At 47.5% G+C, this 51,155-nt stretch overlaps 1 protein-coding gene across 1 annotated transcript; it reads right to left on the bottom strand.

The window, feature by feature from the left end:
- Positions 1 to 504: 504 nt before the first annotated feature.
- On the bottom strand, positions 505 to 47,282 carry SLC39A14 (solute carrier family 39 member 14). Its single transcript, XM_067745101.1, has 9 exons — positions 47,130 to 47,282; positions 15,419 to 15,696; positions 13,284 to 13,470; positions 10,071 to 10,240; positions 7,642 to 7,764; positions 6,971 to 7,159; positions 6,646 to 6,853; positions 5,105 to 5,289; positions 505 to 3,075 (listed from the first exon to the last, which is right to left on the bottom strand). Exons 2-9 carry the CDS (start codon positions 15,680 to 15,682, stop codon positions 2,929 to 2,931), a joined length of 1,473 nt encoding a protein of 490 aa, XP_067601202.1. The 5' UTR covers positions 15,683 to 15,696; positions 47,130 to 47,282; the 3' UTR covers positions 505 to 2,928.
- Between the last annotated feature and the right edge of the window lie 3,873 nt (positions 47,283 to 51,155).

Raw genomic sequence — 51,155 nt, 5'->3', positions numbered from 1 at the left:
GGCTCAGCGGCCATGGGTCACGGGCCCAGCCGCTCCGCGGCACGCGGGATCCTCCCGGTCCGGGGCACGAACCGGCGGCCCCTGCATCGGCAGGCGGACTCCCAACCACTGCACCACCAGGGAAGCCCAACTTTTCGTTTTTTAAGCAGATTTCCAACATATTACCATATTACCATCTCCACATTACCATGTGGAAAAGGACTTACTAAAAACAGGTCTTAGGATACTCGAACAGAGAAGCCTTCTTTTTAAAACCCAGGGTGAAGGACCAATGAAGGAAAGACCTAAGTTGACACTAGACACAAAAAACCTTTGGGCAAGGACAGAAGGCAACCTGCAAGCCAGGGTGAGGGTGAGAAGCAGCAGAACACCTGCTCCTGGGTCACTGCTCCTGCACGTGACACATACTTTCCTTGTTATCCTTAATGGGAGCCGGTCCACGCAGGGAAAGGGAGGGTGAAGATGCTAATGCCAGAGGTGAAAAAGGTCCTCAGAACTCGATGCTCCTCAGACTTCTAATATGTACAAATGCTTAAAACAGCAAATCCAACACTTCAAAAAGAAATGGCCACATTTTCAATTGAGGAAAATCTGTTGCCAATGGCAACACATAATCAGTTGCACGATTTCAGTGTCTCCACCCCTAAGCTCAAACTAGGAGTGGCCTCTGGACCAATTAGTTTGAAGAGAATTTCCCTTTGAGGCAGCTGTCTGTGAAAGGAAAGTTAGCTCTTAATATAGGTGTGCATGAGAAGGGAAGGCACCCTGCTACTTCATATTTTAGTTTTTAATTTGCTCAAGGTTACATTTTTGAGCTCTTCTCCTAAAACTAGAAACCCACTAACTCTTACTTAGGATTCTACTCCAAGAATATTTGTAATGAATGACAGATCTATAGGGGATGCTAAAATTATAAATTTAATACATCCATGTGAATTAGGGGAAGCAAAATCTTCTGAAGTCCTAAGGTTTGAGTTATTTCCTGCTAGCTCCTGAAAGCAGTTTGAGGGAAATCAAACAGAAAAGACAAAGAATTGTTTTAAAACAGTAACAATGACAATAATAATGACAATATAAAAAGTTAGATCCCAACATTCAAGGAATTGGTTCTTTGGTAAAAACTGGACCATAATCCTACCAGGAGTCTGTCCTGATAGTTCACCTAGAATCGTGAGAACTGAGTTTTCCTCCTTCTTCTGCCCATTCTCAAATCTATCAAAGTCAACAGGCAAGATGAGAAAAACTTATAAAGCATCACCAGCGGTTTTCCCACTCATGTTCTTTTCAAGAATAGTCCTGGTTTGACGGATGTTTCCCAAGGGGTGGGGGGAGGCGGGGAGGGGAAAAAAGCCAGAGTAGATGCTGCTTTTAACTACCGTAGAATGGAAAGTTTTCCTGTCAGAACGGAAAACCTAACGGGTGGTGGTGACGGACCAGGACTCGTCAGCCACATGCACAAGTCGGTTTGCGAACACAGCCCCTGGGCTGCGACTGTGGGCACCACTGAGGAAGGCTTCTGGAGCGGTCGGCTCCCCAGAGTGGCTAAAGAATCTCACGTTATCAATATGATAATAATAAAGCAATTCACCTAGTGAACCTGGAGATTAGCTCCCCTCGAAGCCAGAGCTCTGACGAGAGGGCTCCACAGGGCCGGCGGCTGGCCTACGGTCTCACACACAAGTCTATCAATCCGTTTTTCTGAAGAGAGTTAGAGCAATTCCTATTCAGTTCAATACAGGATTCACCCTTGCTTGTTTGGGGTGAGGGAGAAAGGGGGAACCCCAGACGGTGCAGCAGAACCCATGGGTCCTCTATTCTGCAAACCCCAGGGATGCCCCCATCCAAGCTCTGGATCTTCCATCTCAGAGTTCTATCACTGTTACTTATGGCATCAGTAAACCCTAAATGTTGCCTGCGCTGATTCCGTTTCTGATTACCCTTGTCAAGAAGACCACAAGCTGCACTCCAATTCTGTAGGTCAGCTTGCCACCTGTCAGCACAACTGTTGACCAGGGAGGTAAATCTGTGCAGTCTGCCCTCTGACACGGGCACCGTCAATGTGCTTAGAATATGCTTCCAGGGAGTCTCCCGGGAGATGGGGGTGGAAATCACAGCAAAGCCAACGGATTTCTCACAGGTCTCTCTTCTCTGCCCTCCAGTCTGCCAGTGTTCATCCAAAAGGAGGGGAGGTTCAGGCAACAGAACCTACCTGCTGGCTCACCTGGACGGCCACGAAACACCAGGTGCAGAACCGGTGCCAAGCATCCCAGAGGGAACAGGTAACCACCCTGACAAGACACACACCCCCATCTCAGGGTGATCCTTGCCTCTCCCTCCCGCCCTTCTCATCTGTTTCCAGCTTTCAGTTCTCTTTGAAAGAATAGGCAACTGAACAGATTTTGAAAGAATAAGAGGGATTCCTGTCTTCTATACCTTTTCTGTAAAAATAGGCGGATTCGCTTAAAAATGGGTCACCTTGAGGCCGAGGAAACACATTTAGATTTGTGGGCCCCAAACTATAGATTCACCTCCTGATATTTCTAGCCAAGTTGTGAGCCCTGGCTATCTTTTTGCATTGTCGGGCAAAGGATTCAAAAGGTCTCAGTGCTGGTTGGAAGAGAAAGAGGCCAGGGCAACCAGAGAAAAAAGTTAAGTCTTGTCTTTTAAGCTGCATTCAGTTCCAGAATCACTCTGAGAAAGAAGAGGAAAGGGGGAGAGGCACTACCTAGAGGCTGGTTACCAGGGCAGCTTATTCCTAGGATACAGCATTTTAAAAACAGCTAACATTTGAATGCAGGGATACAGTCTCCATGTCACAGTTTTTAATAGAACTGCCTCTTCCGAGGTGCTTCCTGGATGAGGAGTCCTCGGGCCAGGGATCAGCGGCCAAGGGCCCGACTGCCAACCCCGCCGGCTCCTGGCAGGGCCCTACCCGATCTGGATCTGTCCCGAATACATAGTGAGGACCAGCATGATGCTGAAACCAGTCAAGAGGCCCACGTTCTGGATGACAAAGGGGATCAAGACACTGCCGTTCCTTTCATCCTCTTGGCAGACCTCATTCATCTCAGGGAACTGGGGAAGAAGAAAAGAACACGAGAGCTGCAGTTCCTTTCTTAACGTTTAAGTGCAGGACAATTCAGTCATATGTATATTACCTAACAATTATTACAACATTTACTATTATTATATTTTTGCATTATAAGGCCACCACAATCATTAGTATAAATATATGATTATAATAGTTATAATTAAGATATATAATATACGATTGGTTTACAAAGAAAATCAACAGCACTAACTTCTAGAACTTAAACGTTAGAGCCTTTCTCCAAGGTGGTTACCACTGCTTTACAGCTATGGAAGTGAAACAAAGTACGACACGTGCATGTAACCCTGGATGTGTTTAGATGCGGACTAAAAATAACCACTCTGCTAAAAATTACTGTGATCTTTAAAAACACATCAAAAGGTCTTTTTGCTATCAGAATGTTGTCGCTTGTTTGGGAAACTCAGCAACCATGTAAGGGGCCAGAGAATGGAACTAAGCATTGCCGTGACTCAAGGCCTCTTGCTGCTGGCCAGCAAGGCAGGTGACAAAAATACCCTAACCCCAGGGAGGGCCACCCACCGGAGGAGAGAATCTCAGATGTTTCCATGGGCTGAGGATGGACCATGGTGGTCAGTGCTCTCATCATCTCATCAAAAATACTACTTTCCGGGACTGCTCTGCTGGCGCAGTGGTTAAGACTCTGTGCTCCCAGTGCAGGGGGCCCAGGTTCGTTCCCTGGTCAGGGAACTAGATCCCACATGTCACAACTAAGGAGCCCGCTTGCTGCAACTTAAGACCCAGCATGACCAAATAAATAAATAAATATTAAACAAAAACAAAAAACTGCTTTCCGAGGATATGGAAAATAATTCATGCAAACCTGCCAAAGAACCGTCATGCCAACAAGGAAGGAAATCAACCTTGTTAGTTATAAAGATGCAACAAATCAGGTATTAAACTAGCAAACGCAAAACTACTTAAACGGTTATACCAAACGTTAGCGGGTACGATGTACACTTTCAGACACCACTAATGATGTAAATTAAAGGAGGGTAAGCTTTTTAGAAAGCAATTTGGCGATACATATTAAAACCTCAAACCACGCATCCCTTCTGAACCAGCAATTCTTGTTCTGGAGAAGGTAAATCCCCTCACCAAATACTACTGATAATGAGAAAAGGATGCTTTTAAAGAGTATGCAACATGAAAAATGTCTAGGATGTAGTAAGTAAAAAAAAAAAAAAAAAAAAAAGAAACCAGGACATAAAATTGTGTACTCCATGTGATTAGAGTTATTTAAAAACAAACACAATGCATTGAGATGAAAAAGAAACAAACCCAAGTGTTGTTATTTTGGGGGAGAATAATTATGGGTAATTTCCTCTCCCTTCCTTCCCTCCCTTCCCCATTCTTTATCTATAAGTCTCTATTCTGTAATACTTAAAGTAAGGACCCCGGAGTTGAGATACATCATTTTCTTTAAGGACATATGCTAAAGGAACATAGGCCTTTCATCCTTTGAAATCTAATGTCCCCTTAAAAGGCATTGAACAGTACACTTTTATTTACAAATCGTGTGGCATGTGACTTGATTCCTCAATAAAGTTATTGTCGGTGGCACAGCGGTTAAGAATCCACCTGCCAATGCAGCGGACACAGGTTCGATCCCTGGTCCGGGAAGATCCACATGCCATGGAGCAACTAAGCCCGTGTGCCACAACCTCTGAGCCTGAGCTCTAGAGCCCACGAGCCACAACTACTGAGCCCCCACACTCTAGGGCCCGCGTGCCTAGAGCCCGTGCTCCACAACAAGAGAAGCCACTGCAACAAGAAGCCCGCGCACGGCAACAAAGAGTAGCCCCCGCTCGCCGCAGCTAGAGAAAGCCCGCGCACAGCAACAAAGACCCAATGCAGCCAAAAATAAATAAATAAATAAATAAATTTTAAAAACAAAAAAACTAACTAATGCCCCTTAGCTGTCCTCCCAATCCAACGAATTTCATAACCCGATCCAGTTTTGCCTACAAGGCATTAAAACTATGGAAGACTTACCATATCAGCCAGAGAAATATACAAGAACATTCCTCCAGCCAGGGCAAAGATCCAGTTGGCAGAGAAGTGGCTGCCAGCTAAGATGCCGAAGGCCAGGCCCACGTAACAGCAGCAGGCAGAGAGGAAGTTGAAGAAGAGAGCCTGCTGGATACTCATGCCGGCATTGAGCAGGATGACAAAGTCTCCTATGGTGGGGACAACAAGAGGGGAGGGTGTGGACAGAAGATTCATACTAGGTCGTGGGACACACAGCTTGATGAGGACATGCTTAAACGCTGGATGGAGTGTGGGTGAAAATCAAGATGGCCCCAGACTGGAGATCACGGTGACAAGACTAGGGCCCCCTTCACCACCACGCCGAGGAGCTGTCTCCATCTGTGAGGCTGGGAGCGTACAACCAGCCTAGAGGCTGAAAACAATGCACAGGATTTTCAAAAGAGAAAACCATCTAGCAATGGCCTCATTTCTCTCTTTTCTTTCTTTTTTTTCTTTTTGCAGTCCGCGGGCCTCTCACTGTTGTGGCCTCTCCCGTTGCGGAGCACAGGCTCCGGACGCGCAGGCTCAGCGGCCATGGCTCACGGGCCCAGCCGCTCTGCGGCATGTGGGATCTTCCCGGACCGGGGCACGAACCCGTGTCCCCTGCATCGGCAGGCGGACTCTCAACCACTGCGCCACCAGGGAAGCCCTCATTTCTCTTTTGATTGATGGTGAAACAGAAGGAGCTTCCTTCCTCAAAACTGTAATGAATGGTATTTTTCGAAAACAAAATTGAGACCGAGAGAAATAGTAATTTGCCCAGTCACAAGCCAATAAATGGCAAAGCCAGGACATGACCTTGAGTGTCTGAGTCTTCAAAAAGTCTAGGCTTTTTACACTCTCCCTCTGATAAAACCAAGGACCTTCCAGCCCCTGGTTCATCTATTTCTTCTACCCACCAGACTTCTAACATACATCTCAGCCTTTGGAAGATTAATAGGATGTAAGAGATAACCTATATTGAGCACTTAGAATAGCGTACGGCACGCAGTAAGTCCTTTTCACTATTTTTTCCTTTTGCTTTTTACGATGAATCAACGAGGTAGGTACCAGTATTAAGCCCAGTGTAGAGGTGAGGAAACAGCCACAGGTTATGGGACTATGGGGAAACAACCATCCCAGTAAAAAATGCCATCATTTCCAATGATCAATTTTCTTTCTTTCTTCCTTCCTTCCTCCCTTCCTCACTCCCTCCCTCCCTCCCTCCCTTCTCTCTCTCTCTCTCTTTCTTTCGCCATGCTGTGCAGCATGCGGGATCTTAGCTCCCTGACCACGGATCGAACCCGTGCCCCCTGCAGTGGAAGTGTGGAATCTTAACCATTAGAAAGCCAGGGAAGTCCCGTCCAATGATCAATGTTCAATTATTAACTCAGCTGTTGAGAATTAGTGGTTTGATTTCACATAGCATAGAAAATGTGTTCATTAATCATAATGTGTGTTCTGAAGCGGGGGGAGGAGTCGGCACAAGCGGAAGGGGCTGGGGGGCGGGGTGTGAGCACACTTACCTAGCTCGTGTGGGAACTCCTCGCAGAGGATGGCCACCGAGGTGCTGATGCCTTGGAAGACAGACACGGTGAAGGAGGCACCAATAGCCAGGCCATCGATGAAGTTATGGAGGCCGTCGCTCAGGGTGATCATCCAGGCCAGTGTGCCGATGTCAGAGTAGCGGACACCTTTCAGCCAGTAGCAGGCGCTCTGGGAAGCCTGCAGGTCCTGCAAGAAAGCCCCCCTGTCAAAGGGTGGACGACGGACCTTCAAGGTAGGCCTGAGTCATCAAGGCCATTACCACTTAAGGGCCCCTGCCCCCCCAGCAGTGGATGGCCCACTGACCTGGACAGAGAGGGAGCCCACGATGACCTTCTCGTCCATCACAGGGGCCTTCCCATCCAGCTCGCCACTGCAGTGCTGAGAAATCATGTGGTCCAGATCCCCGTTCTGCAGCTTCTCCGTCACCCCCTCCTCCTGGTCCTTCTGGGAAGGGAGCGTCTCAGAGGCATAATGGCTGTGTCCGTGATGATGCTGGAGGGACCACAGGGAGGGGTCGGGTCAGTGCAACACTCACCAAAACCACCCACCCGGCAGGAGCTCCAAGCACCGGGAAGACCTCACTCCCACCATCCAAGAAAACACAAGTAGGCAATAGGACAGAAACCTAGGGCAAGGTGTTGGAGAAAGCTGAATCGAAGGGCACATGGTGCTGCCACGGGACAGATCTCAGAGGAGTGACCTCAGGGCCAACACTCATCCCTGCCAGGAGGCACAGCAAAGAACATTTACAGCTGCTCCTCGCAATGGCTAATGATTCGCCCTCACCCACTGCTAACACCCTCCTGAGGTGAAGTGAGATATCTACTCATGAAATAGTTTGTGGGTTTGAATCCATGGCGGGAGGATCCAGGTAAGCTCACTGGGTTGGCACTGAGGTAACACCACCACCGGACACAGTTATGAGATGGATGCTCTCCCTAGAGGCGCTTCTTTTACCAACGATTAGGCCTCACCTCATTTTTCTGCTTAAGAAGCATCTTCAAGACCTTCTCTGTGAAAAAGAAGAGATAAAAGCCCCCAAACACCACTGCAGACTTGGAGACATAATAATCTTCCAGAGGGTTGAAACCAAAAGCCTGTGGATCCAAGAAAACAAAATGAGTTTAAGAATATAGAAAATCTTCACTGGTCCCCTCTCATCTCTTTAACCACTTGACTCTAGGAAAGGAAGAGACCGGGACAACTCTGCCATGTACTCAATCCCTTTCCAGCAAAAATCTAACCCTTGATGTTTCCCTAATGTCACATCACCAGACCCGCTGGGTTCTCTCTAGCTTATTTGCTGATGCAAAAGACAGATCGTCTTTAGAATTTTACTCTCAGGAAGAACAGCCTTGGATGTGGCCTTTCTACTTTTAATGAGGACTCTGTCTTCACTTCTCCTGGAGCTTTGCTACATGGACAGACTCTGCCGGCAGATTCCATCTTTAAGGAGGAGACACTCGTGTTTGTTTTCATCGTTATATAGCGTTCCTGGCTGATCTGCCTGTAAACACACAGGGAGATGGTACAGTTATACTTTCTAAAATGGGAAATCCTTTCTCCAGTTAAATAGTAAGAATTGCGGCATCTTCCTGACCGCAGACCTCCCAGTGACCACAAAGCCAAGAAAGCGGACTGTGTGACTGCACGTGTCAATTTTGGGGGTTTTGTCTTGGTTTCTGGAAACTTCACTTACTATGGCCAAAAGAAAGAAGGAAAAAAAAAAAAGAATCCATTGGGAAGCAGATAGGAGTAGAAATGAGGAGAATTCCATTCTCAGTGATGCTCCTGACTTGTGCGGGGGGGGGGGGGGGGGGCCTTGGGAAAGTGTCTGCTGACCTGCTCGTAAGTTTTCTGATAGGAAATGGGCCTCTCGAATAAACGCCAGCCTTCTCGTGAATAGGTCCCAGATAAAAGACCACCAGTACCAGGAACTCCGGGCTGCTTAAAAGCTAAGTGTTTGTCTTTTCTATTTTAAAGGGACGAAATGCAATCTCTTAGGGTAGTTTTCTAAGAGACATTAAAGGTCAAGTTCTAGAATAGAAATTACTCATTCTGGCCAACTTTCCAGGAGAGTCCAATCATCTTACGGAAAAGTGGGGTGGAAAGAGGCAACTAACAGTTCTTCACAAAAAGCACTAAGATACGAGCTCTTGTGCAGGTCAGATTCTGTATCTGTTAAATGGGTACAACATTCCTTGTTTCCTACACATCACAGAGGTGATCTAAGGATCAACTCAGAAAACACAAAACCGCATCTTGGAAAACAAAGTGCTCTAAGGAGCCCGGGGCGTCATCTTTCTGCTTCACCTCTGGCTCATCCAGGCCCGTCAGACTACCCACAGTGTAGCGCCTCAGGATTCCTGCCATCAGCGGGTCTACGCAGAGACCACATGGGATGAGAAACTCCTCCAAGGCCCTGCTAAGCCTTACAAACACTGGGCTCCTCCTCTCTCATGAAGGGTTTCCTGGTTAGCCCAGGCGAAGGGGCAAAGGTACCATCAACATGTGTGAGGCCAGACTGGTGGGTTCTCTCCAGCTTATTTTCTTTCTTTTCTTCTTCTTCTTTTTTTTTTATTTTGCCAACAGCAAAACTTTACTGCGCACCTATTATATAAAGGCCCTTCCATGGATTAAGAGCTCATTATTTAATCCTCATACCTCTCTAGCTTATTTTCTGATGCAAAAGACAGGTTGTCGGGCTTCCCTGGTGGCGCAGTGGTTGAGAGTCTGCCTGCTGATGCAGGGGACACGGGTTCGTGCCCCGGTCCGGGAAGATCCCACATGCCGCAGAGCGGCTGGGCCCGTGAGCCATGGCCGCTGAGCCTGCGCGTCCGGAGCCTGTGCTCCGCAATGGGAGAGGCCACAACGGTGAGAGGCCCACGTACCAAAAAAAAAAAAAAGACAGGTTGTCTTTAGAATTTAATGTCCTACTGAGGAGAAGTGAGCTTTTCATTGAGACCTACGGATTCTGTTTTTGGTGCCCAAAGCTCCAAATTGGGAGCCATAACGTGACCTAACTACACTACCTCTGTTCACCCAACAGATAGCGAGCACCAGGTGTTTAAGAAACATTAACTCACGTAACCCTCACTGCATCACCCTGAGGTCCGCCCTTTTTATTCTTCCCGTTTTACGTATGAGGAAACGGAAGGACAGAGAGGTCAGGTGACTTGCCCAAGGGCACAGAACTTGTGGCCGGTGGAGCTGGGATTTGAACCAGCTCTCAAAGCCTTCTCTAAGCTGCCTCTCCTCGCTCGTGCCTACATCCTAGCTTCACTTTCCAAAAGGAGAGGACCTCTTCTCTAGGCCTTCTGTGGAGATGGAGGGCCCGCCCACTGTGTCCCGCCATCCCCCAGGAGGCGGCGTGCTCCTGTGCAAGGGCCCTAGCTTGCCATACCTCGGGGATGAGCTGGAAGAGGGCGTTGGAGTAGAGGGTTCCAATCGCCAGAGCTATGAAGTAGAGCAGCAGCCTCTTGTAAAAAGTCTTCTTCATGAAAGGCACCACGCTGGCCCCCATCAGGGAGCAGAGGGAGATGACGGTCACACAGAGGAGACCGTACCCCCAGACTGCCGGGGAGGGGGAGCCAGCCCCACCCAGGACAGGGACAAGGGCGAACGCCCCACGGCACGGCAGCCACCATTCAGGGAGAGAGGTGGAGAGGGCGGGAGGTAGAGTGGGAGGGGGTTTTGGTGGATATTAACAAAGGAGGCAAAACAAGAAAAATCAGAGAGACAAGCAGGGAGGGAGAGAGAAACAGAACATTTGTTAGTGATTCAAGTCCAATGAAATTTCCTTCAATCGGCTCAGGAGAAACGGGGAGGAACTCGCGGTGGCCTTGGAACCCCGTGTCTCTCGCCCCTGCTGCCTGGTGGCTGCTGAGTCCCACCTGCTAGCTGCTGTGCCTGGCAGGGCAGGTCCTGCCTTGGCCTGTAGCCGAGGTGTGCTCAGGCCTAGCCAGGGGCTGCCTAGCAGACTTTGGACTCGAGAGCTCTAGGGAACAGGAAACCAGAGCAAGGGGAAGAGACCGACAGATCACTGGGCTGCCGTGTTGGCACGTCTGACCCTCGCTATGCAGGCACATGGGACACTCCCCACACCCAGTCTGCTCTGTGCAGGGCAGAAGGGACAGACAAGTAAGGCCCGATGGCCACAAAATCCATTCTCTTAACATCTCAGGTTTTGTTTTTTTCCTATGACCTTGTTTTGTTTTTTCTTTTTATTTTCGGTTATGCCCCGAAACTTGCAGGATCTCAGTTCCCCGACCAGGGACTGAACCTGGGCCATGGCACAGGAAACCCGGAATCCTAACCACTAGGCCACCAGGGAACTCCCTCAGGTTTTGCTTTATTTGTTTGTTTCCATTTGCTTTGAGAGGGCTGCAGTGTAGAGAACAGAGTTCCAAGATCACCCCGTCAAAAAATATTTCCTCTACCATTTCCCAGTGTCACACACTCCGGGCAGGACAAAAGTGAGCCAGGATGAGGCCTCCCCTGTGAGCCCAGGGGCGGAGTATGTACCATTATTGTATTCCCATTCACCAGGCAACACAGCACTTCATTTCCAATCTTGAAAACAAATTAATAAATTTAATTTCTGGAGCCGAAAAAAAAGTAGCCCAAGATGAGGCCTGCCCTGAGAAGTGCTTGCTAGATTCATGTGGAATTCTGACATAGCATCAAGATGGTTCACCTTCAACCAGATTTCTCGCCTCATCATGAAGAGGGAACAGGCAAGGCAAGGATGGGCATTCCGTAGAGTCTTTTGACTGGAAAGGCCAGGCAGCTGCCTATGGAAGGCGGCCATCAACATTCCCAAAGAAGGTCCACACATCACCCATTGCCCCACTGCACGCCCTTGCCTGAGCTGACAGGTGGGCAGACTGTCACCTTGGGTCTTATTTTTTTTAGCTCCTCAGTGGTTACAATTAAAGAACAAAATCAACAAACATTTCAGAACAGTCAAGTAAGGGTGCCAGGAAGTCAGTCCTATCAGGAAAAAGTCAAGATGCAAGGTGTGAAGGACGGTGGGTCCCTTTCCTTTATTTGGTAATTTTGATTTCGCTTTTTTCATTAAATAGTCTTGATTCTATGTTTGGCCCTCTATACTGTGGATTAGGGCCTGCTTAAAAAAAAAAGGATCACGTACTTTTTAGGTCAATACAACTTTTCAGTCGGTAACCTCTTTCCTTCCACTTCATTCCAGGTGGATCATCTCTTGGTGGCCACACCTGAGTACGGCCAGGTCCTCTACTTAGAACAGAGGGGGTCTGGAGGACCAAGGGCAGGGACAGCCACCACCGGCTGCTTTCCTTTCCAGCCCTGCCGACAGGGCTTAGGAAAGGCACTGACTGGGGAAGGAGGCTGACAGGTCCCCAGCATGGGGGACACGTGCTGAGAGCCTTGCATCTGACATCCCCTGAAGAGGCCAGAGGCAAACCTGGGTGCCCCAGGAGTGAGAGGAGGCCCTTGAGATCCAGAGGCAGAAGTCATTTGCATCCCTTGACATGAGGAAGAAGTTAATGTTTCAGGTGGCGGCTGTCAGGTGCCTTGGAGCACAGGGTCGGGGCGGGGACGCCCCAGGGAGACAGGACGCGCACGTTTCTTTTCTACTGCACCTCTGGGATGAGCTGGAAGAGCGCGTTAGAGAGCAGCGTTCCAATGGACAGGGCGATGAAGTAAGTGAGCACACGGCTGAAAAACGCTTTCTCCGTGCACGGCAGGACGAGGACTCCCAGGAGAGAGGCCAGGTTAATCAGTGAGACACTGAGGAAACCAAAGCCCCACACTGTGGAGGAACAAGAACAGACGAGGGCCTCCATTACTGAGGGTGGAGATACTCTTGCTGCCGGGGGGCAGCCCGTTCTGAACTCAGCGGCAATTGGGGCAGAAAGAGATCTGCCAACCCATCAGTAAATGCTTGTCGAGTCCACCTCTTGCTGGGTGCTGTGGAGAAGCCTAAAAATATACACCAAAGCTGCTAGCCAAAAGCAGCTTACCTTTCAGATGGAGGGGCAGATGAAAGGCTATAGACCACAGGAGTTAAATAACGACAGCAGGAAACGACGTGGGGTGTGACACAGGTGGCACATGCTAGGTACCAAGTGCCAGGCTGCTCACACCAGCACGACAGGATTGCAGAAGGTCGATCCAGGCCCAAGGGAGCCGTGTGCACACACAGGCCACGGTGAACCACTGCGGCTGGAGCAGGGGTACCAGGCAGGGGAGGGGGAGGATGATGAAGTGGGTGAAGTGGGCCGAGGGCAGACTGTGAAAGGCCTTAAATGCTAAACTCAAAAATCAAGGTGTTGGCCCCCTGGTAGTTTAATGAAAACCAAAACGGAAAAGTGACCAAAAAGAGCACCTCGAGGCTGGTCCAAAAGCCCCACGACGGAACGCTCACCAGCCACGCTGCCCGGCCTGGCAATGTGCTGGACCGGTCTTGGGAGTACAGGAGATACCGGTATAGTCATTACTCCAACTCGCTCCTCCCAACGATGATAAGAGGATGATAACCGGTCAAACATTCAGCGGGCAGCTCTATCTGATCAGCCCAGCGGTCCTCATGCAGACAAGCACGGACACCAGGCCCTGCCTTCCCGTGCTGGCTCACCTTCAACTGAGCTGGGCCTCCCCTCTTCTGTCTGCTCGTTCTCCTCATTCTCCTGGTTCTCGGAGGAGCAGGCCCGGGAATCCAGCTGCTGGAGGATGGTGGGGCAGAACTCCTGGAACTCACGCCCCCCAATCCGCAACTGGTCGCTGAGGTTGTGGGCAGCAAAGAGGTCTCCAGAACTGAAGCACTGAAACCAAGTGGGAGGGGCAGAAAGCTTCTTAGGACCCGAAGTCACACCTTGCCCCTGATGAGCCTTCCAAGACGGAAAACAGAAGATGCAACTGTCCAAATTTCACGGAACCTGCAGACTAATGTCCAAGGATGAGAGCAAGGTCGTCCCTAAACTTGAAAGACTGATAAGTTATCTTAGAGATCAGCCACCCATACATACCTTCCACTCACCCATCTGTAAATGGCTACCTAGAAGTTCTGGGAACAACCGAATTCCAATCATTATGACCAGGGTGTGGCTTCTGGGAAACATACCTCTATGTGCATACCTGAAGATACAGCTTCTCCCAGATACCAAATCTGGCCACATTACAACAGCCCAGGGAGCTATGACAGTAAAATGCAGATTTCACATACTTCTCCAGAGCTATTGAGCACAGGTGTCTAAGAGGAACAGTAGTCTCCTGGACCATATACAGTAATGTCCCCAGGCTGCAGGATGTGTTGGCAGAGATTGGGAAAGGAAGCGGGGGGAAATCTGAAGACTCAGGGTCTGCCACGGAGCAAGCGTGGGCTGCCCAGTGGGCATGAGCTCTGAGTTCCCTTGGGAAGCATCAGGTTAAGTGGTTCTCACACACCGTTCCCATGAAACACTGCCATTCTACTTCTAATTAAACAGTTACACGTCAGTCTTTCGCTGAGTTTGGTTTTACGTGGCTCTGTCTCTGAGGGAACCAGCCCTCTGGGAGTGCCGACGAGTGAGGGTTTCTGGGCTTGGTACTTCCATGGGGTCCAGTGGTTAAGACTGCGCTTTCCAATGCAGGGGGTGCGGGTTCAATCCCTGGTCAGGGAGGCTGGGATCCCACATGCCTCGCGGCCAGAAAACCAAAAAACAAAACTGAAGCAATACTGTAACAAATTCTATAAAGACTTTAAAAATGGTCCACATCAAAAAAATCTTAAAAAAAAAAAAATGCTGGGGGCTGGACTCAGTGACCCCAAGATCCTGCTGCTGAGCCGGGAGGCCTCTGGGGTCAGGCTGCATGAGCCCCCCAAGGCAGCCACCCCTCCGACTGAGACGTGCACCACGCCCCTGTGGTTCTGCATACACGCCACATGGCTCCCCCAGCCTAGCGACTCGGTCTCTCCAAACTCCGCTCTCCTTCAAGGCGAAGCTCCAGGACACCCCACACAGAAGCTTCCTTGACCACCTAGTGCACACTCACCCGCTTCTCTCATTTCTGAATCCTATAATGACTATGCAAGCCACAGCATCTAGCACTTCATCTGAATATCAGTTAACTCTGTTCTTGGTTGGCTGAGCTCCCCATCTTAACAGTAAACTCCCTAAACATGACTCATTTTCCTCTATTTCTCACCACACTCAGCACAGGGAACAAAGTAGATATGCAAAGACGTTGCTGGCTGACTTATATTTGGCTGCCACACACAGCCTCAGACTCTGATTAGCCAAGAAGATATGGAAGACAGAACAGAGAACCAGGAGCCAAAAGACCTGAGTCTTAATCCTGGTCCCTCCAGAACTCACTGTGGGTCCCTTAGTATCTCAGTATATACAGGATATAATGAAGATCTGCCACCTGCACGTAGAGGTACTTTGAGGCTCACCTAGGATAACGGGCAAAGGGCTTTGCAGAAACTCTATAAGAAATATTAGCTGACCCGGGAGCTCCAGCTTACCAGCAGTTCCAGGAGATCCCAGTGCGGTTCTGAGGAAGGGTCTGGAGGGCTGAGAGCCCCTACTTCATGGCTGCCCTTTGCTAAGGGCTTCAAAACACCCATGTAGGAGGTTGGGAGGTGCTGCTGGAGACTCAGACTAGCTGATCCCGACCGCAGGGGAAGAATTGGCCCCTCTGCTCTGTCATCAAGGCTCGCCTGCCCCCAACTAGATTGGGAACCTTGAAAGGACAGATACGGTGCTGGGCAGAGCCAGGGAGCCTTACCGTCGAAAGGTTCCTCAGTCCCTGCATGGACTGGGAGACGTTGTCCCGGCCCACTCCCACGTCCAGGTGGTTGAGCAGGGCCTTCAGCTGCTGCAGGGTGAGGCTGTCGCCCTCCCCGTAGCGATGCATGAGGTTCTGCAAGAAAGAGGCTGCGCTGATGGCGGGTGTCCCCAAGGACACAGCATGAACCTCAGGAGCAGCTGTCCACACAGCGAGCAGAGCCAGCAGGAGGCAGCTGGGGAGGGCTGGGTGCAGCAGCTTCATGGCGACAGGTGAGGCTGCAAGAGGAGAAGGCCAGGTGAGGGCAAGGCTTAGGACACCCATCCTCTCCTTCCACACCAGACCCGCCAGCTGTGCTCCAAACAGGAGGGTCTCTCTTCAGACTCTGAATCCAGTTGGTATCAAAACTGACGCTTTACCCCTTCTATAAGGCCTCTGCCTAGCTTTTGAGAAAAATCCTTCTTTTGAAACAGAAGATAAAAAAACAAATTCAATAGGTTTGACCAAATTTGAAAAGAAAAAAGTACAGAAAAACTATGGGTGTTTAAAGTCCTTATCTTTTTAGAGATACTGAAATCATCATGGATTAAATATCTTACTTGGGATTTGCTTCAAAATAACCAAGGAGTGGATATTTGCATTAGAGTACAGATGAGACAAGACTGAGCATGAGTTGATAATTGCTGGAACTGAGTGATGGGTAGGTGGGAATCCATGATACTATTCTCTCTACTTTTGTATATGTTTGAAATTCTCCAAAGGAAAATCTAAAAAAAAAAAAAAAAAAAAAGAACACCACCACTTAAAGAGGGGGGATAAAAAACAGACTGGAAAAATTATACACCATCAAACATGCCAAAGGATTATTTCTATACTACCTAAATTAGGGAACCAACGTGAAAAATACTCAGTCTCCCCAGCTTGTTAAGAATACAAATTTAAAAGATGGAGGGTGCTACTTTGCTACTTATTAAAATAGCAAAACACATTTTTTAAAAAAGATACAAAACCAAATTGTTAGTGAGGTTAAACAACAGAATAACATACTTCTGGGGGCTGTATACATAATATGACTCTGGAAAAGTTATATGATAATAAATGTATTTAAATCCTTTAATAACTCTACTTCTAGAATTTACACTAAGAGAAGCAATCCAAAAATAAAAAGGCTATTGGCAGAAAGATGTGTTGTGGTCAAGTGGATTACATCAATTTCATGCAATAGTATGCAGCTATAAAAAGGAGAATCGTGAGTTTAATGTTAAATAAAGAAGCAGAACAATTATGTAATCAGAGTTAAGAACTGAGAAGGAACAGAGAAAAAATGAAACCTTCCAGTAGCAGGATGGATGATTTTTCTTTTGTTAATCATTTCCCTTAGTATAGTTATAATTTAAACTTGTGAAATAAACAAACACCAGGAGGGGAAAATGAGCCTCCTATTTAATCCAGGCCTAGGAGCCCAGGCACTGTAGCTATTCCCATGCCTCCCCGGGGCACCCGGGGCTCTGGCATGATGCCTCATGTGGATCACTCCATCTCCCCGACCTCGCTTGGGACAGAGGAACCAGAGCAAAGGGGTTAAGAGCAGGCTTATCTGCATCCTGGCTCTGCCGTTTACCAGCTGTGTGATCTTGGGCAAGTTATGTAACCAGAGTCAACATTCTACAATCACCCAGAGCGGTGATAGAGCGTACCATGGCCTTTAGGGTCAGGAAGACCTGGCTTGAATTTCCACACTGCTGCTTCCCAGCAGTGACCTTGGCCAAGTTACGTAGCCTCTCTCTCCACACCTCAGTTTTCTCATCTATAAAATCTGTACCCGCCTCACTGGACTATTGTGAAGATTTAACGACATGAGCTTTGGCAAGGGACTAGACTCAAGAAAGCGCTCGATAAAACATGGCTATGATTATCGTAAGACTTATAATTGGCAGGGCTCCTCCACTTTGACTCCCTCTCAGATATTAAGCTGCCAATGGAAGCACAGTGGCCGACTTTACTCCACGCCTACATCGCACAAGTCCCCGACCGCAAGCATACCCGGGACATTCCAGGCTTTAGGTTCCACATGTGGGGCACGCACAGAATCTGGAAACATAAACCATCACTCTTCAGTGAATATACTTTGAGTCACACAAATGAATGGATTAGGCATCAGCAAAAACGATAGTCTGTACAAGTGCTACTTTGAAACTAAAAGCTCTCAAGTCTCCACCAAGACCCAAAAGTTAACTTATAGTGAGTAGGGTGGACCTTATCCAAAACAGCTAAACCCCACTGTACAAAGAAAGCTGTTCTCCACCCGACCACACTGTGATTTGTCTAAGGCGTGTGCTGTACTGTTAAAACAAAGGGGAGGAGGGCTGCATGGGTTTAGGAAAGGGGGGGCAAAGAGATGAGGACAGCAGTTAGCAGTCCCAGTGTGACCTTACCTGAAGCACCTGACACTCACTGATTCCTTTAAGAGAAGGCAGGACATTTATCCCCACAAAACAGATGAGGAAACTGGGGTTTGGGGATCAGGGAACGTGGTCCATAACCAGCAAGTAGACCAGAGATCGAATTCTCCATGAACTGAAGCCAGGTCTGAACGACACTAAAGTCAGGGCACTCTTAGCCACTGTCCCCTCTGTGTGGAGAAACACACATACATGCCCCAGGTCCCATGCAGAAGCCACCAAAGCCCGCGTGTCTCTGGGCAGATCTACCCCAGTTTCTACCAGTCCCCGCAAGCACCCCAAATCCAGGCGTAAGGTGCCCTGAAGACCTGTGAAGGAAACCCCCCAAGTGTGTGACACAGACAGGCTGTGTTACAGGGTTCCCTCTGCAGAATCACTTCAACAAAACAAACAATCAAATCCATCTGCAGCAACTTCAGAACACTCACAAACAAGAGACGCGCAAAAACACTTCAAGGCCGAGACACCTGGGGTACTTGTAGCTGTACCCGGACAGGCGTTCACGTCAAGGTAAGCATCGACTCAGCGTTTGCTCTTCAGTGACCCAGAGGCCCCTGGGAGTGGGTGGGGCGGAGCCCTCCCACCTGGCCTGCACTCCAGACAGGATGCCCACCCCGGAGAGTCAGAGGAGAATGTAGAAACAGCTGGAGGGCAGTAAGGAGTCCTGGTCCAGGGACCCTGGACTCGTTAAAGACACTTCAAATCCAAGTGACCCTGGCTTTTTGGCAGACATGAAAGGGGAGCTTTCTGCTCCAAAGGAGATGTAAGTTATTCTTAGGAAAAAAAGGAAGTTTATAAGAGATTCTTTGGAGGAAAGAAAGAAGAGAGGAAGAGGATACATACAGCTCCGGAGCAGCAGGATGGTGAGGCTGGGCAGGGGTCCTCGCCTCCAGCTCCAGCTGCAGGAGCAAGCCCAAGCCCGTTCTATTAAGTCCATGGAAATGGGCGGCCCCAGGTGGGCCGTTCCCGTCGGGGAGCTGAGCCAGCCGCCCTCAAGACCACCTTCCTTCCAGGAGGAGTAAGAAGAGCCCATGGGGCCAGGCATTAAAAACAAGCTGCAGGGCTTCCCTGGTGGCACAGTGGTTGAGAGTCCGCCTGCTGATGCAGGGGACACGGGTTCGTGCCCCGGTCCGGGAAGATCCCACATGCCGTGGAGAAGCTGGGCCCGTGAGCCATGGCCGCTGAGCCTGCGCGTCCGGAGCCTGTGCTCCGCAACGGGAGAGGGCACAGCAGTGAGAGGCCTGTGTACCGCAAAAAAATAATAATAATAAAAATAAAAAAAAAACAAGCTGCAGACAGACAAAGGCTCGAGTATGCTGTTGGCTCAGAGGACCAGGCTCCCCGACTAAAGAGAAGCTGGAGTCTTCTCCACCCCTTTGTTCACCTGGCTCAGGTTCCAAGAAGTAAATTATTTTAGTGCCTTAGGTCTGTCTTCAAGGCACCAGACCCAACCTCCCCGGGACGGGGTCGGGTGCAGGGTGAGGTGAGAGTCGACAGGAGATGCTTTGGCTCTGGACCCTCTGTGGAGCTTCAGAAGTGCCTTCCTACCTTGGAGGCTCCCAAATCAGATTCCACCTGCCTGTGGTCCCTTCACCCGGCTCAGAAATATCTCATCCTGGAAGCGGCACTTCTGTCCCGTGGACATAACTTTACTCTTATATTTACCATGCTGCATTTTTTCCATGCCCACCCACTGTCTCAGAGATGAGCAAACATTTACTTCTCTTCGTGGGGACAGAGTAGTGACTTTCCGTGATGCTTGGTCCAGGGACTGGACATTGATGTGAGCAGAACAGACAACGGAGACCTGGGGGGCCTGGGAGCTGCTGGGCCTCCCAACACCCACTCCCTTCCCTGACCACGTGCTGGCCAGACAGCCCACCGTTCTCCCTCTCAGATTCCTCTGGGCTGAGGAATGAAACGCGGAAGGTAAGATCTAATGCTCCAGAGACAAACATGGCTAAGGCACAGCGGTTTCCAAGGCCAACTGGTAAGTCACAGGAAATGGGCAAAGGATGTGTTTGGGACCCTATCTTCTCTGTGCAGCACCCTATGCCTACTCTGCGCCCCCTCAAAGCACGGGCTAGGTGGGAGCACAGTGAATTGGAAGACTCGAACTCTTCAGCTGCGATGCTAGTCAGCGGCAGGCCAAGGCGTGGCGTGTGTGCAAGGGCAGTCTGAATTGGGCTTCTGCAAAGCACTTGAGTTAAAACTGAGAAAAGACTGATGGTCCAGGACTTCCCTGGTGGCACAGTGGTTAAGAATCCGCCTGCCAATGCAGGGGACATGGGTTCGAGCCCTGGTCCGGGAAGATCCCACATGCCACGGAGCAACTAAGCCCGTGCGCCACAACTACTGAGCCTGTGCTCTAGAGCCTGCGAGCCACAACTACTGAGCCCACATGCCACACCTACTTAAGCCCGCGTGCCTAGAGCCTGTGCTCCACAACAAGAGAAGCCACTGCAATGAGAAGCCTGCGCACCGCAAGGAAGAGTAGCCCCCGCTTGCTGCAACTACAGAAAGCCTGCGTGCAGCAACAAAGACCCAACGCAGCCAAAAAAAACCAAAAACCAAAAAACAAGACTGATGGTCCACACTAAAGAATGACCAGGGGGTCAGATGGGTGGATAAGGAGGTGCAGGTGAGGGGGCAGGGGAAAAGGAGAGGCTACAGTGACATGAGTGATGGCTCCCGAGGTCCTTGGCTGCACCACTGACTGGCCTTAGTGAATCATCTTAAGCCTTCTCCTCAACTGTCTCCTCCCCACCTGAAATCCAAAGGATGTAAGAAGAGGCATCAAGTTCTCTTATATTCCTCTTGGGGACAGACAGCAGGGGGTCTCTGAGGTGCCTGTGCTCTCATACCCAACTAACAACCACAAGGCGGCTGCCATCTCCCTGGGGGCTCTCTCCCCACAGCTCATTGCTGCAGAAGACTGTCAAATAGACTGGTCTTCCTCCAGTCCCCATCCCCTCCCCATTCTAAGGCTGTGACCCGTCAGCCTAATAGGAATGTCTCCCCAGTGGACACTCCCCACAAAAGGTTAACCGGTGAGGGGTAAAACAGACACACATGGTCTGGGTGAGCCAAGGGGGCACCTTCCAGAGCCCACCTCAGGAGACGTGTATAAAAATCCCCGAAACTTGCAGACCAAAGACAAAGCCAGGCCTCAGGGTGGAGGTGGAGGCCCTGAGGACTCAAAAACTCTGGCCTTTGTCTTCCCTGCTGTGGGTGCTGGTAACTAGGAAAAGTGCAGCTCTGGCAACAGAAGGACCACTGGGTTTGGTGGGAGAAGTCCAATCTGTACCTCACTGATCTCACTAGGTCGCCTTCCTTATATTGGAAAGAGGAAAACAAACCCACAGAGCTTTCTTTGAGTACTAAGAAAGATAAGGTATGTTGAGACACTATATAAAAATAAAGATTTCTGAATTAAGATGGAGAACTGAAATGGCAGCATTTTTCCTTCAACTGATAACTAACTTTTGAGTTAAAAACAAAAATAGTAAAAAGCCAAAAAAAAAAAGTCACCCACAGCAAGCAAACAAGGAAAGAGACATAATCTGATATAATAACTTCCAAACCAGAGGCAAGGAAAGGAATGCAGGAGGTACCACACGTGGCTGGTCTCCTAGCCCTGGCCCGGCCCCAGGAGGATTCTCACTAAACCGCCCCAGATCTGAAGAGAGGCAGACTGCCGCCAAGTCTTCCTCCCCTTCCACTGGGGAGTAGTGGGAAAAGGTGCTGGGAAACAAAGAAACAGGTGGCAGGGGAACAAGAACAACGGGCTGACTCCCTCTGAGGGAAATAAGGGCTGCAAGGCTGCAGGCTGAATGAACTGGGGAAGCTGTCCAATTCCAGTGGGTCCTCCTCCCCCTCCAACAGCACCTCCCCAGTCCAGGGCCGCCACCGGGGCCACCACCAAAGTCCCAGAACACAGGCCCAATCCATCCCCTCCACCCCCAACTCAGGCTACAAAGAACACGCCATAAATACCCAGCACTCGGCACTGCTGTCACTGGGGTTGGGGACAAACCAGCCTCAAGGTGGTGGGAAGAAAGTCACTGCCTTATTTTAGAGCCAAAAGAGCCAAAAAGCACTAGCATGAATATGACGAGGAGAAGCAGCAGGCCAACCACGCAGAGACAAAGATGTCGATGGAAAGGAAAACATCACTCCAGAGACAGCAATCCCTCAAAACTGCCCACTCTGTGGAATAACTCAATTAGAACATGCACACGATAAAACCAGGGCTCAGAGGTGGGGCTGTAAGACAAAAGGAGATGCAGGCTTACCAAAAAAAGACCAACAAAACATCACTGAAGAACTAATATACAGATTCTAATGAACGGAGAACAGAATTCTGCCAGAAATTTCAAATAGAGATACTGACAAAAGAAGGTTTGAGATAAGCACAGTGAATGCGGACGGAAAAGAGAAATTAAAGCCCATAGTGACGACATGACACCAACGCCAGGATAACTGATGTTCCTGAAGTAGAGAACCTGAGACCGGAATAAAAAATATGTTCAAAGATAAAAAAACACATGATTTCCCTGAAATGAAAGGAAAAACAGAATCTGATGACTGCAATAATACACTGTACTCCACAAAAATTTCATGCAGAAGGCTCAACACTGGGATGCTGCCTAGTGAAGTTACCGAACTTAAAAAGAAGGCTTTTCCAGGAATCCAGAAGTAACTCCCCCGTCCCATAATATTTTCTTCCAAAAACTGTGAAATGTACTAAAACTTCTTTTAAGTGGCAGAAAATTCAGACTGCCGTCATCTTCTCCATAGCAACATTTAGCATCAGAAGAAATGCAACAGTGTTTACATAATCCTGAGAGAAAGAAAATATGAACCAATGAATATTATTCCCAGCTGTGATGTCGTACAAATTGGTAAAGACAACAGGCAGAAATTCTCAAGCATGAAATAAGTCAGAGACTTCAGTCCCCTTTCTAGGGGGGAAGAAAATGACATGATAATGAAATGCAGCTAATTAGTAGAAAAATAAAATGAAGGCTCAGGAATGCAAAAACCATGGGTAAGCATTAAAACCCTTCAAATAAGAAATAATTAAAAACTATGGGGATTACGGTTATAGGACAAAATCTAAATGTTATAATCATGGACAATTTAATAATATAATTAATACAATCAAGAGATGGAAAGAAAGGAGATGAGAAAAAAATGTGAAAATGCTAATGTCCTGGGACTTCCCTGGTGGTGCAGTGGTTAAGAATCCGCCTGCTAATGCAGGAGACACAGGTTCGAGCCCTGGTCCGGGAAGATCCCACATGCCGCAGAGCAACGAAGCCCGCGTGCCACAACTATTGAGCCCGCGTGCTGCAACTACTGAAGCCTGCGCACCTAGAACCCATGCTCCGCAGCAAGAGAAGCCACCGCAATGAGAAGCCCGCACACCACAACGAAGACCCAACGCACCCAAATAAAGAAAAAAAAGCTAATGTCCTCATTTTTCATAGCAGAGTCAATAAATACCATCTAAAATGGAAACAAGTAATTATAGATATTACTCACAAGCTTTTTTTTTTAGCCTTTTTGGGGTCTTTTAGGAAATCATCTCTCTTGTGAAAGACACATTTCTTCATAGTTTAATAATTCCTTTAATTTTACTATAGTTTTTCTTTGGTTACATTCAGGGAAGTTTTCATAGTTTTTTATAGGAGTATTTTCTTTAATTTTTATTGAAGTATAGTTGATTTACAATGTTGTATTAGTTTCAGGTGTACAGCAAAGTGAATCAGTTATTTTTATATATATATATATATATATATATTCTTTTTCAGATTCTTTTCCCATATACGTTATTACAGAATATTGAGTAGAGTTCCCTGTGCTATACAGTAGGTCTTTATTAGTTATCTATTTTATATATAGTAGTATGTATATGTTTATCCCAATCTCCTAATTTGTCACGTGCTCCCACGTTTTGGAGTATTTATATCTATTTCTCTATATGCATTTTATCTGTGAGCATGTCTGGAATGTTGTCTGGAATAATGTTCACCTAATATTAGTGATGACTATTTCTGAGTGGTGGGATTTGGAGTGTTTTGTTTTGTTTTGTTTTTAACCTTTTTAAATGCATCATTGATGTGTCTCAGTGGGTTGTGTAGGTACAACAATATAAGATGGTGGGTGATTTTTTTTATAATCAGGGAGTTAGGGAGAACTTTCTAAGTACGGGACAAAACCTAGAAGCTGTAAAATTAATAATGTGACTACACAGACTGTCAAGTGTTCTATAAATAATTAGTGTGCTCCCAGCACGCATGGTCAAACTAACAAAAGTACAGTTCTCTGTGTAAGTCCCCATAGACACCGGGAGAAAACCAATAGTCTCGCAGCATGTACTCAAGTACATACCCTCCCTACAGGCTCTCTGGAGTCCAAAAAGCTTTGAGAAAAAATACCGAGACTGTGGTCCTCCCTGCCCACCAAATGAACATTGTCCAAGAGGCCACTCTCCTCTCGGACAAGATGAGACTCCCTCCCAAGTACAGTGCAAATATCACGGCCTGAAAGCAAGTCCTCGGCCTTGCCCAACAGGCCCAGGGCTCAACAGGCCATTTCTTCTCCTACTTCGCTAGGCCCTCCCTCCTAACTGCTCTCCCACATACCCTACAAGGATGTGCTCTCTCCTCTTCCAGCTCGCACTCCCAGAACCTTAGCCTCAGGCTTTGGCTCAGCCAAAGGCCACCCAGGGTGGGAGATTTCCACTGACAGCGTAGGGGAGCTGGCAGGGAGGAAGGCAGTGGGGGTACCTGGAACTGGTGACCCACTTACTATACTGTCCCCATGGAACCTCACATCGCTGGGAGAGGCAGGATGGGAAAACTTTAAAAAAAAAAAAAAAAAGAGTGGTGACCCAGAAGCAGAGAACAAAATTTTAACCACTAGCCTGCCGTTCATGGACCAATATTTACTGAGCCCCCATTGTGCGAGTCACTGCCCGTGGGAGGGAGGTTGGGAAGGGCAGAGGCCAGCGGCGTCAGGGCCCTGGGCAGCCAGCACAGGCAGCTGGGACGGCTGATTTAGCCACATGCTGAGCCCTGAGGGCTGGACCAGCAGGGGAGAGTTGTGCATCTGCCAGGCTCTACCGTCCCAGCGGAGCCTGGGCTTGCCAGAGCAAGGAAACCTTCCAAAACCAACTAACGGGTCAGGAAGCTCGGTAAGCAGGAGCCTGCAGGACTCCCCCTACCAGAGGCCAGGGCAAGAGTCACCTCTATTCTCATTCATCCATCAACATTTCCCAGACACTCCATTGCAAAATTCTGACCTATTGTCCCTCTAAGTCCACTCCTGTTTGTCAGACCACGGGGCCTGGCACGTGGCTTAGGAAACAAGGTACTCACATCCACCACTTACGTCACCCATTTGAAGCAAAACTTCCCAACTTGTTATTCAGGGTCAAATAAATAAGTAAAATGTATGATCTAGTGGCTAAATCAGACAGCATGATGAGTTGGGCAGGCTTGGGTTCAAACTTGGGGCCTGCCACTAACCTACCATGTGCCCCCAGCACAATTAGGCTGTGAAATGTCCAGGCTCTCAGGGGCATTCTGATAAACGAGAGAGAGAGCTTAAAGGTCATAGCACAGCGGGTACTTAGGTCTGTTCCTTCTGTTCCTTGTTCTCCAAGCTCTCAGGCCAATTCCCTCACCTAGACCTGAACATGCCTATTCTTGGATTACCTCCTCTTCCAGGAAGCCTTCTGGGACCACCCTTTGAGCACTCATCTCCAGCTACTTTGGACTCCTAATGACCCGGTCTCCCAGGGAGCCTTCCAGACAGATTTTTGTTCCTTGAAGGCAAGGGGGTCCTCCCCTTATGCTTCCCCATAGCATAGTGTCTGGACCAGTGCTGGGCACACGAGTGGGGAGAAGCAGAGAATTTCTGCTGGAAGATGTCAAATCCAACCTCCCATCTAACTGATGTCTGCTGGCATCGCCCCTACAGCTTGATGAGGGACAGGTAGCTCAGTGCCTCCTTCCACAGACATTCTAACCCACCCACTACCACAGCTCCCCACCCCGCCCCCGGGGCCTTCAGACATTCCCCAAAGTCAGATATCCAGACCACTTATTACCCTGGACTAAACAATCCCCATTCCTTCAATTTTGTTTATATTCATTGAACAAAAGGCTAGCTACACCTGCCGGACTTTAAAAAACTCAGTCCAAGAGTTCATTCATTCAACACATATTCATTGCCTACTGGTTTCATACCGGGAATAATGCTAGGGAGTGCCTAGAACCTGCCCTCACAGAGCAGGGAAAACAAACAATTCAACAAGCAACTTACAAGAACAATGATGACAAGGGTTGTGTATTGATCCGGGTTCAGTTAGGCAATTTAAGCAGAGATTTTGTGTAACATATTAAATGGCCCAGAGAATCATGGGAAGAGCTGAAAAAACAGACTCTAGTCTGAGTGTCCAGGAGCTACTCCCAAAATCACAGTGCAGAGCCAGTCGGCCAAGGAGCTGCTGCCCGCCGCCACCATCAGGAAGCTATGGCACAAGGAAGCTGCCTGCTCCAGGATTATGCCGCAACTGCCATGATCCACACCAGCAAATGGATGTCCCAGGGTCCATCCTGAGGAAGAGGATATCTACATATTTAAGACTAGATGGAGTGTAGCTAATTGGCAGAATGCATGTCACATTGGGAATTCCAGTGAAAGGACGTCTGGAAAGTGTCGTTTTTTGATTCTCTACTTTTAGTAGCTTGGACCATAATTTATTATTCAAAGTAACGCACTTGCCAGTGAAAGGAGGCGCTATTACTAAACACACCAGGACAACAAGAGTAAACCACAGGGTTGCCTCAGCGTGGATGCCTGGGGAATAAGCCAAACAAACCGTCCGCCATAGGTCACAACGAGGAGCGCACAGGAAGCTTAGAGAACACAGCAGGGCGGTCAAGTCTAGCGTCAGGGGTCAGGCGAGGCCTCCAGAAAGAGACGTTATTTTAGCTGAGACCTCCAGGGCGTGTAAAAGTGGGCCAGGTGAAGGTGACAGGGTGCGGATGGGGCAGAATGTTCCAGAAAGATGCAGCTTCGTTTGGAATGCCTCGGCCAAGATGCCGCATCTAAGAACTTAAGAGCCCAGGTGTACACAAGAGGATGTGGCAGGGGCCAGGGCAGGCACAGGCCTACAGGCCACGCGAAGGTGGCTAGACCCCATCTGGAGGGCAGTGGGGATCATTTTCAGCAGAGGTACCACCAGATCTGTGTTTTTAGTATACTGGTCTGGCTGCAGTGTGGAGAACAGACTGGAGGTGGGCAAGAACAGAAGCCAGGAGCCCAGGTAGGAGGTTCCCTGGGTTCCAGGTGGAAGAACACAGCACCCAGTCTGGTCTAAAGAGCAAGGCTTCTTTTTCCCAGGTTCGATCCAGCCTGGGGTGCTTCCCTGCCCCTTGGGGCTGCTGGCCCCACAGTTTTCCATTAAAGACCTGCAGAGGCTCTTCTTTAGCGGTTACCAGGAGAGAAACAAGCCACATCACTGTCCTGCTAACCACAAGTATCAGAGTGAGTCGGAAAAGACCGCCCTCCACCCCGTCATCATTTCCTCAATCAGGCTGAGACCTCAACTCTCTTGCTGTAGCAGGAGGGTTATTCATAAATGCCAACTCCAACTCCCGGGCAGCAACACTGTGTGGGCAGACTGTGCCACCGAGGGCCTCTCACAAGAAGTCCCCAAATGGCTAAGAAGAGTCCTCTGAGAAGGGAGGTGGGCTCTTTCCAGACAGTGACCCTTACAAGACCCTGGGCTACAGCAGGCAGAGGCACACCTGGTTTTCCTGGTGCAGGGAACCTCTCTCTACTAGAAGCCAGGCCGGAGGACAGCACCACTGCTCTGCCTGCAGCAAAGACTCTCCCTGCCCTGACGCCAGCCCACCCATCCCCCTCCCTCCATGTCCTGCTGCACCACTATCTCCCCCTTTTAACCCTCCCATCCTTAAGCCAGCACAAGCGCCCCCCCGCCACCACTCCTCCTCAAAGATTCTGACCGTGCCATCTCTTCAGCTGAGATGCTGAATTGGGAGTGATAATTTCTCCAGGAAAGTAGTTCTCAGAGTGTGGTCCCCACCAGCAGCATCACCATCACCTGGGAACCCCTTGGAAACACAAATTCTCAGCCCCACCCGAATCTGCTGACTCAGATACTCCAGATGGGGTCCAGCAATCTGTGTTTCAGGAAGCTCTCCAGGTGATCACGATGCACACAGAGGTCTGAGGACCGCTATTCTCAGAGGAAGGTGGTTAGATTACCAGATTTCTTCACCAGAGAGGGCAAGGAGCACTGCTGTGCAGTGGCGGCCCCTTCCCCGAGTTACTGCTCATGAGCACGTGGCCAGGGCCCGGGTAGGAGGGCACAGGCTGCGTCTTGGGCCTTATATTTACCAGCATGAGTCATAAACGAGCCCTACTCTCAGGAGAAAGAGGGTTATTGGGAAAAAGAGGAAAAAGGCCCATATTTCCAAACCAGAGACAGGAAGGTGGCAAGAAACAGAGAGAGATTGAGTAATTACATGCCTGAATCATAATTCCTCCATTTTCCCTCCCATTTCCCAAACCTCCCACATGGTTCATTCCCTGGCCCAAGGTCACTGGCAGTCATCATGGCATTACTGAGGTGAAAGGCCTTCCCTCAACCTCTGCTTCCTCAGCATGGGCCTCACCACGTGACAGGAGCGCCCCTCTTCTTGGGATTCAGGAGGAGAAAGTACTGCAGCGCACCACCCGCACTAGTCACTCACGCCAGCTCCATGCCACCCTGTCCCCTCCGAGGATCATGCTAAAATACCTACCTTCCATCACTTCCCCTACCCAACAGGGAAGTTTAGTCCCTCTGCCTGGCAGGCAAGGGTCCCTCCAACTAGGCTCCCATCATCTTTCACCCTCAGCTGCCACTACTCTCTTGCCGGGACCCTGGACTCCACCTGAGACGCCTGACCCTCCTCCCTTTCACCCCTGCACCCTCCTGTCTCCACATGGCCCACAGGACCAGGACTGGAAAGGCTGATTAACATATGGTAGAGACATCAGTCAGAAAGTTGAATGTAGTCTGAATGTGTTCCAAGCACTCTCTCCACAAGTGTGAAGGGCCTGGATGTGCTGTTTTTTTTTTAAAAAAAAGGATGAACTGCAGGAAAAAGCACCATCTCTGGTCCACCCCAAATCCTCCCCAGCACAAGTCCTACCCCATCCTCCTCTCAATCCTACCACTCTGTCTCAATGGTGTACTGTCTCACAGTGAGACTCCTAACACTTTCAGTTAACTTTCTTGGTTGTTTCATAACAATCCTAGGAAGTTGGCAGGATCTAAATAAATACTTGCGGCTCGAATATGTAAATACAAATGCATACGTAAACAGACATACCTTCACTTCTCCAGAGAGTGCAGAATGGCTGGGATACACTGCACTGGAGATGCAGTATTTAGGGCCAAGGGCTCAAGGACAGGAATGCACAGTGTCTTCTCAAAGCTCCCTCTTGCCAAAGGTGCTAAGGACAGCATAAGGACCCTGATACTCTGCCCTTCTGCTTCTCCGTCTCTGCCCGGCCAGAGCTCTAGAGAGGGGCTGTCAAGAGCACACTCAGATGGATTCCAGAGCAAAGGCAACCACGTTTCTGGCTATCATCCTCAGATACAGATCAGGGACAGCAAAAGACCCACATGGACAAGCTCCCCTTTCTCAGGTTAAAATACCCCTCAAGGCAGCAGTCTCTAGACAACATGGTGCCATAGGTGACTTCCCTTAACAACACGATGTATTTCCACTTGCCCTCCCCCTCCCCCCCCCAAAAAACTGCTTGCCTATTAAAAAGGGATCAACATTCTAACCAGACTTAAAGGCTTACCCTCTCCTGCCAACAGCAACCCCAAGGGGCAATCAGAATGCCACCTGGAAAGGGTATTTGATTTTAGCTTGCAACTCAGACATCCTCTAGTTGGGGTGACTTTCTGCCCCAAACGGAGAAAAAAAAAAAAAAAAAGATACAAGAATTCTTGCGGCAGCACTATTCACAATAACAAAAACTTTGGAAGCAACCCAAAAGCCCGTCAGCAGGAGAGTGGATAAACAAACTAACCACTTTCACACCGGAATAGTATAAAACAAAGTGAATGAACTACAGCAACATTAGCACTGCGTGCATATTACAAGTTTTCAATAACTGCCTTTCGGGTGCTACTCACAAGACCAATTCATGCCTCAAGACCTCTCCTCCAGATGACTGGAAGGATTGTCTGAATCTGAAGACAGGAAATCTGAGTGAAGGAAATGTTGAAATGCTGGTTGAAATAAAAATACTAAAATAAAATAAAATCTCTTAACCAGGCTTCCAGCTTCCACTGAGCACTCACCCCCAAACTGTCTGAGTCCCTTCTCTCTCTTTTTAAGTGTAACATATATACACGTGAAGTGTCCAAGTCTTAAGTGTACAGCTCAATGAGAGAGTCATCCTTTTAAAGTACAAATCTGATCACAGCACTTCCTTTGCTTTGAACCCACGATGGCTTCTCAGTACACGTGGAATCAAATCTGGGACCTCCCTGGCAGTCCATGGTTAAGACTCTGAGCTTCCACTACAGGGGGCACGAGTTCGATCCCTGGTTGGGGAACTAAGATCTCGTGTGCCGCAGCCAAACAAGCAAAACAACAAATGAATCAAATCTAAACCACTTTTCCTGGCCTATATGTCACTGTGAGGTCTGGCCCTTGCTAACCCCACTGACCTCACCAGGATCCAGCCACCCTGGCCTTCTTTCTGTTCCTTTAGCACACCAAGCGCATTCTGACCTCAGGGCCTTTGCACTTGCTGTTCCCTCTGCTGAGAAGGCCCTTCCCCCTAGATCTTCATATCAAGTCTCAGCTCACAGGTCACCTTCTCAAAGCGGAGGGCCGCCTGGTTTCCAAAAAAAAAAAACCTACTCACAAGTCATTCAGAATCCCAACACCCTGTTTTATTTTCTTCTTACCATATATCACTATTTTACAGAGTCTTCTTTCTTTTGTTTTGTTTTTTTTTTACATATTTATTATCTATCTCCTCCTACCGACTGTAAACTCCACAATGGTGGAGACTCACGCCTATCTTCTTCCCTGAGCCTGGAGGAGTGAGTGCCTGGCACCAGGAGAGCCCCCGAAGGATATCTGCTGAATGATGTATTAATTTCCCACGACCCCCTTGTCCAGGGCCCCCAAGTTTAGAACCTTACTGTTCTTTGATCTCAACCCGCAGTCGAACTATTAGCAGTTATAGGGGAAGGGACACCCTCTCCTGCAGCTTCAAGAGAGCTGAAGACCCCCAGAGAGCCAGAGAATTCTGTCTGGAGTTGGAATATAAAACATAAGGTAAAAAATAAAATAAAATAAAGTAGAACATAAGGTGGGGTGGGAGACCCAAAAGTAAGGTGGTGGGAGAGGCACAGACAGGCAGTCTTCCTTCCCCATCCTGGAAGCAAATGTGCCGAGGACAGGCAACCATCTGATCGCCCTGCCGGAAATTCCACGTTAACTTTTCCCTGTGGCAGGGAGAGAAAAGGAAAGGAAACCCCGCAAGTACAGGCTGTTTCTAGAATTTCTCAGCTGGTCATGGAAACTCTGAGTCCCGGTCCCGTTGCTCACAATCTCTCTCAATGTGCCAACTGCACATATCCTGAAGTGCGGGGGTGGGGGTGGGGGAGGGGCTCGTGGCCGCTGCCAAAAAGAGGGACTGGTGTGAGTAGCCAAGGTCACAGGCAGAATCTGGCCAGCAGAGCGGTGCACACCACGGTTTACCCATGGTCAAGGCCTCTGCCGTGGGACACACCTCCACGGCATCTGGTGGATGGCAGGGGGCGGCCGAGGCAGGAGGAACAGGAACGGGGACAGAATCTGTTCCTAGGGCTGGTCAGGCTGCCCCAGAGGGCACTTTGGCTGGTGGCCCGAGTCTGGGGGTGCAGGCGACTTTGTACTTTTTGCGCTTTTCTGGGAAAGGTGATGAGAACAGTTGTGGCTTGCTATCCCGGTTAACTCCCCAGACACCTGGTATCTGGAGAACTTGCCCAGCCTCTCAGAGGGGAAATGGTCACCACTGAAATATACATATGCCAATCAATGTCACTGGCCGGCCTTCAGGAAGCAGGGGGAGAGGAGGAGAGGCGGGGAGGGAGTCCAGGGCCTTCTGCCGCTGGCTCGTCCCTGGTAGAGAAAGCCAGGCCAGCTTCCCTGCAGGCCAGCACGGCTCCACCTCGCCCCATGCCTCACGTACTCTGTGCTCTGAGAAAAGCGAGTCCTGGGGGCTGGCCGGGAGCCCTCTCGCTTCCAGGAAAGGAGGAGGGTAGCCTGCAGTACAGCCTGCTCCCTGGGATTTGCAGGGCTCTCCTGATTAGCAGGACACGCGTGCCCCACCTCACTTTCTCCCATACAAACCAAACTTTCAGGCTTCCAGTAAAAGTGAGACAAACAGTGGGTTTGGGTTTGGGTCTGGGTTCGGGTCTGCCCTCCCCCACCTTTGGGAGAACAACCCAGAAATCCTGGGAGCCAGGGGGTAGATTGCAAGGCCTTCAGGTGAGCTGGCTGCCTCCCAGCACCCACCCAGCCCAACCTGACAGCAGGGCATAGGGAAAGACGGCAAGGGGAGAAGGGGACCTGCCTAGAAGGAAAGGAATCAGTGAGATCCAGGAGCAAGGTGGCCCAGGGCCAGTCCCTGCCCCCAGGGCTGCAGTCAACAAATATTTATTAAGAACTTACTACATTGGGATTGACATATATATACCAATATGTATAAAATGGATAACTAATAAGAACCTGCTGTATAAAAAAATAAATAAAATAAAATTCAAAAAATTTTTAAAATAAATATAAATAATAAAAATTTTTAAAAAAAGAACTTACTACACAATTTGTTAAACTACGCTTCTGAGAAATTTACTACTCCTACTATCTGTGGATAAGGATGCCAGCTTCGTAAGATTCTCACCAACGCTGAGTATTAAAATAGGATTCCAGGGCTTCCCCGGTGGCGCAGTGGTTGAGAGTCCGCCTGCCGATGGCAGGGGACACGGGTTCGTGCCCCGGTCCGGGAAGATCCCACATGAAATAGGATTCCCTCTTTGCCAAACAGGTTAAAAACCATTTTCATCATTCTTTTAATTTGCATTCCTTTGACTACCAGTGTGGCTAATTGCCTGTCACTCTCCTTTGCCCATTTTTGCTGACCCCCATTTATCTTTTTTTTTTTATTGGTGTACTTAAAGAGTTCATCATATGGTAAAAATATTAACCTTTTGTCACATGTTACAAATACTCTTCCTAATTAGTCATCTGCCCTTTAATTTTATTAACTGGTCTTACAAAATTTTTAAGCAAAGTCAAATATATCCCACTTTTCCTACAAGGTTTCTGCTTTTAATATCATGCCTGGAAACACTTTCTCACCCTGAAATTACAGAAACATATACCTATTTTTTCTCGCATTAAAAAAATTTAAATCTCTGTCATCTACAATTTAATTTGACATAGCGTGACACAGAGAATCTAACTTAAAAAAAAAGCCAATTATCCCAATGTTTTTTAATCAACAGTCTATTGTCCCTGTAAACTTCAACTGTGGAGTCTATAAAAGGTAAGAACCAGAGGTGAAGTCAACTACATCCTTTGCGCTAAGAAAGGCCACAGGTGGCTGTTCTGTTGGTGAAATCTAAGTGCAGGGCTGTGGTGCCATCTCTTTCTCTTCCTCCCTCCTGCTCAGAGGTACAGGCTCGACTACCACGAGAAGGAAGTCCTATGTGCTAAGGATGGCAGAGCAGAAAGATCCATTGAAGACAGCCCTGGGTTCCTGCAGGCACCACTGAGCAGGAACCCAGCCTCCCACGGTTAATCGCCAGATGCTTTACATGCTATTTGCCCAAAGCAGCCTTGACTGGACTCTGGTATTTGCATCTGAACACTCCTGTAACTCACCCACAATCCTTTCTTCCCTAATTTTATAATAATAAGAATTGTTAGGATTTATTGGTGTCTGCCAGGTACTGTGCTAAGCAATTTGTTTTCATTATCACATTTACTCTTCTCAACCACCTTATTTTAGATTCCACAGTACTTCCCTAATTATAAGTATCAATGACAGCTTTTCAGAGCAGAAGATACTGCATTAAATGTACACATCACTGAGACACCTCCCTATTTCAGAAACATGAAAATAAAACAAAAAAGCATTTTAAAATTGAGGAAATATGGTATCAATCCCATTTTACAGATGTGGATACTGAGGCTAAGAAGACTTGCTCAAAATCATACCACAACTAGTAATAAATAATACCACTGTTGTTTGCTAAATTCCTACATGTACTAAGGTCTGTTTTTGGACGTTTCTGGTCTGTTCTATTTATCTATCCTGTGTCAATGTCACATTTAATTTTTTATTTTTTCTGGTAAAGCAAGTTCAACTTCACTATTTTCTTTTAAAAATTGTTCTTGGCTATTCTTACACATTCATTCTTTCAGAAAAAACCTTTAAAAGTCATCTTATATGAAAAGACAACCCTCAGAATGGGAGAAAATATTTGCAAACAAAGCAACTGACAAAGGATTAATCTCCAAAATATACAAGCAGCTCATGCAGCTCAATATCAAAAAAACAAACAACCCAATCCAAAAATGGGCAGAAGACCTCAATAGACATTTCTCCAAAGAAGATATACAGATTGCCAACAAACACATGAAAGGATGCTCAACATCACTAATCATTAGAGAAATGCAAATCAAAACTACAATGAATGGGCTTCCCTGGTGGCGCAGTGGTTGAGAGTCCGCCTGCCGATGCAGGGGACACGGGTTCGTGCCCCGGTCTGGGAAGATCCCACGTGCCGCGGAGCGGCTGGGCCCGTGAGCCATGGCCGCTGAGCCTGTGTGTCCGGAGCCTGTGCTCCGCAACGGGAGAGGCCACAACAGTGAGAGACCCGTGTATCGCAAAACAAACAAACAAACAAACAAAAAAAACTACAATGAAGTATCACCTCACACCAGTCAGAATGGCCAACATCAAAAAATCTACAAACAATAAATGCTGGAGAGGGTGTACTCTTGCACTGTTGGTGGGAATGTAAATTGGTTCAGCCACTATGGAGAACAGTATGGAGGTTCCTCAAAAAACTAAAAATAGAACTGCCATATGACCCAGCAATCCCACTACTGGGCATATACCCTAAGGAACCATAATTCAAAGAGTCATGTACCACACTGTTCACTGAAGCAGGACATGGAAGCAACCTAAGTGTCCATCGACAGATGAATGGATAAAGAAGACGTGGCACATATATACAATGGAATATTACTCAGCCATAAAAGAAACGAAATTGAGTTATTTATAGCGAGGTGGATGGACCTAGAGACTGTCATACAGAGTGAAGTCAGTCAGAAAGAGAAAAACAAATACCGTATGCTAACACATATATATGGAATCTAAAAAAAAAAAAAGGTTCTGAAGAACCTAGGGGCAGGACAGGAATAAAGTTGCAGACATAGAGAATGGACTTGAGGACATGGGGAAGGGGAAGGGGAAGCTGGGACGAATTGAGAGAGTGGCATGGACATATATACACTACTAAATGTTAAAACAGATACCTAGTGGGAAGCAGCCGCATAGCACAGGGAGATCAGCTCAGTGCTTTGTGCCCACCTAGAGGGGTGGGATAGGGAGGGTGGGAGGGAGATGCAAGAGGGAGGAGACATGGGGATGTATGTATATGCATAGCTGACTCACTTTGTTATACAGCAGAAACTAACACACCACTGTAAAGCAATTATACGCCAATAAAGATGTTAAAAAAATAAATAAATAAAGTCATCTTATAAAGTCCCAATACTGTGGAAATTCATCCCATGGAAATTATCCTGAATGGGGGTATTCAGCTTTAAGAAATTTGATAGAAGTGCATGTTCAACAACAAATATCTATCAAGTACAAACTTTTGTGGGCACAGGGAATAAAACAATGACCAAAAAGACAAAAATCCCTACCCTCCTGGAGCTTGCATTCCTTCAGGGCTCATAATAGTGAAAAACTGCAAGCAATCTAAACATACAATAGAAGGGGATTGCTAAAGTAAGGTAATCCATACAATAAAATATATGAAGTTCAAGTCAGAGATTAAGAGCTTAGGGTCTGAATGCGACAGACCTCAGTGCGGATCCTGAATCTGTATTTACTAGGCTTTGAGTCAAGTCACTACTTCAAGACTTATTTTTCCTCCTACAAGAAAACAAAGCTACTAACGGTCTCTCCCTCAGAGCAACTGAGAAAATTAAATGAGATACTGAGTATAAATACAGTGCCTGATACACAGTAATTGCTCAATAAATGTTAGTATTTGGTGAAACAACAAAGGATTAATCTCCAAAATATACAAACAACTCAGGGAGCTCAATATCAAAAAAACCCAAACAATCCAGTTAAAAAATGGGCCGAAGACCTAATTAGACATTTCACCAAGGAAGACATACAGATGGCCAAGGGGCACATGAAAAGATGCTCAACATCACTAATTATTAGAGAAATACAAAATCAAAATTACAATGAAGTATCACCTCACGCCGGTCAGAATGGCCATTATCCAAAAAGCTAGAAGCAATAAATGCTGGAAAAGGTGTGGTGAAAAGGGAACCCTCCTACACTGTTGGTGAGAATGTAGATTGATGCAACCACTATGGAAAACAGTATGGAGGTTCCTTAAAAAACTAAAAATAGAACTACCATATGACCCAGCAATTCCACTACTGGGCATATACCCTGAGAAAACCATAATTCAAAAAGAGTCATGTACCACAATGTTCATTGCAGCTCTATTTACAATAGCCAGGACATGGAACCAACCTAAGTGTCCATTGACAGATGAATGGATAAAGAAGATGTGGCACATACATACAATGGAATATTACTCAGCCATAGAAAGGAATTGAATTGAGTTATTTGTAGTGAGGTGGATGGACCCAGTCTGTCATACAGAGTGAAGTCAGTCAGAAAGAGAAAACAAATACCGTATGGTAACGCATATATATGGAATCTAAAAACAAAAATGGTACTAATGAACCTAGTTGCAGGGCAGGAATAAAGAGGTAGACACAGAAAATGGACCTGAGGACATGGGGTGGGAGCAGAAGTGAGGGTAGCATTCAACATACACACACCACCGAATGTAACACTTGGCTGGTGGGAAGCAGCAGCATAGCACAGGGAGATCCGCTTGGTGCTTTGCGATGACCAAGAGGGGTGGGATAGGGAGGATGGGAGGGAGGCTCAAGAGGGAGGAGATATGGGGACAGGTGTATGCATATGGCTGATTCACTTTGTTGTGGAAAAGAAACTAACACGGTATTGTGAAGCAATTATACTCCAATAAAGAGCTATTAAAAAAAAAAGTATTGGGGGGAATGACATGGAAAGATGTTCACATGTTAAGTGAAAAAAAAAAAAAGTCTACAAAACTATGTACAGCAGACCAGTTTTCCTTAAAATGTATGCATTCATAGAAAAAATTAAAAATATATAACAAACTGTTATTTCTTGGTGGTGAGTTTAATGGTAACTTCTGTTATCTTTTTATTAGTCTGCAGTTTCTACAATGAACTCGCATTACTTTAAGAAGAAGGTTAAGGGAGTTTCCTGGTGCTCTAGTGGCTAGGATTTGGCATGCTTTCACTGCTGTGGCTATAGGGTTCAATACCTGGTTGGGGGAACTGAGATCCTGCAAGTTGGGCAGGGCAGCCAAAAAAAAAGAAAGAAGAAAGTTCATTTTAGAGTTCAATTAGGAAATGGGGAAGGCTTTTTTTTTTAAATTTATTTTTGGCTGCATTGGGTCTTCATTGCTGCACACATGCTTTCTCTAGTTGCAGAGAGCGGGGGCCACTCTTCGTTGCAGTGCGCGGGCTTCTCATTGTGGTGGCTTCTCTTGTTGCGGAGCACGGGCTCTAGAGTGCAGGCTCCGTAGCTGTGGCGCATGGGCTTAGTTGCTCTGCAGCATGTGGGATCTTCCCGGACCAGAGCTCGAACCCGTGTCCCCTCCATTGGCAGGTGGATTCTTAACCACTGTGCTGCCAGGGAAGCCCAGGAAAGGCTTAATGATGACCAAGTGGAAGCCTTTTCTCTCCCCTTTTTAAAGATCTTCACTTAAAGTCTGGAGGTGGATGCCAGTCCTAATCTGCCATGGGCTGGACTTCATGTGTTCCTGGTGCCCCAACCTGGCTACCCCAGTGAGCAGGGCCTCACCTCAGTTCTCCTGAATCAGAGCTTCCTGGGTGAGATCCAGGTATCTGTATGCGCAGTTCTGACAGATCAACCTGGCTCTTGTCTGGTGCACTGGTCTGACATTTCAGTCTAGTCAGGACTGCTGGACTAGACACAGACTAGCTCCAACACTCTGTGATTTACAGAAACTCTTTGAAGTCAGTTCCCCCTCTCTGCCAAATGGGTGCTACAATCTCTGCCCTGCCCTTCCTACAGGGAGATTAACACTCAGTGAAAACTCCTTGCACAGAGATGAAATGTTGGCATTGCAAAGTGTCTAGCATGTAGGGACTCCGAAGCCAGAGTCCTCAATCATTTATACTCACCTGGCTCTCAGATCTGTGTCAACACGAGGGGAGAAGGCAGCCTGAGGCTGGGCCCTTGCCTCCTGAACAGCCAGGCCTGCTCTCTGACTCTGGTCGAAAAACAAATCTCCCTTCTCTTTTGCAGCTCTGTGAACCACAGTTTACAAAGCACAGTTCCCCCCATCCTGAGCCTAGTGGGTTGAATAATACCCCCACAAAACCAAGTCTACCCAAAACCTCAGAATGGAACCTTATTGAAAATTATGGTCTTTGCAGATATAATGATTTAAGGATCTGAGATGAAGTCATCTTGGATTTAGGGTAGTCCCTAAATCCAATGATGACTATGTTTATAAGATAAAGGAGAGGGAGATTTGGACACAGAGACACACAGAGGAGAAGACCATGTGAAGACAGAGGGAGAGATGGGAGTGATGCTGCCACAAGCCAAGGAACACTTGGAGCCACCAGAAGCTGGAAGAGGCAAGGAAGGATTCCCCCTAGAGCCTTCAGAGTGAACGTGGCCTTGTTGACCCCTTGATTTCGACCTTCTGACCTCCAGATCTAATAAATTTCTGTTGTTTTAAGCCACAGAGTGGGGTCATTTGTTAGGATGGCCTTAGGAAAGTAATACTTTGATGATGGAATTAAGGCTCGATAACTTTTATCTGAGACTCTCTTGCTATGGTTGGCAAAATTCCAAGATGGCCCCCAGTGACCCTTGTCTTTGTGTATGGGCAGGACCTGAAAATGAGATATCATTCCTGTTATTAGGTTACATTATCTTCCAAAAGGGATTTTGCTGGTATCAACTGACCAAATTAGTTGACCTTAAGATAGAGAAATGATCCTGTATGGGTCAGAACTAATCAGGTGATAGGCTCCTCCTGGCGAAAGGGATTTGAACCAGAGAAGGATTCAACATGAGAGTAACTTTTCCAGTGTGGAAGTCCAGCAGACCCCGATTTAACCAAGTGATCCAGGAAAACATCACTAGTAATGAGACATCAACATCATGAATGCCTTGATACGATGCTCTTAAAAGGATGCAACATCATTTTTGTGATATTCTTGCTAAAAATGCATGACCTTATTCTAAGGAAGAAAGATAGAGGAATGGTTACAGATTGAAGGTGACTAAAGAAAAATAACTAAATGCAACATGGGATGGCAGACTGGATCCTGGGACAGAAGAAAGATATCAGCAAAAATATTGGTAAAATTTAAGTAAGGCCTGTAGTTTAAAGTTTTGTACCAATGTTGATTTCCTGTTCTTGATAATTATACTATGGAGTGAGGGATATAAAGGAACCCTGCTATATTCTTTGCAACTTTTAAGTCTAAAATTAGTTTTTAAAAAAAGGTTTAAAATGAAAGGAAATGATTGAGCAGATTAACAGAGGTTGCCTCAGGGCCACAGGATTAGACTTCTCCCATACTTCTTTATACTTGTCAGTAAGTATGCATTACTCTCGATATCAGTGGCAGGAGGTTGGATGGAGTAAGTGAACTGGTGCCAAGGATGTAGATTTGGGGCCACTGGAGTTGCTCTGGATAAGAGCAGGCTAGACCCCAAGACACCATTGCTGAAACGAGCAGCAAGTCTTTGACAGAGAAACAGCTAAGACTTAGAAAATATTGGTACCTTAGACCCCAGAGCCCTTCAAAATAACTGGATCCAACCTAAATTTCTAGCCACGTCACTTGCTCTTTCCTCTATCAGCCACCCTGACCTAGGGTGACCACCCCTGCCCCAGGAATATACATCTCAGTGCCATTATCCACACAACTCTCCCGGCCAGGAGCCCTCCCTCTCCTCTTAGCTTTCAAAACTTAGCTCAATTCTACCTCTAGGAAGCCTTCCCAGACCACTCCTGCCCCCCATCGCCTTGCCTTCTACCTGCCTCTTTAAGTATCTCTTGTCTGTTCCACTCAATGGAGCTTAACGAATGCCACAGATAGCATGTTAAGTTTCCATATATACTCAGCTCATCCCCACACATATTTTACAAGCCTCTTTGGAACAGAGACAGTGTTTGCCTGTCTTCATGGAGCTGGAGCTCTCTTAGCTGAGCTCTGCTGGCTGGGCCCATCCCTGCAGCAAAGAGGCCCCCTCTGCTGTCACCAGTCCAGGATTCATTGACCAAGAGTCTGTTGTGTCTCTTCCCAAACTCCTTCTTTTTTCTTTTTTTAAATAAATTTTATTTATTTTTGGTTGTGTTGGGCCTTCATTGCTGCACGCGGCCTTTCTCTAGTTGCGGTGGGTGCTACTCTTCGTTGCAGTGGGCAGGCTTCTCATTGTGGTGGCTTCTCTTGTTGCAGAGCTCGGGCTCTAGGCACACAGGCTTCAGTAGTTATGGCTTGTGGGCTCTAGAGCGCAGGCTCAGTAGTTGTGGTGCACGGGGGCTTAGCTGCTTCGCGGCATGTGGGATCTTCCCGGACCAGGGATCAAACCCGTGTCCCCTGCATTGGCAGGCAGATGCTTAACCACTGCACCACCAGGGAAGTCCATTCCCAAACTTCTTTATGCCAGTTGTTTGTTTTTATGATTCTAATTTAATTAAATAGTAACTGAAATATAAACAGAGAAAAAGTTTTGATTTCTACAAAAATGAAACTAAGAGATCTAGAAGAGCAATTCTGAAACTGTGGTCTTAGATGACACCTAGGGTCACTGAGACTGTTTCAGGTCTGCAAGGTAAAAACTAGTTTTATTACAAAATTAAGATGTTAAAAGCTTTTTCACGCTCATTTTTGAGGCTACATGAAGTGTGATGAATGTGTGCCTATGCAGTCTTAAGTTTTCTGAAAACTTCTAAGGTAGAAGTTTAGGGTATGAATGTGTGTGTTCTCAGAGATTAACTCAGTTTGTTTTCAGAGATCAACTCGGTTTGTCCACCGAGTATTTACCGGCAAATGTATGCTATACCTATTTTAACCTGTTATCTCATTATTATCTAATAAATCATTATTTTGAAATCCTGAAGATGCACAAAAATGTAAAAATAATGCCATTTTTTCCTCGACTTTTTTTTTATTTTGGAAAGTTATTTTTCATAAAAATATGAGTTTTATGTTAACATGTAATGACCTTTATTTTATTCATTTAAAATAGTGAATGAATAAACAACTTTTTATATGTTTTAATTTTTAACATGGTAAATAATAGATATAGCCAATAAATGAAAGACAATATTAAGGAATCCTAGGATCAGAACGTTTGAGAACTGCTTATCTAGAAAGATGTGTTACAAATGGAAAAAAAAAGATTAAATTAGGTGTGTGCATTAAAAAAGTAGGATTCTGCACGTGGACTGGTTTGCAAATGTCTTAAATTCTTGCTCTATTATTATTATTATGTTTGTTTGTTTTTTGCGGCATGCGGGCCTCTCACTGTTGTGGCCTCTCCTGTTGCGGAGTGCGGAGTGCTCCGGACACGCAGGCTCAGCGGCCATGGCTCACGGGCCCAGCCGCTCCGCGGCATGTGGGATCTTCCCGGACCGGGGCAGGAACCCGTGTCCCCTGCATCGGCAGGCGGACTCACAACCACTGCGCCACCAGGGAAGCCGTATTATTATTTTTTAATGGAGACTAATTAACAGATGTATATATGCTGTCACCCAGCAATCTCACTTCTGAGAATTTCTTCTGTAGTCATTTGTAAAGTTATTCACTGTAGCACTGTACGTAATGACAAAACACTGGAAACAACCCAAGTTGGGGGAAAGAGGGAGGCAACATATGTTGGTTTAAAAATCACTTTTGCTTTCCTATTCTGGAATAATATGCAGCTATAGTAAAAGAATAATAAAAGTATTTCTGTGCCGATGGGGAAAGATCTAGAATAGTTGCTAGGTGAAAAAAGCAAGGTGCTAAACAATGCCTAAAATGTTAACTTACAGCATTTGTAAAAATGGGGTGGGACGGGCAGAGGTGAGACTTTTCACTGTATGGGGTGGGGGGGGGGTGTAGTTGCTTTTTCAAATTTTTTATCCTCCTGATCTTTGAACTATGTGAATATATAGCCTAGTGAAAAAATTTTTTTCCATTAAAAATTTTTTTCTTCCAGTTTTATTGAGATATAATTGACATACGGTGAAAAAAATTTAATAAAAGAAAAGAAACAAAAAAATCACAGGTGTGATTTTTATATACAAACAATTTGCAAGTTTAATTAGAGGACCTAGAGACCCAAAGAAAAAGGCTTAGCCCTAAATCAAGCTTTGGTAAATAAAGATATATGCACATTGGGGATGGGGAACTGGATGAAGGCAGCCAAAAGGTACAAACTTCCAGTTATAAGAAAAATAAGTACTAGGGAAGTAATGTACAACACGGTAAATATAATTAACACTGCTGTAGGTTATATATGAAAGTTGAGAGTTAAATCTTAAGAGTTCTCATCACAAGGAAATAAATTTCTTCTCTATTTCTTTAATCTTTTCTCTCTATGAGATGATGTATGTTCATTACATTTATTGTGGTACTCATTTCATAACTGTATATAAATCAAACCATTATGCTGTACACCTTAAACTTACACAGTGCTGTATGTCAGTTATATCTCAATAAAACTGGAAGAAAAAACTGGAAGAAAAAAATGCATGCACGTTTTTAAGGAAAAATGAATTGTTTAAAACATGGATTTAAAAAAAAAAATTCCCAACGTTTAGCTGACATTTTTTTTTTTTTTTTTTGCGGCATGTGGGCCTCTCACTGTTGTGGCCTCTCCCGTTGCGGAGCACAGGCTCCGGACGCGCAGGCTCAGCGGCCATGGCTCACGGGCCCAGCCGCCCCACGGCATGTGGGATCCTCCCGGACCGGGGCACGAACCTGTGTCCCCTGCATCGGCAGGCGGACTCCCAACCACTGCGCCACCAGGGAAGCCCCTGACATATTTTATTAATTACTAATTCTGAGTGCACTGAGTAAGAGCCTCTAGGGACCCAATGGTAATAAATTCAGGACAGTCACATTCTCATTCCACCAAATCCCAGGGCTCTCCTGGGCCTGAGGCTGGAGGAAGGTTAGGAGGTCCGATGATGCAGTCAGATCTGAGGCAGGGAATCTGGTTTCCCACATAGGGGCATGCCAAGCGCTCTCTCCAGGCTGATTCTGTGGCCACCTTCCCTCCCACAGGGGGCTCTGCCTCTGGATCTCACTCGGGGCCCAAGAAGGGGTCCCCCATGGGAGCCTCGATGGCCAAAATAAGGGTGAGAACAAGGCAGCTGGGCCTCGGAGACCTTGTGGTGAGGTTACCCTTCTTGCCCCTAGGAGGGCAAGAGGCCCCTGGCTGGCGGTAGACTCTGGACTCCTTATCTGCAGGCATTCTGCCAGCCCGCCAGCCTCGAGGTCAGCAAAGTCCCATTGTAGACATCGAGAGTCCTGCCTGGGGCCCCATCACCATGACCCTTCCTCAGCCTCTCCCCACCCTCCTATGTCTCCAGGGAGTCAGGAAGAGAGGGGAGAAGACTCCTCCAGAAGAAATTTCTATCCACACAAGCAGAGAACTTCCCAAATAAGCACAGGGACAACTGGCTCCTTTTTCTTCATGTTTTCAAGGAAAAGTCTAGAGGGGCTTCCCTGGTGGCGCAGTGGTTGAGAGTCCGCCTGCCAATGCAGGGGACACGGGTTCGTGCCCCGGTCCGGGAAGATCCCACATCCCACATGCCGCAGAGCGGCTGGGCCCGTGAGCCATGGCCGCTGAGCCTGCGCATCCGGAGCCTGTGCTCCGCAACGGGAGAGACCACAACAGTGAGAGGCCCGCGTACCGCAAAAAAAAGAAATAAAGAAAAAAAAAACTCTAGGATTATCAGCAATTTTATCATCACACTTAGGAATAAAAACTGCACCTTTCTTTGGTCCTCTCAATCAAGCCTCTTGGCCACTAGCAAACAATGTGACTTGGAAACACCAGTTAACCTCTCTAGATCCAGTTTCTTCAGTTGTAAAACAAAGGGCCTAGACTCGAAGATTCCCGAAGTCCCTCCAGTTCAATATCCTATCATTGGTGGTTCTGCAAAACGCTTAAGCGTTATTTTTGCAGGCATCAAGTACGAAAAGGCTGAATTATTCTGGAGAAGATCCCGATTTCCAGACATATGGCACTGCCACTTAGATCGCAAGATCCTGTAAATATTGGACATGGATTGATGGTCCTCCTGGAATTGAGCGGGGTGTGAACAGGTAAGGAAGAGAAGAAGATGGTGTAAGGGGTTTGAAAACCGAACCAGTCCAATGACTGATCATTTACTGTACGTGCGCATGCGCGAACACACCCGCGCATGCGCGCAGATACACACGCAGTGTTAAGTCCTACCCGCCTATTATCAGCCCGGAAACTGAGTATCTCCGTTACCTTAAAGAATCAAAGTAGCTCCCAAAACCAAAGGTTGAAAAAAAGTCTTTGTGGGACAGTGAATATGTGGAACAATCCCTGGCAGGCCACTGAAAAGAAGTCTATCCGGAAAGGCATGGAAATTGCGTCCATGTTCCCAAGGAGGTGATGAATCAACCCTACGTCTGGGCTCATACCATTCCTACAACCCAACCTACCTATCAGCTCCTGGGACCCCTAAATAATCCACTCCATCCCAGAGAAGATGATGATAATGATGATGTAGAAGATCACAAACCTCTACTATGCTCCAGGCACAACCACAACATGATGCACAGCAGTGAGGACAGGTCTACAGAAGTTAAGAAATGTCTCCTGGGGGTTTCCCTGGTGGCGCAGTGGTTGAGAGTCCGCCTGCCGATGCAGGGGACACGGGCTCGTGCCCCGGTCCGGGAAGATACCACATGCCGCGGAGCAGCTGGGCCCGTGAGCCATGGCCGCTGAGCCTGCGCGTCCGGAGCCTGTGCTCCGCAACGGGAGGCCACAGCAGTGAAAGGCCCGCGTACCGCCAAAAAAAAAAAAAATGTCTCCTGCTGGAGAGTGATGGGGCCAGGATGTGAACAGATTTACCTGGCTCAAAAGCCTGGAATTCTCCTGTCACCTTATACCATCTCTAGTAGAGTGCTGTCTTCTCTGAACTTGACCAAACACAACAGTGTGACCTCTCTTGTGCTGCTACCTTATTCTTCATGTATGGATGTTCTTTCTCCCCAGGGGATGTTCTCTCCAGGAGCCAGGCCCCATCCCCTCTTTGCACTCTCCAGTGGCCAAGTGCAGAGCCAAGCACAGACCAGGCACTGTATATTTACATATTGAAGTGATGAAATACTGAGAGCCACGGGGCCCTGGTACCTCAACGTAGTCTTCTTGCCTAAATGACAAGGCCAATCATTCTGTTTGGTGCTCTCTAGTCATACCTGCAACCCAGGAGGAGCACCACTAGTCTATATAGTGGCTATCACACAATTTATGAAAAACTCATCTCTGAGCCTCCAACAGGAAATGGAATATGCAGTTTTCAATTTCAGGTGTTAAAAGTTATGATTCTCGACATTCTTTCTCTTGCTTCATTAAGTTTCTCTCAGTTTTTATGGCTCTTGTTTTAAGAGTTAAGGATTAATCGTAGATGCTATGGGTAAGAGACCACAGATCTAATCTGACTCCTTCTTCCAGACACAGGGCAAGTTAGGAGCAGAGTTGGGACAGAGGCCAGGAAGCCAGGCCAGTACCCACCACATTACCACCACCACTTCCCAGCAGCCGACCTAACTGGCCTGGGGTTCTTAGGAAAGAGTGACTCCAGACAAAAGCAAGACCAGGGAAGCTCCAGGAGGAAGGGTCAGGTCAAAGCTGCTCCTCCCCCCACCCTTTCTTAGGCCCCCAGGAGAGCCCTCAGCCACTCTCCAAATCATGCTCACATACTCATGGACACCCAGGCCCTAGCAGACTCTAGATCCTCAAAACTGAAGCCACAAGCCAGAGCTGCGGAAAATTTCTTGGCTCAATTGGACCCCAGGATCACACTGTAAATTGCTTGGATGGTATTTTTTCCCATTGCCCCAACCCACCAAAAGAGGGCAGCCTGAGCCAGACCACCTAACCCGGTCGGTGGGGACCAAAAATAGCTAAAAAGCCATGCCCACGGAATAAGCCAGGTCGGAGTTTAGTTAGTCCCTCCTTTGCCATCCTCCAGCTCCTGCTCCGGGCCGGCCGGAAGATACGGGTCATTTATCTCCAGCTGGGAGGCGGTCTGGCCAGGGTGGGGTGAGGGACTCAGTTCCTGAAAAGCAAAGTCCAGACACCAGTGCACCATCAGAGCCGCCCCGTGCGCTGCCTACCAGATTTGCCCATCTACTCTGATTTTTCTGAGCCCGAGTTTATGGGCTCCAGGAAACCTCTCAGTCTTTTAGTGCGGCTATCGACATCCTGCTCCGGCTCCCACATCCCGCGCTCTTCAGCCAAAGGGACCGTGGCTGCGCCTTCTCTTGCCTCGCCACCAAGTAACCCTCGTCGTGGCACCGCGGCCAGGTAGCCAGGTGTCGCCTCCATCCAGCGTCCCGGTCCGCATGCGGGTGCGCCGGAGCGACTCCCGAAACCGCTGCCGGCCTCGGGGTCCTCTGCGCAGCCGTGCCCCCACCCCCACCCGGTGACCCCGAGCCCCGGAGGCGCACTGCTCCCGCGCGCGATGCCCTATCCCCGGGGCACGGAGCCGCCCCTCCCGCACGCCCTCCCCACCTCACCTGAAGCTGGGCGGACGCCACCTGGCCCGGCGCACCCTCACAAACCAGGCCCTCGGGCGGCCCGAAGCAGCAGCAGCAGCAGCAGCACCAGCGCAGCTAGGTCGGCGCGCCCGCGCAGGGAGCCCGCCTGCCCTCTCCCCCAGGCCTGCGTCCTTCCCCCGCGCGGCGCGCATGCCCCGCTATATACCCTGCGCGTCACGGCCGGGCCCGCCCCCGCTCTCGCCCCGCCCCGCCCCCGCCCCACCCCACTCTCCCCAGGGCCTGCCACGTGGGGCCCTGGCTGGCTGTAGGGCTACGTGTGTGAGCTGACTGCCAGCCGCCCGCTAGACCCGACCAGCGCTTGGCTTGCCCAGGCTTGCGGGGCGAGCCAGCGCACTTCTGCGCCTAGCCCGCCGAGAGCCTAGCTTCATCTCGTAACCCTGCCGCGAATTCCATCCCACAGGCTCCTCCTTCCGCTGGAAACCTCCCATTAAGACCTTTCCCTCCTTACGTGGGAAGTTCTCACAACCCGGCCTCCATCTCCTCGGAGTAACACTGCTACCCATCTAATATGTATGTGTGTGTGTGTGTGTGTGTGTGTATATATATATATATATATATATATATACATCTGAACACTTCTGATTAATGTAAAAAGCTCGATTCTGAAATACTCCCTGGGAGGGGACGTACCCATAGATAGTTTTTTTCTGCATTTTCCCACCAGACGAAAGAACAAAAAATTCCTGTTCGAGTTCTAAATAAGCCATATTATACTCACTTTCGAATTAGATGTCGCACCACATATTGCTTAACCGAAAGCTGGGAGAAATGTTAATTTTTGTGTGAGGAGTGTCCTAGGAGTCTTTTCTGATGTGGAGTAGTTCTATTGAGATGGATATCAAGCCTCGGAAATGCAAATTTCTTGAGAAAATAAGCCACCCATTAAATTCCCATTGTTCTGTTCTGCTGGACGTCATGATTGTTTCCTCTGCAGCTAAGCCAGCTGCCACCTCGGTCTATGGGACCCAAAGGAAGGGCTTTCTAAGCAGAATTGTAGCCTGTTAGTACCCAAGTCCCTGTTCCAGCTCAATGACTGGTGCTCAGCCGACACTAAGTGCCTCTGTATTTGCACAGGGAAGGGGGACCACATCCCACTCTGCAAGTCCTGGGGAAAGGAAGGCCCATGATGGCAGTGCTTGTGATGAAAGGAAAGCAGACAATCCCTGGAGTGGGTGGCAGGAAGAATCCAGGCCTCGGTGGCAGCCTGTTCCTCCTTAGGAGGAAGGTGGAGAGGGAAAAAGAGAGAAAGCACTGAAGCAAAGCCAGAGCAGGCCAGACTGTTTATGCCACTCTTGAAGAGACTAGCTGGGCCGTCGGTTTTTCTAAAATTTAATTATCCTCACCCTGCAATTACAGTGCTCCAATTGAGTAAGAGGTGGGGTGATATTCCTCTCATTTTCCAAGAGATTTCAAAGTAATTGTATCTCTTGCAGAATCTCCCTCAGAGCCCCTTCATCTTTGTAATAACCCTTTATATTTGTCTTTCTTGGTTAAACTCGAGTATTTTTCAGACATTATGTCATTCATTTGGGACTCTCAACCCCAAATCCAATGGGCTGTCAGAAATGGACCAGTCTATACCATGCATTCCTTTTCTTGAAGTTCTGGAAAAGGAATGAGAAACTCACCCAGTGATTAAGTAAAACAAGCATGCTTCTAACACACGGAGCTCTGAAAAGTTTGAAGCCCATAAATACATATTACAAAGAGGTGTTAAACTCTTCTTAAAAAACTGAGGTCTAAAAGCAATCCCAAAGGCTCTTCCAGGCAATGTGTCAATACTACAAACAGGGGGGAAGGTACCTTCAGAGAAACGGGAGGGGAGGCAGGACAAGACACCCCACCACAGGCCCTATCACAGCATTCTCACTTGTTTGCAACCAGAAAGGGGTAGAGCTGCCAAAGTCCACCAGAGCTGATAAGCTATCAGTAATCCATTAGGGAATTCAATTAATTATTAACACAGCTAAAAATCAAAAGGTCTTAACTCTCCATAACCACCCCCACACAAAATTCTTTAGGGATACCCAAAGTCCTGCCTTGTCCCGCAGTCTTTCCTGCCTAGTGCCAGGTTTGGAGCCCCAATTCTATCTTTCTCTCTACCTAATATAGCCCTTTTTCCTCTTATTTCCCCATTTCCACTTGTTAAAATTCTAACTCTTCAAAGCCACCTCCCTTCAGAAAGATTCTTGATTGTCCTGAAGCATATTTGACCTACCTTTTCAAACTCTTTTTACTGTAACCAACAGTAAAAAATATTTTACACTGCATCTCCAGTACAAATAACAACATAGCGAACAAAAATCTTACAAAACTTCCTTAGTATAGTCAACGTTCTGATATTTTATATTGTTTCAATTTTTAAAAAGTGATAGCAAACCCACTAAATTGATTTCATTGGATCATGATTCACAGAATTAAAACATTTTATATGGTTTATGTACTTGCTTTTCCCCTTAAAAATTATTTCATTTCCATCTCTAACCTCTTTATTGGACCTTAATCTGTCTTGCTTACCAAAGATTTCTGTATATACCTGCATCCCCTAACATAACATCTTGCACATAACAGATGCTCAATAAAATATTAGCTGGATGACTGAACAGGTCAGCTCACTAAAAGTTTGATGTTGGGCAATATTTAAGGAAGTAAACATAAAAATCTGACATTTTCATGACTGCTATTTCTCTTCTGACAAGATGCCACAGCCACCTGCCTTTTCAAAAGATATGCAGACAGATTTCTTGTAACCGAAGTTAGTGGAACAGCCTTGAGAAAGAAGCCAGGGAAATGAGACCCTGGCCCAGACAGTGTACAAAGTGGGACTGGGGACTTGAAATCAAACCCCGCTCTGTGGTGTGTTGAAAGGTAGACAATTTGATCAGCAGGGTGGGGCAAAGATCCCCCTTCCACCCCCCAGCTATCAGGCGAGGTCTAGAGAGACTGGAGAAACCAATGGCGAGGTTTCTAAGACACTTTAAGGGGAAAAATGAGTTTTCTCTGTTTTGGCATGTCTTAACGAATTCAAGAGGATCAGACGGAATGTGAAGGTTCTAGTTCACCCAAAATCATGTCAGAGGACTAGGACCCCACACTCTGTCAGACAAAAGAAAACATCTTTAGAAGCCACATTCGTCATTTCTGTTATCATCCGAGGGTTTCAGTGGGCAAAAAAAGATAACTGGGAAAAATAACACTTGGTTCAGTAGCAAGTTATCTATAGGAATTTGTTCATTTCATCTAAGACACCTAATTTGTTGGCATTTAATTGTTCATAGTATTCCTTTATAATCCTTTTAATTTCTGTAAGGTTTTTTTTCCCTTGGCCAGTCCAGCTAAAGGCTTGCCAATTCTGTTAATCTAAGGAACCAACTTTTGGTTTTGTTGATTTTCTGTATTATTTTTCTATTCTCTATCTCATTAATTTCTGCTCTGATCTTTATTAGCAAATATTGTTATTTTGGTCATCTTTTTATTTATTTATTTATTTATGGCCGCATTGGGTCTTCATTGCTGCCCGCGGGCTTTCTCTAGTTGAGGCAAGCGGGGGGCTACTCTTTGTTGTGGTGCGCGGGCTTCTCACTGCAGTGGCTTCTCTTAATTGCGGAGCACAGGCTCTAGGCGCACAGGCTTCAGTAGTTGTGGCAGGCGGGCTTCAGTAGTCGTGGCACGTGGGCTCAGTAGTTGCGGTGCACGGGCTTAGTTGCTCCGCAGCATGTGGGATCTTCCCAGACCAGGGCTCGAACCCATGTCCCCTGCATCGGCAGGCGGATTCTTAACCACTGTGCCACCAGGGAAGCCCCAGTCCTCATCTTTGAATGAATGTTTAGATGGGAACAGAATTCCAAGTTGACTTTGCATTTTTAAGTTATTATTCCTTTTGTCTTCAGCATCTGTTGTGGTTGGTAACAAGTCTGCTGCCAGTCTAACTTCTTTTATAAGCAATCTCTCTGGTTGTTTTTAAGATTCTGTCTTTGGTGTTCT

The sequence above is a fragment of the Pseudorca crassidens genome, chromosome 7, assembly GCF_039906515.1.
Source record: "Pseudorca crassidens isolate mPseCra1 chromosome 7, mPseCra1.hap1, whole genome shotgun sequence".
Classification (NCBI taxonomy): Eukaryota; Metazoa; Chordata; class Mammalia; order Artiodactyla; family Delphinidae; genus Pseudorca; species Pseudorca crassidens.
Note: the sequence above shows the minus strand (reverse complement) of the source record. Positions and strands in the feature narration are given on the sequence as shown.

Excerpts from the sequence above, each read along its gene's own strand:
- SLC39A14 (XM_067745101.1), bottom strand. The coding sequence starts at position 15,682 with ATGAAGCTGCTGCACCCAGCCCTCCCCAGCTGCCTCCTGCTGGCTCTG. Across the intron at positions 13,471-15,418 it reads GACTGAGGAACCTTTCGACG|TGCTTCAGTTCTGGAGACCT; the intron begins GTAAGGCTCCCT and ends ACTTGGTTTCAG. Across the intron at positions 7,765-10,070 it reads TCTTCCAGCTCATCCCCGAG|GCTTTTGGTTTCAACCCTCT; the intron begins GTATGGCAAGCT and ends TTGGATCCACAG.